This window comes from Oncorhynchus gorbuscha, unplaced genomic scaffold, assembly GCF_021184085.1.
Source record: "Oncorhynchus gorbuscha isolate QuinsamMale2020 ecotype Even-year unplaced genomic scaffold, OgorEven_v1.0 Un_scaffold_2030, whole genome shotgun sequence".
Classification (NCBI taxonomy): Eukaryota; Metazoa; Chordata; class Actinopteri; order Salmoniformes; family Salmonidae; genus Oncorhynchus; species Oncorhynchus gorbuscha.
In genome coordinates, this window is record NW_025746642.1 from 33115 (window position 1) to 96844 (window position 63730).

At 45.3% G+C, this 63730-nt stretch overlaps 2 protein-coding genes across 7 annotated transcripts; both read right to left on the reverse strand.

Moving 5' to 3' along the window:
• Positions 1-3941: 3941 nt before the first annotated feature.
• LOC124024840 (growth hormone-regulated TBC protein 1-A-like) lies at positions 3942-28907 on the reverse strand. Of its 2 annotated transcripts, none has more exons than XM_046338608.1 (8): positions 27504-27964; positions 25889-26040; positions 24911-25078; positions 18536-18654; positions 8945-9041; positions 8350-8522; positions 5925-6110; positions 3942-5120 (listed from the first exon to the last, which is right to left on the reverse strand). In XM_046338608.1, the coding sequence occupies exons 2-8, from the start codon at positions 25977-25979 to the stop codon at positions 5028-5030; spliced, it is 927 nt and encodes a 308-aa protein (XP_046194564.1). In that variant the 5' UTR covers positions 25980-26040; positions 27504-27964; the 3' UTR covers positions 3942-5027. The 2 variants fall into 2 exon arrangements, with proteins under 2 accessions (XP_046194564.1, XP_046194562.1); XM_046338606.1 differs by lacking the exon at positions 27504-27964 and adding an exon at positions 28102-28907 and having other exon boundaries at positions 3943-5120.
• Positions 28908-30302: 1395 nt separating this feature from the next.
• Positions 30303-60682, reverse strand: adprhl1 (ADP-ribosylhydrolase like 1). Of its 5 annotated transcripts, XM_046338601.1 has the most exons (8): positions 60383-60677; positions 59646-59771; positions 44774-44914; positions 44227-44354; positions 43071-43203; positions 42607-42772; positions 31373-33158; positions 30304-31342 (listed from the first exon to the last, which is right to left on the reverse strand). In XM_046338601.1, the coding sequence occupies exons 1-8, from the start codon at positions 60663-60665 to the stop codon at positions 30893-30895; spliced, it is 3213 nt and encodes a 1070-aa protein (XP_046194557.1). In that variant the 5' UTR covers positions 60666-60677; the 3' UTR covers positions 30304-30892. The 5 variants fall into 5 exon arrangements, with proteins under 5 accessions (XP_046194558.1, XP_046194559.1, XP_046194557.1 ...); XM_046338600.1 differs by having other exon boundaries at positions 30304-33158; positions 60383-60676; XM_046338604.1 differs by lacking the exons at positions 30304-31342; positions 31373-33158 and adding an exon at positions 41400-41448 and having other exon boundaries at positions 60383-60618.
• Between the last annotated feature and the right edge of the window lie 3048 nt (positions 60683-63730).

Sequence of the window (63730 nt, forward strand, 5' to 3'; positions counted from 1 at the left end):
CTCCTCCCATGAGATCGTGTAGCCCCTCCCCTCTCCTCCCATGAGATCGTGTAGCTCCTCCCCTCTCCTCCCATGAGATCGTGTAGCTCCTCCCCTCTCCTCCCATGAGATTGTTCATCCATTGTAGCGAGTTGATCTTTTTATTTTTTGTAGAGAATGTTTTGATTTTTCTATTATGCGTCTTGCTAAGGTCAATAAAAGACATCTGAAACACCTTTTCTTCTGCTTCCTGAGTCAAGAATAGATGGGGTTTGTAGTTCCCAGCACTAGAGATTTACAGGGACTACAAAAGTAGCAGAAAGAACAGACTGGGGGGGGGGGAAGAGAGTCAGTTTATTGAATAATGTCTGGTGTACAGAGAATCAGGCTAGTTTCTAGTGCACTGCAACAGACACTATCATTCATGTACAATGACGCTTCAAGTCGACTTCCCAACGTCAGTGATGTCATCACTCAGAGGAGAAAAGTGCAAAGTCATAGAATCCAAATCTTGTTCTAAAATAAATGTTTATTCCAGTTAAGATTAGCTTCAGTCAGCAACATGAATCTCACATGAGTTACATCTCAATTGGCACCCTATTCCCTATTATAGTGCACTATTTTAGACCAGGGCCCTATTCCCTATGTAGTGCACTATTTTAGACCAGGGCCCTATTCCCTATATAGTGCACTACTTTTGTAGGGAATAGGGTGCAATTTGGGGGACACAATGGAATCCTCAGTTAGCAGGGTGTGAGTTAACATTACACTCCATCTAACTACATTCAGGTCTACATGAACTATCTAGCTACATGTGTACATTCAGGTCTACATGAACTATCTAGCTACATGTGTACATATAGGTCTACATGAACTATCTAGCTACATGTGTACATATAGGTCTACATGAACTATCTAGCTACATGTAGACAATAACTATCTAGCTACATGTGTACATTCAGGTCTACATGAACTATCTAGCTACATGTGTACATATAGGTCTACATGAACTATCTAGCTACATGTGTACATTCAGGTCTACATGAACTATCTAGCTACATGTAGACTAACTATCTAGCTACATGTGTACATTCAGGTCTACATGAACTATCTAGCTACATGTGTACATATAGGTCTACATGAACTATCTAGCTACATGTAGACAATAACTATCTAGCTACATGTGTACATATATGTCTACATGAACTATCTAGCTACATGTGTACATATAGGTCTACATGAACTATCTAGCTACATGTAGACAATAACTATCTAGCTACATGTGTACATTCAGGTCTACATGAACCAATAGGTCCAGGGCTGGTTTCCCCCAATGCAGATCAACACCAACGCTGGACTAAAACTCATGTTGAATTCCTGCATCTCTACAGTGCAGCCGCCGTTTGATGAATGACACCCAGCGACGTCCCTCATTAAGACGACATCAGTCTGGTAACGTCCACTGCTGTCCGCGCGTCATTAAGACGACATCAGTCTGGTAACGTCCACTGCTGTCCGCGCGTCATTAAGACTACATCAGTCTGGTAACGTCCACTGCTGTCCGCGCGTCATTAAGACATCAGTCTGGTAACGTCCACTGCTGTCCTCGCGTCTCAGACGATCAGCGACGTCCCTCATTAAGACGACATCAGTCTGGTAACGTCCACTGCTGTCCGCGCGTCATTAAGACTACATTAGTCTGGTAACGTCCACTGCTGTCCTCGCGTCTCAGACGATCAGCGATGTCCCTCATTAAGACGACATCAGTCTGGTAACGTCCACTGCTGTCCGCGCGTCATTAAGACGACATCAGTCTGGTAACGTCCACTGCTGTCCGCGCGTCATTAAGACGACATCAGTCTGGTAACGTCCTCTGCTGTCCGCGCGTCATTAAGACGACATCAGTCTGGTAACGTCCACTGCTGTCCGCGCGTCATTAAGACGACATCAGTCTGGTAACGACTGGCATCCTTTCACTCCCTCCTCTCTACATTTTCCTCCTCTGTCTCTGCTGCTAAAGCCACTTTCTACCACGCTAAATTCCAAGCATCTACCTCTAACCCTAGGAAGCTCTTTGCCACCTTCTCCTCCCTCCTGAATCCTCCGCCCCCTCCCCCCCCCTCCTCCCTCTCTGCAGATGACTTCGTCAACCATTTTGAAAAGAAGGTCGACGACATCCGATCCTCGTTTGCTAAGTCAAACGACACCGCTGGTTCTGCTCACACTGCCCTACCCTGTGCTCTGACCTCTTTCTCCCTCTCTCTCCAGATGAAATCTCGCGTCTTGTGACGACCGGCCGCCCAACAACCTGCCCGCTTGACCCTATCCCCTCCTCTCTTCTCCAGACCATTTCCGGAGACCTTCTCCCTTACCTCACCTCGCTCATCAACTCATCCCTGACCGTTGGCTACGTCCCTTCCGTCTTCAAGAGAGCGAGAGTTGCACCCCTTCTGAAAAAACCTACACTCGATCCCTCCGATGTCAACAATTACAGACCAGTATCCCTTCTTTCTTTTCTCTCCAAAACTCTTGAACGTGCCGTCCTTGGCCAGCTCTCCCGCTATCTCTCTCTGAATGACCTTCTTGATCCAAATCAGTCAGGTTTCAAGACTAGTCATTCAACTGAGACTGCTCTCCTCTGTATCACGGAGGCGCTCCGCACTGCTAAAGCTAACTCTCTCTCCTCTGCTCTCATCCTTCTAGATCTATCGGCTGCCTTCGATACTGTGAACCATCAGATCCTCCTCTCCACCCTCTCTGAGTTGGGCATCTCCGGCGCGGCCCACGCTTGGATTGCGTCCTACCTGACAGGTCGCTCCTACCAGGTGGCGTGGCGAGAATCTGTCTCCTCACCACGCGCTCTCACCACTATTCTCGCTATACACCAAGTCACTTGGCTCTGTCATAACCTCACATGGTCTCTCTTATCATTGCTATGCAGACGACACACAATTAATCTTCTCCTTTCCCCCTTCTGATGACCAGGTGGCGAATCGCATCTCTGCATGTCTGGCAGACATATCAGTGTGGATGACGGATCACCACCTCAAGCTGAACCTCAGCAAGACGGAGCTGCTCTTCCTCCCGGGAAGGACTGCCCGTTCCATGATCTCGCCATCACGGTCGACAACTCCATTGTGTCCTCCTCCCAGAGCGCCAAGAACCTTGGCGTGATCCTGGACAACACCCTGTCGTTCTCAACTAACATCAAGGCGGTGGCCCGTTCCTGTAGGTTCATGCTCTACAACATCCGCAGAGTACGACCCTGCCTCACACAGGAAGCGGCGCAGGTCCTAATCCAGGCACTTGTCATCTCCCGTCTGGATTACTGCAACTCGCTGTTGGCTGGGCTCCTGCCTGTGCCATTAAACCCTTCAACTCATCCAGAACGCTGCAGCCCGTCTGGTGTTCAACCTTCCCAAGTTCTCTCACGTCACCCCGCTCCTCCGTTCTCTCCACTGGCTTCCAGTTGAAGCTCGCATCCGCTACAAGACCATGGTGCTTGCCTACGGAGCTGTGAGGGGAACGGCACCTCAGTACCTCCAGGCTCTGATCAGGCCCTACACCCAAACAAGGGCACTGCGTTCATCCACCTCTGGCCTGCTCGCCTCCCTACCACTGAGGAAGTACAGCTCCCGCTCAGCCCAGTCAAAACTGTTCGCTGCCCTGGCCCCCAATGGTGGAACAAACTCCCTCACGACGCCAGGACAGCGGAGTCAATCACCACCTTCCGGAGACACCTGAAACCCCACCTCTTTAAGGAATACCTAGGATAGGTTAAGTAATCCCTCTCACCCCACCCCCCCTAAGTTTTAGATGCACTATTGTTAAGTGACTGTCCCACTGGATGTCATAAGGTGAATGCACCAATTTGTAAGTCGCTCTGGATAAGAGCGTCTGCTAAATGACTTAAATGTAATGTAAATGTAATGTAAATGGTAACGTCCACTGCTGTCCGCGCGTCATTAAGACGACATCAGTCTGGTAACGTCCTCTGCTGTCCGCGCGTCTCAGACGATCAGCGACGTCCCTCATTAAGACGACATCAGTCTGGTAACGTCCTCTGCTGTCCTCGCGTCTCAGACGATCAGCGACGTCCCTCATTAAGACGACATCAGTCTGGTAACGTCCTCTGCTGTCCGCACGTCATTAAGACGACATCAGTCTGGTAACGTCCACTGCTGTCCGCGCGTCATTAAGACGACATCAGTCTGGTAACGTCCTCTGCTGTCCGCGCGTCATTAAGACGACATCAGTCTGGTAACGTCCTCTGCTGTCCGCGCGTCATTAAGACGACATCAGTCGGGTAACGTCCTCTGCTGTCCGCGCGTCATTAAGACGACATCAGTCTGGTAACGTCCTCTGCTGTCCGCGCGTCATTAAGACGACATCAGTCTGGTAACGTCCTCTGCTGTCCGCGCGTCATTAAGACGACATCAGTCTGGTAACGTCCTCTGCTGTCCGCGCGTCATTAAGACGACATCAGTCTGGTAACGTCCTCTGCTGTCAGCGCGTCATTAAGACGACATCAGTCTGGTAACGTCCTCTGCTGTCAGCGCGTCATTAAGACGACATCAGTCTGGTAACGTCCTCTGCTGTCAGCGCGTCATTAAGATGATCATCTCTGCTTTTTCAAAATGTCACTTATTGCCAAACCACACCACATTTGAGCTTATGTTTTCATGTCCATTGGCTAAAATATGTTTTTATTTCATGTGACTTTCATACAGTATTGACAATAGTGTAATAGACTAAAGGTTTCATTGACATCTTGGTTGTTAATTATTGTGCCAGGCTCATGTTTAACCTGTACCATGTGCCCCCACAGGATAGGTACTAATTCAATTAGCTGGTACTAGTAACACCTTATAGTCTCCATACATGGTAGTCTACATAGCTACATGGTAGTCATGCTAAAGAGTACTAAACAGTCTAGGACACTGTCCCAACAGTGAGGAATAGGATCCGAGGAGAGGAGACCATTAAGGAGTGTTGGGACCCAGCCCGGAATGTGTAGTGTGTTTGATTGACAGGTCAGGAGGATGGGGTCAGGACTCCTCAGCGATGATGCGTGCTCGACACGTCTCCCGGAGCTTGGTGATGGTTGCCATGGAGAGGCTTCCGGGTTCCGTGAAGATTTTCTGGGAAAGCAGCAAGACAAAGGATTAGAGGGATGAACAGAGATCATTATGGTACACACACACACACACACACACACACACACACACACACACACACACACACACACACACACACACACACACACACACACACACACACACACACACACACACACACACACACACACACACAGAGTCTTGTATAGCTAACCTTGTGGGGACACACAATTTAGTCCCACTCAAAATCCTATTTACCCGAACTGGAACCCATATATCTAACCTTAACCCTAAACCCCCTAGAAATATCTAACCCTAACCTTAAACCCCCTAGAAATATCTAACCTTAACCTTAAACCCCTAGAAATATCTAACCCTAACCTTACACCCCTAGACATATCTAACCTTAACCCTAAACCCCTAGAAATATCTAACCTTAACCCTAAACCCCTAGAAATATCTAACCCTAACCTTACACCTAAACCCCTAGAAATATCTAACCCTAACCTTAAACCCCTAGACATATCTAACCTTAACCCTAAACCCCTAGAAATATCTAACCTTAACCTTAAACCCCCTAGAAATATCTAACCTTAACCCTAAACCCCCTAGAAATAGCATTTCCCCTCATGGGGACTAACAAAATGTCCCCAGTTTGTCAAATTTGTGTTTGTTTGCTATTCTTGTGGGGACCAGAAGTTAAAACACATCCACACACATGTTCATTTCAGTGTGTGTGTGTGTGTGTGTGTGTGTGTGTGTGTGTGTGTGTGTGTGTGTGTGTGTGTGTGTGTGTGTGTGTGTGTGTGTGTGTGTGTGTGTGTGTACCTGCATGAAGGTGTGGCAGTCCTCTACATCGGGCCCTCTGGTCATGTGTTTGAAGCAGTCACAGACGTCAGGCAGGGAACCGGCCTGTTGGACCTCAGCCTGCTGGTTCCTTATCAACGTCAGAGCCACACGGAACAGAATCTTAGAACCCTCGTAGAACAGACAGTCCCAGATACGCAGAACCGTCTGAGGACGAGAACCAAGGAGAGAGACGAGAGTCAGGCTTAATGGGCCGCAGGACAGTCGGGCTTAATGGGCCGCAGGACAGTCTGGCTTAATGGGCCGCAGGACAGTCTGGCTTAATGGGCCGCAGGACAGTCGGGCTTAATGGGCCGCAGGACAGTCGGGCTTAATGGGCCGCAGGACAGTCGGGCTTAATGGGCCACAGGACAGTCGGGCTTAATGGGCCGCAGGACAGTCGGGCTTAATGGGCCGCAGGACAGGTCATCAAGCTGAGATGGTAGACAGTGACACTAGGCATGGTGATGAAATATGTAAAGATTAGTTGACTTAGTTCAGCTCAGCAGACTGACCTGACACACAGAACCCACTCTGCCCTGTAAACCTGATTCAGTCCTGTGGTGGAGCTGAGACACTCTGCCCTGTAAACCTGATTCAGTCCTGTGGTGGAGCTGAGTTCACACTCTGCCCTGATAAACCTGATTCAGTCCTGTGGTGGAGCTGAGTTCACACTCTGCCCTGTAAACCTGATTCAGTCCTGTGGTGGAGCTGAGTTCACACTCTGCCCTGTAAACCTGATTCAGTCCTGTGGTGGAGCTGAGTTCACACTCTGCCCTGTAAACCTGATTCAGTCCTGTGGTGGAGCTGAGTTCACACTCTGCCCTGTAAACCTGATTCAGTCCTGTTGTGGGGCTGAGTTCACACTCTGCCCTGTAAACCTGATTCAGTCCTGTTGTGGGGCTGAGTTCACACTCTGCCCTGTAAACCTGATTCAGTCCTGTGGTGGAGCTGAGTTCACACTCTGCCCAGTAAACCTGATTCAGTCCTGTGGTGGAGCTGAGTTCACACTCTGCCCTGTAAACCTGATTCAGACCTGTGGTGGAGCTGAGTTCACACTCTGCCCTGTAAACCTGATTCAGTCCTGTTGTGGGGCTGAGTTCACACTCTGCCCTGTAAACCTGATTCAGTCCTGTTGTGGGGCTGAGTTCACACTCTGCCCTGTAAACCTGATTCAGTCCTGTTGTGGGGCTGAGTTCACACTCTGCCCTGTAAACCTGATTCAGTCCTGTTGTGGGGCTGAGTTCACACTCTGCCCTGTAAACCTGATTCAGTCCTGTTGTGGGGCTGAGTTCACACTCTGCCCTGTAAACCTGATTCAGTCCTGTTGTGGGGCTGAGTTCACACTCTGCCCTGTAAACCTGATTCAGTCCTGTAGTGGGGCTGAGTTCACACTCTGCCCTGTAAACCTGATTCAGTCCTGTTGTGGGGCTGAGTTCACACTCTGCCCCGTAAACCTGATTCAGTCCTGTGGTGGGGCTGAGTTCACACTCTGCCCTGTAAACCTGATTCAGTCCTGTGGTAGGGCTGAGTTCCCATTCTGCCCTGTAAACCTGATTCAGCCCTGTGGTGGAGCGAGTTCCCATTCTGCCCTGTAAACCTGATTCAGTCCTGTTGTGGGGCTGAGTTCACACTCTGCCCTGTAAACCTGATTCAGTCCTGTTGTGGGGCTGATTCTCTGATAAAGCTCAGCACTGATAAAACATGATTTAATAGCGCTTCTACAACAGATCACGGACCCAAACCTGACTGGGTGTTTACATGTTCAATAGTTACATCAACTTAGTAATAGTACTCCAACAACAACAAAGATTAGGCCAAAGTCCCTCCCCTAAACCCCTAGTCCCTCCCCTAAACCCCTAGTCCCTCCCCTAAACCCCTAGTCCCTCCCCTAACCCCTAGTCCCTCCCCTAAACCCCTAGTCCCCTCCCCTAAACCCCTAGTCCCCCCCCTCGCCCCTAGTCCCCTCCCGTAGTCCCCCCTAGTCCCCTCCCGTAGTCCCCCCTAAACCCCTAGTCCCCTCCCCTAAACCCCTAGTCCCCCCCTAAACCCCTAGTCCCCCCTAAACCCCTAGTCCCCCCCCTAAACCCCTAGTCCCCCCCTAAACCCCTAGTCCCCCCCTAAACCCCTAGTCCCCCCCTAAACCCCTAGTCCCCCCTAAACCCCTAGTCCCCCCTAAACCCCTAGTCCCCCCCTAAACCCCTAGTCCCCCCCTAAACCCCTAGTCCCTCCCCTAAACCCCTAGTCCCCCCCTCGCCCCTAGTCCCCCCCTAAACCCCTAGTCCCCTCCCGTAGTCCCCCCTAAACCCTAGTCCCCTCCCCTAAATCCCTAATCCCTCCCCCAAAACCCCTAGTCCCCCCTCTCACCCCTAGTCCCCCCTCTCACCCCTAGTCCCCCCCCTCTCACCTCTACAGGCAGGACGTCTATGTAGAGACAGATGAACCACCTGGAGACCACCAGGGTCCACATGACGTTGTGTTGCCCCATGGCCTGCCATACAACTGGGGCTTTGGTCCTCACGAGCTCCCCTAAAACCTCCTGGTCCATCTTCAGACCCAGCATGGCCGGGGTGTAGTAGTCTGGACAGGAGACAGACAGGACACACAACTTAGTATCAACAGTCCCTTTCATTACACTGTTGTTTTTTTTACTGTCGTCAAAGTGGACACACACACACACACACACACACACACACACACACACACACACACACACACACACACACACACACACACACACACACCACACCTCAAAGATATGAGCCCTGAACTCAGTGACGAATGTGATCTCAGATCAAATCCACCTGTTTGTCAGAGTGGAGCCCGACTATGCCAAGGTAGAGAGCTGGGGGCGTGATGTCATTTCCTGTGTGACATCATAGGATTACCCCCTCCCTCCCTCCCCTCCGTGTGACGGGACATGAGTCTTAACGAGGCTCAAGACCATGTGACCTCCGCTGGGTTATACATAGACCCACGGCAGGGAGAGAAGATAAACACACCTGGTAGTATCCTGCCCAGTAGAGCGTCCATCAGCCAGAATGATTTCTCCTCATCTTTAGTGATGATGATGAGGTACCCAGCGATGAAGTTCATGCCCTGAAGACAAGACAGTTATTAGATACATATGAATATTGCATTTCAGCCACAATAAATTGTTAATAGTTATAACAGTGTTTTCAAGGTGTTGTTGTTATCTGGAGGTTGTTGACATCCTCTCCTTGACAGCTTAGTGAGGGGCACAACCCATTCTAATTCAACAGCCCTCTCTCTCTCCCTTTGCCTGGCCAATACATTCTAATTCAACAGCCCTCTCTCTCCCTTTGCCTGTCCAATACATTCTAATTCAACAGCCCTCTCTCTCTCTCCCTTTGCCTGGCCAATACATTCTAATTCAACAGCCCCCTCTCTCCCCTTTGCCTGGCCAATACATTCTAATTCAACAGCCCTCTCTCTCTCTCCCTTTGCCTGGCCAACCCATTCTAATTCAACAGCCCCTCTCTCTCCCCTTTGCCTGGCCAATACATTCTAATTCAACAGCCCTCTCTCTCCCCTTTGCCTGGCCAATACATTCTAATTCAACAGCCCCTCTCTCTCCCCTTTGCCTGGCCAATACATTCTAATTCAACAGCCCTCTCTCTCTCTCCCCCTTTGCCTGTCCAATACATTCTAATTCAACAGCCCTCTCTCTCTCCCTTTGCCTGTCCAATACATTCTAATTCAACAGCCCTCTCTCCTCTCCCTTTGCCTGTCCAATACATTCTAATTCAACAGCCCCCCTCTCTCTCTCCCTTTGCCTGTCCAATACATTCTAATTCAACAGCCCTCTCTCTCTCCCCTTTGCCTGTCCAATACATTCTAATTCAACAGCCCTCTCTCTCTCTCCCTTTGCCTGTCCAATACATTCTAATTCAACAGCCCCCTCTCTCTCTCCCTTTGCCTGTCCAATACATTCTAATTCAACAGCCCTCTCTCTCTCCCTTTGCCTGGCCAATACATTCTAATTCAACAGCCCTCTCTCTCTCCCTTTGCCTGTCCAATACATTCTAATTCAACAGCCCTCTCTCTCTCTCCCTTTGCCTGTCCAATACATTCTAATTCAACAGCCCCCTCTCTCTCTCCCTTTGCCTGTCCAATACATTCTAATTCAACAGCCCTCTCTCTCTCCCCCTTTGCCTGTCCAATACATTCTAATTCAACAGCCCTCTCTCTCTCTCCCTTTGCCTGTCCAATACATTCTAATTCAACAGCCCCCTCTCTCTCTCCCTTTGCCTGTCCAATACATTCTAATTCAACAGCCCCTCTCTCTCTCCCTTTGCCTGGCCAATACATTCTAATTCAACAGCCCTCTCTCTCTCTCCCTTTGCCTGTCCAATACATTCTAATTCAACAGCCCCCTCTCTCTCTCCCTTTGCCTGTCCAATACATTCTAATTCAACAGCCCTCTCTCTCTCCCTTTGCCTGGCCAATACATTCTAATTCAACAGCCCTCTCTCTCTCCCTTTGCCTGTCCAATACATTCTAATTCAACAGCCCCCTCTCTCTCCCTTTGCCTGTCCAATACATTCTAATTCAACAGCCCTCTCTCTCTCCCTTTGCCTGGCCAATACATTCTAATTCAACAGCCCTCTCTCTCCCCCTTTGCCTGGCCAATACATTCTAATTCAACAGCCCTCTCTCTCTCCCTTTGCCTGGCCAATACATTCTAATTCAACAGCCCTCTCTCTCTCCCTTTGCCTGTCCAATACATTCTAATTCAACAGCCCTCTCTCTCTCTCCCTTTGCCTGTCCAATACATTCTAATTCAACAGCCCTCTCTCTCCCCCTTTGCCTGGCCAATACATTCTAATTCAACAGCCCTCTCTCTCCCCCTTTGCCTGGCCAATACATTCTAATTCAACAGCCCTCTCTCTCTCTCCCTTTGCCTGTCCAATACATTCTAATTCAACAGCCCTCTCTCTCTCCCTTTGCCTGGCCAATACATTCTAATTCAACAGCCCTCTCTCTCTCCCTTTGCCTGGCCAATACATTCTAATTCAACAGCCCCCTCTCTCTCTCCCTTTGCCTGTCCAATACATTCTAATTCAACAGCCCTCTCTCTCTCTCTCCCTTTGCCTGGCCAACCCATTCTAATTCAACAGCCCCCTCTCTCTCTCCCCCTTTGCCTGGCCAATACATTCTAATTCAACAGCCCTCTCTCTCCCCCTTTGCTTGGCCAATACATTCTAATTCAACAGCCCTCTCTCTCCCCTTTGCCTGGCCAATACATTCTAATTCAACAGCCCCTCTCTCTCTCTCCCTTTGCCTGGCCAATACATTCTAATTCAACAGCCCTCTCTCTCCCTCCCTCCCCCCTTTGCCTGCTAATACAGCCTGTTGCTAAGAGGGAGAGAGAACACGTCTGTATTCTGGTGAATGAGTTCAAAGAGAGGGAGAGATGAACAGGTGGCCAGAGATACACTAAGCATCCCAAAATGGCACCCTATTCCCTATATAGTGCACTACTTTAGACCAGAGTCCTATTCCCTATATAGTGCACTACTTTAGACCAGAGCCCTATTCCCTATATAGTGCACTACTTTAGACCAGAGCCCTATTCCCTATATAGTGCACTACTTTAGACCAGAGTCCTATTCCCTATATAGTGCACTACTTTAGACCAGAGTCCTATTCCCTATATAGTGCACTACTATAGACCAGAGTCCTATTCCCTATAAAGTGCACTACTTTAGACCAGGGCCCTATTCCCTATATAGTGCACTACTTTAGACCAGAGTCCTATTCCCTATATAGTGCATTACTTTAGACCAGAGTCCTATTCCCTATATAGTGCACTACTTTAGACCAGAGTCCTATTCCCTATATAGTGCACTACTTTAGACCAGAGTCCTATTCCCTATATAGTGCATTACTTTAGACCAGAGTCCTATTCCCTATATAGTGCACTACTTTAGACCAGGGCCCTATTCCCTATATAGTGCATTACTTTAGACCAGGGCCCTATTCCCTATATAGTGCACTACTTTAGACCAGGGCCCTATTCCCTATATAGTGCACTACTTTAGACCAGGGCCCTATTCCCTATATAGTGCACTACTTTAGACCAGAGTCCTATTCCCTATATAGTGCACTACTTTAGAACAGGGCCCTATTCCCTATATAATGCACTACTTTAGACCAGGGCCCTATTCCCTATATAGTGCACTACTTTAGACCAGAGCCCTATTCCCTATATAGTGCACTACTTTAGACCAGGGCCCCCTATATAGTGCACTACTTTAGACCAGGGCCCTATTCCCTATATAGTGCACTACTTTAGACCAGAGTCCTATTCCCTATATAGTGCACTACTTTAGACCAGAGCCCTATTCCCTATATAGTGCACTACTATTTTAGACCAGGGCCCTATTCCCTATATAGTGCACTACTTTAGACCAGGGCCCTATTCCCTATATAGTGCACTACTTTAGACCAGGGCCCTATTCCCTATATAGTGCACTACTTTAGACCAGGGCCCTATTCCCTATATAGTGCACTACTTTAGACCAGGGCCCTATTCCCTATATAGTGCACTACTTTAGACCAGAGTCCTATTCCCTATATAGTGCACTACTTTAGACCAGGGTCCTATTCCCTATATAGTGCACTACTTTAGACCAGGGCCCTATTCCCTATATAGTGCACTACTTTAGACCAGAGTCCTATTCCCTATATAGTGCACTACTTTAGACCAGAGCCCTATTCCCTATATAGTGCACTACTTTAGACCAGGGCCCTATTCCCTATATAGTGCACTACTTTAGACCAGGGCCCTATTCCCTATATAGTGCACTACTTTAGACCAGGGCCCTATTCCCTATATAGTGCACTACTTTAGACCAGGGCCCTATTCCCTATATAGTGCACTACTTTAGACCAGAGTCCTATTCCCTATATAGTGCACTACTTTAGACCAGAGTCCTATTCCCTATATAGTGCACTACTTTAGACCAGAGCCCTATTCCCTATATAGTGCATTACTTTAGACCAGGGCCCTATTCCCTATATAGTGCATTACTTTAGACCAGGGCCCTATTCCCTATATAGTGCACTACTTTAGACCAGGGCCATTGGTAAAAATACAGTCTCTAATAAGTAACTATTGGAATTGAGGTGATTTAACGTGTGTTTATTAGTCTGTCTTTTTGACTATCAAACAGAAAAGCTGCCAATGAGAGGGAGACAGAGAGAAGGACTGACTGTACACACACCAAACCTTCAGCCAATATGAGAGGGAGACAGAGAGAAGGACTGACTGTACACACACCAAACCTTCAGCCAATATGAGAGGGAGACAGAGAGAAGGACTGACTGTACACACACCAAACCTTCAGCCAATATGAGAGGGAGACAGAGAGAAGGACTGACTGTACACACACCAAACCTTCAGCCAAACCTTCAGCCAATATGAGAGGGAGACAGAGAGAAGGACTGACTGTACACACACACCAAACCTTCAGCCAATATGAGAGGGAGACAGAGAGAAGGACTGACTGTACACACACCAAACCTTCAGCCAAACCTTCAGCCAATATGAGAGGGAGACAGAGAGAAGGACTGACTGTACACACACCAAACCTTCAGCCAATATGAGAGGGAGACAGAGAGAAGGACTGACTGTACACACACCAAACCTTCAGCCAAACCTTCAGCCAATATGAGAGGGAGACAGAGAGAAGGACTGACTGTACACACACCAAACCTTCAGCCATAATGCTGCTTCTTTGCATTGCAAAAAGGCTGAAAATCTCCCTATCAAATCACACACAGTAGCCTTGTCTATTCGACATGCCGTTCCAACTATAGAATTCCCATTTAGGAACAAAAGCTGATTGAATGATCGAGGAAGGGTTGGGATTCCTGAAAAGGCTAGCAGGTAATGCCTGGACCAGCCACAGGGGGCACTGTGAACACAGTGCAGTAGCAGTGAGGGCTGAGAAACAGTAGAACAGTGTTTCCCAAATCCAGTCTTCCAGGACCCCCTGATCCAACTCAATCAGGTTGATGGTCCGGGGCTACAATAATAATGTGTTGGGGGTCCTGGAGGACTGGAGGTGGGAACCACTGTAGTAGAGGACTGGAGTTGGGAACCACTGTAGTAGAGGACTGGAGGACTGGAGTTGGGAACCACTGTAGTAGAGGACTGGAGTTGAGGACCACTGTAGTAGAGGACTGGAGGACTAGAGTTGGGAACCACTGTAGTAGAGGACTGGAGTTGAGGACCACTGTAGTAGAGGACTGGAGGACTAGAGTTGGGAACCACTGTAGTAGAGGACTGGAGTTGAGGACCACTGTAGTAGAGGACTGGAGTTGGGAACCCCTGTAGTAGAGGACTGGAGGACTAGAGTTGGGAACCACTGTAGTAGAGGACTGGAGTTGAGGACCACTGTAGTAGAGGACTGGAGTTGGGAACCACTGTAGTAGAGGACTGGAGTTGAGGACCACTGTAGTAGAGGACTGGAGGACTGGAGTTGGGAACCCCTGTAGTAGAGGACTGGAGGACTAGAGTTGGGAACCCCTGTAGTAGAGGACTGGAGTTGGGAACCCCTGCAGTAGAGGACTGGAGTTGGGAACCCCTGCAGTAGAGGACTGGAGTTGGGAACCCCTGCAGTAGAGGACTGGAGTTGGGAACCCCTGCAGTAGAGGACTGGAGTTGGGAACCCCTGTAGTAGAGGACTGGAGTTGGGAACCCCTGTAGTAGAGGACTGGAGTTGGGAACCCCTGTAGTAGAGGACTGGAGTTGGGAACCCCTGTAGTAGAGGACTGGAGTTGGGAACCCATGTAGTAGAGGACTGGAGTTGGGAACCCCTGTAGTAGAGGACTGGAGTTGGGAACCCCTGTAGTAGAGGACTGGAGTTGGGAACCCCTGTAGTAGAGGACTGGAGTTGGGAACCCCTGTAGTAGAGGACTGGAGTTGGGAACCCTGTAGTAGAGGACTGGAGTTGGGAACCCCTGTAGTAGAGGACTGGAGTTGGGAACCCCTGTAGTAGAGGACTGGAGTTGGGAACCCTGTAGTAGAGGACTGGAGTTGGGAACCCCTGTAGTAGAGGACTGGAGTTGGGAACCCCTGTAGTAGAGGACTGGAGTTGGGAACCCTGTAGTAGAGGACTGGAGTTGGGAACCCCTGTAGTAGAGGACTGGAGTTGGGAACCCTGTAGTAGAGGACTGGAGTTGGGAACCCCTGTAGTAGAGGACTGGAGTTGGGAACCCCTGTAGTAGAGGACTGGAGTTGGGAACCCCTGTAGTAGAGGACTGGAGTTGGGAACCCCTGTAGTAGAGGACTGGAGTTGGGAACCCCTGTAGTAGAGGACTGGAGTTGGGAACCCCTGTAGTAGAGGACTGGAGTTGGGAACCCCTGTAGTAGAGGACTGGAGTTGGGAACCCCTGTAGTAGAGGACTGGAGTTGGGAACCCCTGTAGTAGAGGACTGGAGTTGGGAACCCCTGTAGTAGAGGACTGGAGTTGGGAACCCCTGTAGTAGAGGACTGGAGTTGGGAACCCCTGTAGTAGAGGACTGGAGTTGGGAACCACTGTAGTAGAGGACTGGAGGAGTTGGGAACCACTGTAGTAGAGGACTGGAGTTGGGAACCACTGTAGTAGAGGAGTGGAGGACTGGAGTTGGGAACCACTGTAGTAGAGGACTGGAGTTGAGGACCACTGTAGTAGAGGACTGGAGGACTGGAGTTGTAGGGGAAACCTGTAGTAGAGGACTGGAGGACTAGAGTTGGGAACCACTGTAGTAGAGGACTGGAGTTGGGAACCACTGTAGTAGAGGACTGGAGTTGGGAACCACTGTAGTAGAGGAGTGGAGGACTAGAGTTGGGAACCACTGTAGTAGAGGACTGGAGTTGAGGACCACTGTAGTAGAGGACTGGAGTTGAGGACCACTGTAGTAGAGGACTGGAGGACTAGAGTTGGGAACCACTGTAGTAGAGGACTGGAGTTGAGGACCACTGTAGTAGAGGACTGGAGTTGAGGACCACTGTAGTAGAGGACTGGAGTTGGGAACCACTGTAGTAGAGGACTGGAGGACTAGAGTTGAGGACCACTGTAGTGGAGGACTAGAGTTGAGGACCACTGTAGTAGAGGACTGGAGTTGAGGACCACTGTAGTAGAGGACTGGAGTTGAGGACCACTGTAGTAGAGGACTGGAGTTGAGGACCACTGTAGTAGAGGACTGGAGTTGAGGACCACTGTAGTAGAGGACTGGAGTTGAGGACCACTGTAGTAGAGGACTGGAGTTGGGAACCACTGTAGTAGAGGACTGGAGTTGAGGACCACTGTAGTAGAGGACTGGAGTTGAGGACCACTGTAGTAGAGGACTGGAGTTGAGGACCACTGTAGTAGAGGACTGGAGTTGGGAACCACTGTAGTAGAGGACTGGAGGACTAGAGTTGAGGACCACTGTAGTAGAGGACTGGAGGACTGGAGTTAGGAACCACTGTAGTAGAGGACTGGAGTTGAGGACCACTGTAGTAGAGGACTGGAGTTGAGGACCACTGTAGTAGAGGACTGGAGTTGAGGACCACTGTAGTAGAGGACTGGAGTTGGGAACCACTGTAGTAGAGGACTGGAGTTGGGAACCACTGTAGTAGAGGACTGGAGTTGGGAACCACTGTAGTAGAGGACTGGAGTTGAGGAACCACTGTAGTAGAGGACTGGAGTTGGGAACCACTGTAGTAGAGGACTGGAGTTGGGAACCACTGTAGTAGAGGACTGGAGTTGGGAACCACTGTAGTAGAGGACTGGAGTTGGGAACCACTGTAGTAGAGGACTGGAGGACTGGAGTTAGGAACCACTGTAGTAGAGGACTGGAGTTGAGGACCACTGTAGTAGAGGACTGGAGTTGAGGACCACTGTAGTAGAGGACTGGAGTTGGGAACCACTGTAGTAGAGGACTGGAGTTGGGAACCACTGTAGTAGAGGACTGGAGTTGGGAACCCTGTAGTAGAGGACTGGAGTTGAGGACCACTGTAGTAGAGGACTGGAGGACTAGAGTTGGGAACCACTGTAGTAGAGGACTGGAGTTGAGGACCACTGTAGTAGAGGACTGGAGGTGGGAACCACTGTAGTAGAGGACTGGAGGACTGGAGTTGGGAACCACTGTAGTAGAGGACTGGAGTTGAGGACCACTGTAGTAGAGGACTGGAGTTGAGGACCACTGTAGTAGAGGACTGGAGTTGAGGACCACTGTAGTAGAGGACTGGAGTTGAGGACCACTGTAGTAGAGGACTGGAGTTGAGGACCACTGTAGTAGAGGACTGGAGTTGAGGACCACTGTAGTAGAGGACTGGAGTTGGGAACCACTGTAGTAGAGGACTGGAGTTGAGGACCACTGTAGTAGAGGACTGGAGTTGAGGACCACTGTAGTAGAGGACTGGAGTTGGGAACCCCTGTAGTAGAGGACTGGAGTTGAGGACCACTGTAGTAGAGGACTGGAGTTGAGGACCACTGTAGTAAAGTTGTAAAAGGTGACTGAGCCTGTAAAGTGGAATCTGAGGCTGCCTGTGGACTCTGGTCTAAAGTAGTGCATTATATAGGGAATAGGGCCCTGGTCTAAAGTAGTGCATTATATAGGGGATAGGGCCCTGGTCTAAAGTAGTGCATTATATAGGGGATAGGGCCCTGATCTAAAGTAGTGTATTATATAGGGGATAGGGCCCTGGTCTAAAGTAGTGCATTATATAGGGAATAGAGCCCTGGTCTAAAGTAGTGCATTATATAGGGGATAGGGCCCTGGTCTAAAGTAGTGCATTATATAGGGAATAGGGCCCTGGTCTAAAGTAGTGCATTATATAGGGAATAGGGCCCTGGTCTAAAGTAGTGCATTATATAGGGAATAGGGCCCTGGTCTAAAGTAGTGCATTATATAGGGAATAGAGCCCTGGTCTAAAGTAGTGCATTATATAGGGGATACGGCCCTGGTCTAAAGTAGTGCATTATATAGGGAATAGGGCCCTGGTCTAAAGTAGTGCATTATATAGGGGATAGGGCCCTGGTCTAAAGTAGTGCATTATATAGGGAATAGAGCCCTGGTCTAAAGTAGTGCATTATATAGGGGATAGGGCCCTGGTCTAAAGTAGTGCATTATATAGGGGATACGGCCCTGGTCTAAAGTAGTGCATTATATAGGGAATAGGACCCTGGTCTAAAGTAGTGCATTATATAGGGAATATGGCCCTGGTCTAAAGTAGTGCATTATATAGGGAATAGGGCCCTGGTCTAAAGTAGTGCATTATATAGGGAATAGGGCCCTGGTCTAAAGTAGTGCATTATATAGGGAATAGGGCCCTGGTCTAAAGTAGTGCATTATATAGGGGATAGGGCCCTGGTCTAAAGTAGTGCATTATATAGGGAATAGGGCCCTGGTCTAAAGTAGTGCATTATATAGGGGATAGGGCCCTGGTCTAAAGTAGTGCATTATATAGGGAATAGGGCCCTGGTCTAAAGTAGTGCATTATATAGGGAATAGGGCCCTGGTCTAAAGTAGTGCATTATATAGGGGTCATTTGGGATGCAAACAAAGAACCGCCAGGTGTAACAGGGTAAACGTACTTGACAGTAGCCCACAGCTGGGTTGTGGTGCGCTAGCAGTACGTTGTACAGGGTTTTCTGGAGACATGGGTTGGACGTCTTGCGGAACTGAATGTTGTCAGGAAAGGTTCTGTTCAGGTCTGCCAGGGAGACAGGTGGTTAGAATCACTACCAAAAAATAACCTGCCGCCAACTCTAAACATCTCTAACCCTTTCAGCTATTTGTCAAGGCAGAGTACAGACAGAGAGACATATCTCAGAGGTCAAGCTCCCGTGTTCAGGTGTATATCAGCTAACCCATGATGATCTATTTTAGCTAACCCATGATGATCTATATCAGTTAACCCATGATGATCTATATAACCCATGATGATCTATATCAGCTAACCCATGATGATCTATATCAGTTAACCCATGATGATCTATATCAGCTAACCCATGATGATCTATATCAGCTAACCCATGATGATCTATATAACCCATGATGATCTATATAACCCATGATGATCTATATAACCCATGATGATCTATATCAGTTAACCCATGATGATCTATATAACCCATGATGATCTATATAACCCATGATGATCTATATAACCCATGATGATCTATATCAGTTAACCCATGATGATCTATATAACCCATGATGATCTATATAACCCATGATGATCTATATAACCCATGATGATCTATATAACCCATGATGATCTATATAACCCATGATGATCTATATAACCCATGATGATCTATATAACCCATGATGATCTATATAACCCATGATGATCTATATAACCCGTGATGATCTATATCAGTTAACCCATGATGATCTACATCAGTTAACCCATGATGATCTATATCAGCTAACCCGTGATGATCTATATCAGCTAACCCATGATGATCTATATAACCCATGATGATCTATATAACCCATGATGATCTATATCAGTTAACCCATGATGATCTATATAACCCATGATGATCTATATAACCCATGATGATCTATATAACCCATGATGATCTATATAACCCATGATGATCTATATAACCCATGATGATCTATATAACCCATGATGATCTATATCAGTTAACCCATGATGATCTATATCAGTTAACCCATGATGATCTATATAACCCATGATGATCTATATAACCCATGATGATCTATATCAGCTAACCCATGATGATCTATATAACCCATGATGATCTATATCAGTTAACCCGTGATGATCTATATCAGTTAACCCGTGATGATCTATATCAGCTAACCCATGATGATCTATATTAGCTAACCCGTGATGATCTATATAACCCATGATGATCTATATAACCCATGATGATCTATATCAGTTAACCCGTGATGATCTATATCAGTTAACCCATGATGATCTATATCAGCTAACCCATGATGATCTATATCAGCTAACCCATGATGATCTATATAACCCATGATGATCTATGTCAGTTAACCCATGATGATCTATATCAGCTAACCCGTGATGATCTATATAACCCATGATGATCTATATCAGCTAACCCATGATGATCTATATAACCCATGATGATCTATGTCAGTTAACCCATGATGATCTATATCAGTTAACCCATGATGATCTATATCAGTTAACCCGTGATGATCTATATAACCCATGATGATCTACATCAGTTAACCCATGATGATCTATATCAGCTAACCCATGATGGTCTATATCAGTTAACCCATGATGATCTATATAACCCATGATGAGGTATATCAGCTAACCCATGATGATCTATATCAGTTAACCCATGATGAGGTATATCAGCTAACCCATGATGATCTATATCAGTGAACCCATGATGATCTATATCAGTGAACCCATGATGATCTATATAACCCATGATGATCTATATAACCCATGATGATCTATATCAGTTAACCCATGATGATCTATATAACCCATGATGATCTATATAACCCATGATGATCTATATCAGTTAACCCATGATGATCTATATAACCCATGATGATCTATATCAGTTAACCCATGATGATCTATATAACCCATGATCTATATAACCCATGATCTATATAACCCATGATGATCTATATAACCCATGATGATCTATATCAGTTAACCCATGATTATCTATATAACCCATGATGATCTATATCAGTTAACCCATGATGATCTATATCAGTTAACCCATGATTATCTATATAACCCATGATGATCTATATCAGTTAACCCATGATGATCTATATCAGTTAACCCATGATTATCTATATAACCCATGATGATCTATATCAGTTAACCCATGATGATCTATATAACCCATGATGATCTATATAACCCATGATGATCTATATCAGTTAACCCATGATTATCTATATAACCCATGATGATCTATATCAGTTAACCCATGATGATCTATATCAGTTAACCCATGATGCTCTATATAACCCATGATGATCTATATCAGTTAACCCATGATTATCTATATAACCCATGATGATCTATATCAGTTAACCCATGATGATCTATATAACCCATGATGATCTATATAACCCATGGTGATCTATATCAGTTAACCCGTGATGATCTATATAACCCATGATGATCTATATCAGTTAACCCGTGATGATCTATATAACCCATGATGATCTATATCAGTTAACCCATGATGATCTATATCAGTTAACCCGTGATGATCTATATCAGTTAACCCGTGATGATCTATATCAGTTAACCCGTGATGATCTATATAACCCATGATGATCTATATCAGTTAACCCATGATGATCTATATAACCCATGATGATCTATATAACCCATGATGATCTACATCAGTTAACCCATGATGATCTATATCAGTTATCCCATGATGATCTATATCAGTTATCCCATGATGATCTATATCAGTTAACCCATGATGATCTATATCAGTTAACCCGTGATGATCTATATAACCCATGATGATCTATATAACCCATGATGATCTATATCAGTTAACCCATGATGATCTATATAACCCATGATGATCTATATCAGTTAACCCGTGATGATCTATATCAGTTAACCCGTGATGATCTATATAACCCATGATGATCTATATAACCCATGATGATCTATATAACCCATGATGATCTATATAACCCATGATGATCTACATCAGTTAACCCATGATGATCTATATCAGTTAACCCATGATGATCTATATCAGCTAACCCATGATGATCTATATCAGTTAACCCATGATGATCTATATAACCCATGATGATCTATATCAGCTAACCCATGATGATCTATATCAGCTAACCCATGATGATCTATATCAGTTAACCCATGATGATCTATATAACCCATGATGATCTATATCAGCTAACCCATGATGATCTATATCAGTTAACCCATGATGATCTATATAACCCATGATGATCTATATCGGTTAACCCGTGATGATCTATATAACCCATGATGATCTATATCAGCTAACCCGTGATGATCTATATAACCCATGATGATCTATATAACCCATGATGATCTATATCAGTTAACCCATGATGATCTATATCAGCTAACCCGTGATGATCTATATAACCCATGATGATCTATATCAGCTAACCCATGATGATCTATATAACCCATGATGATCTATATCAGTTAACCCATGATGATCTATATCAGTTAACCCATGATGATCTATATCAGTTAACCCGTGATGATCTATATAACCCATGATGATCTACATCAGTTAACCCATGATGATCTATATCAGCTAACCCATGATGGTCTATATCAGTTAACCCATGATGATCTATATAACCCATGATGAGGTATATCAGCTAACCCATGATGATCTATATCAGTTAACCCATGATGAGGTATATCAGCTAACCCATGATGATCTATATCAGTGAACCCATGATGATCTATATCAGTGAACCCATGATGATCTATATAACCCATGATGATCTATATAACCCATGATGATCTATATAACCCATGATGATCTATATCAGTTAACCCATGATGATCTAACCCATGATGATCTATATAACCCATGATGATCTATATCAGTTAACCCATGATGATCTATATAACCCATGATGATCTATATCAGTTAACCCATGATGATCTATATAACCCATGATCTATATAACCCATGATCTATATAACCCATGATGATCTATATAACCCATGATGATCTATATCAGTTAACCCATGATTATCTATATAACCCATGATGATCTATAGTTAACCCATGATGATCTATATCAGTTAACCCATGATTATCTATATAACCCATGATGATCTATATCAGTTAACCCATGATGATCTATATAACCCATGATGATCTATATAACCCATGATGATCTATATAGTTAACCCATGATGATCTATATAACCCATGATGATCTATATCAGTTAACCCATGATGATCTATATCAGTTAACCCATGATGATCTATATAACCCATGATGATCTATATCAGTTAACCCATGATTATCTATATAACCCATGATGATCTATATCAGTGAACCCATGATGATCTATATAACCCATGATGATCTATATCAGTTAACCCGTGATGATCTATATAACCCATGATGATCTATATCAGTTAACCCGTGATGATCTATATAACCCATGATGATCTATATCAGTTAACCCATGATGATCTATATCAGTTAACCCGTGATGATCTATATCAGTTAACCCGTGATGATCTATATAACCCGTGATGATCTATATAACCCATGATGATCTATATCAGTTAACCCATGATGATCTATATAACCCATGATGATCTATATAACCCATGATGATCTACATCAGTTAACCCATGATGATCTATATCAGTTATCCCATGATGATCTATATAACCCATGATGATCTATATCAGTTAACCCATGATGATCTATATCAGTTAATGATGATCTATATAACCCATGATGATCTATATAACCCATGATGATCTATATCAGTTAACCCATGATGATCTATATAACCCATGATGATCTATATCAGTTAACCCATGATGATCTATATCAGTTAACCCGTGATGATCTATATAACCCATGATGATCTATATAACCCATGATGATCTATATAACCCATGATGATCTATATAACCCATGATGATCTACATCAGTTAACCCATGATGATCTATATCAGTTAACCCATGATGATCTATATCAGTTAACCCATGATGATCTATATCAGTTAACCCGTGATGATCTATATAACCCATGATGATCTATATCAGTTAACCCATGATGATCTATATTAGTTAACCCGTGATGATCTATATCAGTTAACCCATGATGATCTATATAACCCATGATGATCTATATCAGTTAACCCGTGATGATCTATATAACCCATGATGATCTATATCAGCTAACCCGTGATGATCTATATCAGTTAACCCGTGATGATCTATATAACCCATGATGATCTATATAACCCATGATGATCTATATCAGTTAACCCATGATGATCTATATCAGTTAACCCATGATGATCTATATCAGCTAACCCATGATGATCTATATTAGCTAACCCATGATGATCTATATCAGCTAACCCATGATGATCTACATCAGCTAACCCATGATGATCTACATCAGCTAACCCATGATGATCTACATCAGTTAACCCATGATGATCTACATCAGTTAACCCATGATGATCTATATAACCCATGATGATCTATATCAGCTAACCCATGATGATCTATATAACCCATGATGATCTATATTAGCTAACCCGTGATGATCTATATTAGCTAACCCGTGATGATCTAACTAACCCATGATGATCTATATATTAGCTAATGATGACTATATTAGCTAACCCATGATGATCTATATAGTTAACCCATGATGATCTATATAGTTAACCCATGATGATCTATAGCTAAGTGATGAATTAGCTAACCCATGATGATCTAACCCATGATGAGTTAACCCCCTATGCTAACCCGTGATGATCTATATTAGCTAACCCGTGATGATCTATATTAGCTAACCCATGATGATCTATATTAGCTAACCCATGATGATGTATATTAGCTAACCCATGATGATCTATATTAGCTAACCCGTGATGATCTATATTAGCTAACCCATGATGACGTATATTAGCTAACCCGTGATGATCTATATTAGCTAACCCATGATGACGTATATTAGCTAACCCGTGATGATCTATATTAGCTAACCCATGATGATCTATATTAGCTAACCCATGATGATCTATATTAGCTAACCCATGATGATCTATATTAGCTAACCCATGATGATCTATATTAGCTAACCCATGATGACTATATTAGCTAACCTGTGATGAGGTATATTAGCTAACCTGTGATGAGGTATATTAGCTAACCTGTGATGAGGTATATTAGCTAACCTGTGCGTATGGAGTCTACCAGCTTGGGGTCGTGCTGTTGCTTCGTAGTGTCCAGTAGAGAGTGATAGTATCCTGGGTTCTTCTCCAGGTGCTCCTGGGCCCCACTTGCTGACATCCAGACCAACCCTCGGTGCTCGTTGGGCACGCCCTTACGCACATACCGCTTCACTGTGGGAGTGCTTCATAAGTCAGTGATACAACTTAAGTCTCTTTTCCTCCCTCTCTCTCACACACACACACACACACACACACACACACACACACACACACACACACACAGGAAGCCTAAGTATTGTCCATTTGTTTACTCCACTTGGGGGAGGGGTGGAGGGTTAAGGGAAGATAAATAACTTTTTTTAAATAAATAAATATTTACAAATCAAAATAATAAAATATAATAAAATACAGTACCAGTCACAAGCTTGGACACCTACTCATTCAAGGGTTTCTCTTTATTTTTCTACATTGTAGAATAATAGTGAAGACATCAGAACTATGATAAAATATCACATATGGAATCATGTAGTAACCACAAACAAAGTGTGTGAAACAAATGAAAATATATTTTATTTTTCAGATTCTTCAAAGTAGAAAAGTTGCATCTTTGCCTTGAGGACAGCATTGCTCACTCTTGGCATTCTGTCCACCAGCCTGGTTAGAGAAGACAATGCTTCTACTAGTCAAGACTCAATCTCACAGGCACAAACAGGACTCGAGTTGGGCTACCACGGTAACCTCCGCCCTTAAAATGGGGCAGGTGAACATCTTTGTTTAATCTGTGGTATTTTAGTTAATAGACTTGGGATACAAAAAATCTAATTAAACAAAATACCACATTACTTCTTAGATTTATTGTTTTAGAGATATCTGTTTTTTTGTGTTTTGTTGGTGTCATTTTAGCAGACAAAATATATATTGTCGCTGTTAAAAAAATATATCTAAATAGTTGATTTTATGCTCTGATGAAGTCCCACTCACCCTTGATGCTCTTCTCCAGCCGTCCCCGTCCCTGCAACAGCCTGGACCATCTGATGGACCTCCTGGTGAGCACGGCCAGGTACTCTGACATCAACTCCTCATACGACTCATAGTCAAAGTCCTCCAACCGCTCAAAGCCATACGGGTCCACACTGAAACAGAGTCACAGCCAACGGGTCCACACTGAAACAGAGTCACAGCCATACGGGTCCACACTGAAACAGAGTCACAGCCAAACGGAGTCACAGCCAAACAGAGTCCACACTGAAACAGAGTCACAGCCAAACGGAGTCACAGCCAAACAGAGTCCACACTGAAACAGAGTCACAGCCAAACAGAGTCACAGCCAAACAGAGTCCACACTGAAACAGAGTCACAGCCAAACAGAGTCCACACTGAAACAGAGTCACAGCCAAACGGAGTCCACACTGAAACAGAGTCACAGCCAAACAGAGTCCACACTGAAACAGAGTCACAGCCATACGGGTCCACACTGAAACAGAGTCACAGCCATACGGGTCCACACTGAAACAGAGTCACAGCCAAACAGAGTCCACACTGAAACAGAGTCCACACTGAAACAGAGTCACAGCCAAACGGAGTCCACACTGAAACAGAGTCACAGCCAAACGGGTCCACACTGAAACAGAGTCACAGCCATATCGGTCCACACTGAAACAGAGACACAGCCATATCGGTCCACACTGAAACAGAGTCACAGCCATATCGGTCCACACTGAAACAGAGTCACAGCCAAACGGAGTCCACACTGAAACAGAGTCACAGCGAAACGGAGTCCACACTGAAACAGAGTCACAGCCAAACGGAGTCCACACTGAAACAGAGTCACAGCCAAACGGAGTCACAGCCAAACAGAGTCCACACTGAAACAGAGTCACAGCCAAACAGGTCCACACTGAAACAGAGTCACAGCCAAACGGAGTCCACACTGAAACAGAGTCACAGCCAAACAGAGTCCACACTGAAACGGAGTCACAGCCAAACGGAGTCCACACTGAAACAGAGTCCACACTGAAACGGAGTCACAGCCAAACGGGTCCACACTGAAACAGAGTCACAGCCAAACGGGTCCACACTGAAACAGTCACAGCCAAACAGAGTCACAGCCATACGGAGTCTAGCTAGCAGGAGTCAGAAACTAAGTCAATCTAAAGGGGATAGTGAGCGACGAGCGTAGTGAGACTGGTGAGTAGTAGTAGCATGTTTGGGAATCTGTTGTTTGCTATGGAATCTGGACACAGACTGGCCCTTTATAAGACCAGACACATTCTCCATTCAGCAGGACTAGATTTAATAAGATCTTAGAGCAATGATATCATGTGGATTAGTGACCTGATGGGATTTTCCCACTTGAATACTGAGAAGTGGTTGAGTAAAACCACACTGTGGAAAGGAAGGAGGAGGAGGAGGAAAGGAAGAATGAGCCCTGAGAGACAACCAATGTTATTATAGTGAACTAAAACATTTTAAAAAGTTAGAAAAACTAAAAAACGATTATATTTTACTCCAAAACAAACTAGTATAAATACAAATATTTTTTAAATCATGATGTATGTTTTAACTAATAGAAATAAAAACACTCAACTATAATCACCTTGGGGGCCACAACGTGTAACCCGATCATGTAGAAAAAGATAACCTAAAACCCCTCAGTGAACTTCAACAACGCGTTGCACTGACAGCCTAATGTTTTGGTTGGGAACTTGTCCTAGCCAGCAATGTCCATCGATTACACTGTGTTTAAATGTTCACAACAGCGGAGGACGCCTGTGCATAGAGCACAACACGTGTGACTAGCTACTAAAACGTGTGTAATCTCCATGGTGGGGGACGGGGTGTCGGGTGGAGGCAGCTTGGAATAGCGCACATGCCATTACGAAGGACGGAGTCCAACAGTCCTCTCATTCTCAACACATCAACGTCGCTACTGTATGAGGTAGCTTTGCAAAACACAAGTACAACAAACACCTGCCGTGGTTTTTGTCGTTAGCCAGATTGACCAGCTCGCGTTGGCCATTTTTTTGTTTTGTTTTTACATTACTCTCCCTAAAATTGTTTAACTTTTGTTTAACGCTAAGAACATTAAAACGGTCAGGTGTATGGTGATAGGGACGTGCAAAAATATGCAAAGCTTCGTAGCCAGCTAGTTTTTTAAGTTGGCATGTAACTTTTGCAGGTTATACAGTGTCTACCTGTGCACTCTCTCTTTGGCGCTGCTGCCGCTGGGAGGAGAGTTGATAGTTGAGTTCAGGCTGCGAAGTTGCGGCGAGCGAAGCCTGTTCGCTTTGTTGTTTTTCTTTTCCATGAGTTAACCCAAATATATTCCAAAATATGCCGTGGAAATATGGCCGAAACGCGTAGTTAATCGCAGTAGGCTATTCTGTAGTCCAAAAGTTGAAACGGTATCGCTGCTCTCTCCATGAAGCGAGTCCCACAACTGCAAGTCCCAGGCGTGGACTCGGATGCCGATCAGGGACAGTCGAAGAGTCACTCGATGTCCCAGACAGTCAAACTACGGAGAGTTGTATTGACCCACCCGAGGCACAAGCTAATTTAGCTGGAAGTAGAGAGTAAAAGTGTCTCGATCTTTCATCCTATCTGGAAGAGAGAAACCCGTTTATGCACCTGGATTTTTACTTTGGTGGCTGAAACTGGAGAGCAACCGCAATCTGGTAACAACTATGCGAAACGCGATCGGCTGACTCCACAGCGTCTCGAAACATGGTCCATAATTAATAAATATATTGAAATGTCTATGAATCTGCCGAGTGGTTTCTTTCCATGTTTTCCAAGGTAGAACGCCTGACTGTGCCCGAGCTCCGCTTAGCCTCGGGGCACATGTCAATCAAGCATGAGCGGGAAATAGAACCGCCCTCTAATAAATATTCTAGGTACGCAAAAACGATCAGCGATGAAATAACAAACCTATTCGATTATATATAATCACATCTCATTTTCTTACATTTTACCTCGTAATATACTAGGTTTACAAAATGTCCACAATGCCACGTCATGATGAAGGAATAGGGAAACCCTTCTGACGCTTACCTTTAGCCACTCCCCCTGGCAGGTGATTTTTACAGTAGATGACGTCATGCATCACACATACCATGACACAAATCATTGTTTAAAAAAAAAAAAATCTCTGTTAAAATTCTGAAATTAATATTTGAAGTAGCTACATCTTCAAATTAGTATGAATCTAAGGTCATATCCTCATATACAGTTTTTTTTTCCTTCTTCCAGAAACAAATGTATGTCTTTGTGTGTTTGAGCTTTACCCATCAATACAAGTGCACATCGTCCATTTCTTAGCATTAAAATAGTGTGTTTAGGGCTGTTTTTCCACCCGTCAGTGAAAGGCGCCTGGTGTGAATAGTATGAGATAAGTGGGTTATTTCCCCAGGTCATAGTCCATGTCTGTAGCCAAAACACTGGCAGTAAGGGCACATTTACTGTGTTGGTGTGAATAGTATGAGATAAGTGGGTTATTTCCCCAGGTTATAGTCCATGTCTGTAGCCAAAACACTGGCAGTAAGGGCACATTTACTGTGTTGGTGTGAATAGTATGAGATAAGTGGGTTATTTCCCCAGGTCATAGTCCATGTCTGTAGCCAAAACACTGGCAGTAAGGGCACATTTACTGTGTTGGTGTGAATAGTATGAGATAAGTGGGTTATTTCCCCAGGTCATAGTCCATGTCTGTAGCCAAAACACTGGCAGTAAGGGCACATTTTTACTGTGTTGATGTGAATAGTATGAGATAAGTGGGTTATTTCCCCAGGTCATAGTCCATGTCTGTAGCCAAAACACTGGCAGTAAGGGCACATTTACTGTGTTGGTGTGAATAGTATGAGATAAGTGGGTTATTTCCCCAGGTCATAGTCCATGTCTGTAGCCAAAACACTGGCAGTAAGGGCACATTTACTGTGTTGGTGTGAATAGTATGAGATAAGTGGGTTATTTCCCCAGGTCATAGTCCATGTCTGTAGCCAAAACACTGGCAGTGAGGGCACATTTACTGTGTTGTGGTTGTAGAACATCTAGCTGGCACACAAACAACCTGTGTGGGTGTATCTGTCACCTTGGAACATTCCAGAAAAAAAATGAACCCTCTGGGGGTCAACATTTGAACAAAGATTCTCTTGTAAAACTTCATTGATACATGTCGCGGCCAAATATGTCCCTGATCTCTGAGATTATTCTAATGACATTAAATGAAATGTATGGTGCTTTAGTTCCGGTTTACTTGTGATAAACGACAATAGTCACGAGCCTTCGGGAGAGTATAGATACGCCAAGGTCAGTAGAGCTATAACTCAAACCGGCTAATGAATGAAAGGTTGATTAGAAGGGAACAGTAAAAGTGTTTCAGATTGATCACAACGTCAACAATACAATAACTACAAGATAAGGGATTGAGTTTCTTTAATCTGATAAAGAGCAGAGGTTCGTTTGACTCTGTTGTCATAGCTACAGTTTAAGTCCTGATATTATTGCTTCACATTGTTTTCCACGAAAATCCCATTCTAAAGATTTAGGCTTAGTCAATTTTTAACACCACTGTTCTGTTTGTCTTTCCACTGTTACAGTACGGACGACACACACACACACACACACACACACACACACACACACACACACACACACACACACACACACACACACACACACACACACACACACACACACACACACACACACACACACACACACACACACACACACACACGCTACTCTACTTAGAGCATTACACACACGCTACTCTACTTAGAGCATTACACAGCTTCTGAGTAATCACCACACGTAGAGCGTAGGCTGCTTCCTGCAACCCCACGGCTTTCAGAGGACAGCAACACATGGGGTAGCTGACATGACCTTGAAGGTGTATCGTGTTTCACTGTGAGGAGAGAGAAAGTTCAGAAGGCTTTTATCTTTCACAGACGGACGCATCACTGAAGTCAGAGTGAGTGGACGAGTAACTTAGAAATTAAAAGTATCTGTGAATCGGATGATTCTGGGTTTATGAATCAGTTTCGCAGAAGGGTCGCTGTAGTTTAACGTCCTGTACTTTGGTCTCTCCTGCTTTTCTGTCTGTAGTCTTTCTGGCTCTGCAACATTCGAACCACGCGTAGTGATGACATCATCTTCGTGTGACATCACAGCGCAACCCTGCCCCTCCCCCTCATGACATGTCACCTCCCCCTCCCCACTTTGCAGTGCCATGGGGACATTTACTTCCTGTTTGGCTTCATGTGGGCGGTGCTCCTGGTTGAACATTGTGGGCGCTGATGGCAGGAAGCAAAGGTCAAGATCAGGGGTTGTGGGGACAGAGGTCATGACATCAGGGGTTGTGGGGACAGAGGTCATGACATCAGGGGTTGTGGGGACAGAGGTCATGACATCAGGGGTTGTGGGGACAGAGGTCATGACATCAGGGGTTGTGGGGACAGAGGTCATGACATCAGGGGTTGTAGATTCAGAAGGTGGGGGTGAGAGGCTGGCATTATGGGCCTGGCCCAGTTCTGATGGTTCTGATTCTGAGCCGTGGGCCCTCCTAGGGATGGGGTATCTGGGCTGGCTTCTCTGGGTGGACCGGGGTTGGGGTGGATCCATGTACTGTTTTCTCCAGGGGTAGGAGAGATGTGAGCCATCCAGGGTCCTGGTTTTGAACCCTAACCCTGAGTATTTCTGTACTGGTGGATCCACAGAGGAAGCTAGTGCCCACACAGGAGGACAAGGGAGCAGCGTTGCCAGGTACCCAGACTGCAAGGCCTCTACCTCAGGTATCCCTACCTGGGGTGCTGGGGGAGACCACTGGACCACTGCAGCAGAGCAGAGCAGCTCTACCTGCACATAGCTGAGCTCCTGACCTAAGACCTGTACCTTTAATTCCCTATCTGAAACCTGTGCCTTGACATCCTGACCTATAACCCGTGCCTTGTGTTCCTGACCTGTAACATGTGCCTTGTGTTCCTGACCTGTAACCTGTGCCTTGACCTCCTGACCTGAAACTTCAACTTCATTGTCTTGATCAGGATCCTGATGTTCCTGATGTGAAGCCTGTACCACCACTTCCTGACCCACTGAAGCCTTAACTTCAATGTTTTCACTCTGAACCTTTAGCTCCTTGTTAAATTCTGAACCATGGCCTTCTCGTCTTTGACCTGAGCTAACAATCTGTTCTTGGTTCGTACCCAGAGTCTCTACCTGTTGGTTCGTACCCAGAGTCTTTACCTGTTGATTAGCACCCCAAACTTCTACCTCCTTAATTGAATCCTGAATCTGACCTTCAGCTTCTTGATCTGAACCTGGAGCCCTTATCTGCTTATTGACTACAGAGTGACCTTTCACCTTCTGATTCAGACCAGCTACTGTCTTCTCTGATCCTCTATCTCCTTCCTGTACTCCATAGGGGTTCTCTTTCCTCTGCTGTCCCCAGCCTTTACTCTTAACCTGTTGCTTCACTGAACTCTGACCTTTGACGGGTTGACCTGGTTGACCTAAGCGCTGTTGTCCCTGTTCTTCCTGACGACTCACCAATTCATTGACACGTCCAGATGAGCTGGTACCAGGAGAGGAGCTTTTCCTCTGGCAACTGATGTCACTTCCCCGGTGCACCGTCGCCATGGTTTCAAACTTGTCCATTACGGCAGACAGTAGCTGCCCCTTGCCGATCGGTCGGGGTCTTTTCGACGCTCCTCCCCCCTGTGTGGCCCCTCCCCTCTCTTTCTGCGTTGCTGCGGCAAACCTGGCCAGCACATCCTTAACAGTGTTCCCCTTTCTCACTCCACGTCCTGTTTTGGGAACGCAGCCCTCAACCTGTCCACTAGGGGTCTCTCTGCCATGCCTCTGGCTCCCACAGCCTCCCCCTCCACCCCCTCTGGAGGACAGTGCCAGGGCCCCCACCTCCCGGCGGTGAGTGAACGGAGGGTTGGGGGTGTTCCTCAGGAACTTGGCCTGGAGAAGCTGGAAGGAGGTGAGGCGTCTTGAGACGTCGCTCCCTGCCGGTCGACCTCCACACCTGCTGAACTGGGGCACCTCCAACCCCACACTGATCTCCAGCCCTAACCTCTCAGGGGGCCTCGCGGTGGGGCTCCGGCCGGGCAGGTCCTGGGTTAGGTAGTGGAGCAGGCTCTCCAGAACCCCTCTGAACTCCGGGCGGGTCGTCCGGTCCCAAACCAGCCTCCTCAGAGTTCTGGTGTCCACAATGAGGCCTGATGGCCCTGCATTCACTGCTCTCTCTGCTCTGTAGGGAAACATAAGGGCCTAGCTTTGTTCTCAGGACAGAACAGGGAACATAGAAATATAATCTAGATTGTATTTCTGTGACGGAAACATCCTGTGATAGGGCTTACTAACCTCGACCATCTCTGTACTACTATAACCTCTACCATCTCTGTACTATAACCTCTATCATCTCTGTACTGTAACCTCTACCATCTCTGTACTGTAACCTCTATCATCTCTGTACTATAACCTCTATCTCTACTATAACCTCTACCATCTCTGTACTATAACCTCTACCATCTCTGTACTATAACCTCTACCATCTCTGTACTATAACCTCTACCATCTCTAACCTCTACCATAACCTCTACCATCTCTGTACTATAACCTCTACCATCTCTGTACTATAACCTCTACCATCTCTGTACTATAACCTCTACCATCTCTGTACTATAACCTCTACCATCTCTGTACTATAACCTCTACCATCTCTGTACTAACCTCTACCACCTATAACCTCTACCATCTCTGTACTATAACCTCTACCATCTCTGTACTATAACCTCTACCATCTCTGTACTATAACCTCTACCATCTCTGTACTATAACCTCTACCATCTCTGTACTATAACCTCTACCATCTCTGTACTATAACCTCTACCATCTCTGTACTATAACCTCTACCATCTCTGTACTACTATAACCTCTACCATCTCTGTAACCTCTACCATCTCTATAACCTCTACCATCTCTGTACTATAATCTCTCTAACCCATCTCTGTACTATAACCTCTACCATCTCTGTACTATAACCTCTACCATCTCCTCTCTACCATCTCTGTACTATAACCTCTACCATCTCTGTACTATAACCTCTACCATCTCTGTACTATAACCTCTACCATCTCTACTATAACCTCTACCATCTCTGTACTATAACCTCTACATAACCTCTACCATCTCTGTACTATAACCTCTACCATCTCTGTACTATAACCTCTACCATCTCTACTATAACCTCTACCATCTCTAACCTCTACCATCTCTGTACTACTCTACCAACTATAACCTCTACCATCTCTGTACTATAACCTCTACCATCTCTGTACTATAACCTCTACCATCTCTGTACTATAACCTCTACCATCTCTGTACTATAACCTCTACCATCTCTGTACTATAACCTCTACCATCTCTGTACTATAACCTCTACCATCTCTGTACTATAACCTCTACCATCTCTGTACTATAACCTCTACCATCTCTGTACTATAACCTCTACCATCTCTGTACTATAAACCATCTCTACTATAACCTCTACCATCTCTGTACTATAACCTCTACCATCTCTGTACTATAACCTCTACCATCTCTGTACTATAACCTCTACCATCTCTGTACTATAACCTCTACCATCTCTGTACTATAACCTCTACCATCTCTGTACTATAACCTCTACCATCTCTGTACTATAACCTCTACCATCTCTGTACTATAAACTGTACTATAACCTACCATCTCTGTACTATAACCTCTACCATCTCTGTACTATAACCTCTACCATCTCTGTACTATAACCTCTACCATCTCTACTATAACCATCTCTGTACTATAACCTCTACCATCTCTGTACTATAACCTCTACCATCTCTGTACTATAACCTCTACCATCTCTGTACTATAACCTCTACCATCTCTGTACTATAACCTCTACCATCTCTGTACTATAACCTCTACCATCTCTGTACTATAACCTCTACCATCTCTGTACTATAACCTCTACCATCTCTGTACTATAACCTCTACCATCTCTGTACTACTATAACCTCTACCATCTCTGTACTATAACCTCTACCATCTCTGTACTATAACCTCTACCATCTCTGTACTATAACCTCTACCATCTCTGTACTATAACCTCTACCATCTCTGTACTGTACTATAACCTCTACCATCTCTGTACTATAACCTCTACCATCTCTGTACTATAACCTCTACCATCTCTGTACTATAACCTCTACCATCTCTGTACTATAACCTCTACATCTCTGTACTATAACCTCTACCATCTCTGTACTATAACCTCTACCATCTCTACCATCTCTGTACTATAACCTCTACCATCTCTGTACTATAACCTCTAACCTACTACCTGTATAACCTCTACCATCTCTGTACTATAACCTCTACCATCTCTGTACTATAACCTCTACCATCTCTGTACTATAACCTCTACCATCTCTGTACTATAACCTCTATCTCTGTACTATAACCTCTACCATCTCTGTACTATAACCTCTACCATCTCTGTACTGTAACCTCTACCATCTCTGTACTATAACCTCTACCATCTCTGTACTATAACCTCTACCATCTCTGTACTATAACCTCTACCATCTCTGTACTATAACTATAACCTCTACCATCTCTGTACTATAACCTCTACCATCTCTGTACTATAACCTCTACCATCTCTGTACTATAACCTCTACCATCTCTGTACTATAACCTCTACTACTATAACCTCTACCATCTCTGTACTATAACCTCTACCATCTCTGTACTATAACCTCTACCATCTCTGTACTATAACCTCTACCATCTCTGTACTATAACCTCTACCATCTCTGTACTATAACCTCTACCATCTCTGTACTATAACCTCTACCATCTCTGTATAACCTCTACCATCTCTGTACTATAACCTCTACCATCTCTGTATCTCTGTACTATAACCTCTACCATCTCTGTACTATAACCTCTACCATCTCTGTACTATAACCTCTATCTCTGTACTATAACCTCTACCATCTCTATAACCTCTACCATCTCTGTACTATAACCTCTACCATCTCTACTATACTATAACCTCTACCATCTCTGTACTATAACCTCTACCATCTCTGTACTATAACCTCTACCATCTCTGTACTATAACCTCTACCATCTCTGTACTATAACCTCTACCATCTCTGTACTATAACCTCTACCATCTCTGTACTATAACCTCTACTACTATAACCTCTACCATCTCTGTACTATAACCTCTACCATCTCTGTACTATAACCTCTACCATCTCTGTACTATAACCTCTACCATCTCTGTACTATAACCTCTACCATCTCTGTACTATAACCTCTACCATCTCTGTACTATAACCTCTACCATCTCTGTACTATAACCTCTACCATCTCTGTACTATAACAACCTCTACCATCTCATCTCTGTACTATAACCTCTACCATCTCTACTATAACCTCTACCATCTCTGTACTATAACCTCTACCATCTCTGTACTATAACCTCTACCATCTCTGTACTATAACCTCTACCATCTCTGTACTAATAACCTCTACCATCTCTGTACTATAACCTCTACCATCTCTGTACTATAACCTCTACCATCTCTACTAACCTCTACCATCTCTGTACTATAACCTCTACCATCTCTGTACTATAACCTCTACCATCTCTGTACTATAACCTCTACCATCTCTGTACTATAACCTCTACCATCTCTGTACTATAACCTCTACCATCTCTGTACCTCTATAACCTCTACCATCTCTGTACTATAACCTCTACCATCTCTGTACTATAACCTCTACTACTATAACCTCTACCATCTCTGTACTATAACCTCTACCATCTCTGTACTATAACCTCTACCATCTCTGTACTATAACCTCTACCATCTCTGTACTATAACCTCTACCATCTCTGTACTATAACCTCTACCATCTCTGTACTATAACCTCTACCATCTACTATAACCTCTACCATCTCTGTACTATCTCTGTACTATAACCTCTACCATCTCTGTACTATAACCTACTATAACCCATCTCTGTACTATAACCTCTACCATCTCTATAACCTCTACCATCTCTGTACTATAACCTCTACCATCTCTGTACTATAACCTCTATCTCCATCTCTGTACTATAACCTCTACCATCTCTGTACTATAACCTCTACCATCTCTGTACTATAACCTCTACCATCTCTGTACTATAACCTCTACTACTATAACCTCTACCATCTCTGTACTATAACCTCTACCATCTCTGTACTATAACAACCTCTACCATCTCTGTACTATAACCTCTACCATCTCTGTACTATAACCTCTCATCTGTACTATAACCTCTACCATCTCTGTACTATAACCTCTACCATCTCTGTACTATAACCTCTACCATCTCTGTACTATAACCTCTACCATCTCTGTACTATAACCTCTACCATCTCTGTACTATAACCTCTACTACTATAACCTCTACCATCTCTGTACTATAACCTCTACCATCTCTGTACTATAACCTCTACCATCTCTGTACTATAACCTCTACCATCTCTGTACTAACCTCTAACCTCTACCATCTCTGTACTATAACCTCTACCATCTCTGTACTATAACCTCTACCATCTCTGTACTACTAACCTCTACCATCTCTGTACTATAACCTCTACCATCTCTGTACTATAACCTCTACCATCTCTGTACTATAACCTCTACCATCTCTGTACTATAACCTCTACCATCTCTGTACTATAACCTCTACCATCTCTGTACTATAACCTCTACCATCTCTGTACTATAACTGTACTATCTACCATCTCTGTACTATAACCTCTACCATCTCTGTACTATAACCTCTACCATCTCTGTACTATAACCTCTACCATCTCTGTACTATAACCTCTACCATCTCTGTACTATAACCATCTCTACTATAACCTCTACCATCTCTACTATAACCTCTACCATCTACTATAACCTCTACCATCTCTGTACTATAACCTCTACCATCTCTGTACTATAACCTCTACCATCTCTGTACTATAACCTCTACCATCTCTATAACCTCTACCATCTCTACTATAACCTCTACCATCTCTGTACTATAACCTCTACCATCTCTGTACTATAACCTCTACCATCTCTGTACTATAACCTCTACCATCTCTGTACTATAACCTCTACCATCTCTGTACTATAACCATCTCTGTACTCTAACCTCTACCATCTCTGTACTATAACCTCTACCATCTCTGTACTATAACCTCTACCATCTCTGTACTATAACCTCTACCATCTCTATAACCTCTACCATCTCTGTACTATAACCTCTACCATCTCTGTACTATAACCTCTACCATCTCTGTACTATAACCTCTACCATCTCTGTACTATAACCTCTACCATCTCTGTACTATAACCTCTACCATCTCTGTACTATAACCTCTACCATCTCTGTACTATAACCTCTACCATCTCTGTATCTCTGTACTATAATAACCTCTAACCTCTACCATCTCTGTACTATAACCTCTACCATCTCTCTATAACCTCTACTATAACCTCTACCATCTCTGTACTATAACCTCTACCATCTCTGTACTATAACCTCTACCATCTCTGTACTATAACCTCTACCATCTCTGTACTATAACCTCTACCATCTCTGTACTATAACCTCTACCATCTCTGTACTATAACCTCTACCATCTCTGTACTATAACCTCTACCATCTCTGTACTATAACCTCTACCATCTCTGTACTATAACCTCTACCATCTCTGTACTATAACCTCTACCATCTCTGTAACCTCTACCATCTCTGTACTATAACCTCTACCATCTCTGTACTATAAACCATCTCTACTATAACCTCTACCATCTCTGTACTATAACCTCTACCATCTCTGTACTATAACCTCTACCATCTCTGTACTATAACCTCTACCATCTCTGTACTATAACCTCTACCATCTCTGTACTATAACCTCTACCATCTCTGTACTATAACCTCTACCATCTCTGTACTATAACCTCTACTATCTCTGTACTATAACCTCTACCATCTCTGTACTATAACCTCTACCATCTCTAATAACCTCTACCATCTCTGTAACCTCTACCATCTCTGTACTATAACCTCTACCATCTCTGTACTATAACCTCTACCATCTCTGTACTATAACCTCTACCATCTCTGTACTATAACCTCTACTATCTCTGTACTATAACCTCTACCATCTCTGTACTATAACCTCTACCATCTCTGTACTATAACCTCTACCATCTCTGTACTATAACCTCTACCATCTCTGTACTATAACCTCTACCATCTCTGTACTATAACCTCTACCATCTCTGTACTATAACCTCTAACCCATCTCTGTACTATAACCTCTACCACCATCTCTGTACTATAACCTCTACCATCTCTGTACTACTATAACCTCTACCATCTCTGTACTATAACCTCTACCATCTCTGTACTATAACCTCTACCATCTCTGTACTATAACCTCTACCATCTCTGTACTATAACCTCTACCATCTCTGTACTATAACCTCTACCATCTCTGTACTGTAACCTCTACCATCTCTGTACTATAACCTCTACCATCTCTGTACTATAACCTCTACCATCTCTGTACTGTAACCTCTATCATGGACAATGAATTCTTTATACATGACAGAATATTCATTCCTTGACATTGGGACATCAGGACATTGGCTGCATCAGCAGATTTAGAGATGATTTAGATTTCCAGTGAATATTCTAGCAGTGTTATGTGTAACAGGGACTGTTTAGTTGATGTGTAACAGGGACTGTTTAGTTGATCTATAACAGGTTGGTCTGTAACAGGGACTGTTTAGTTGATCTATAACAGGTTGATCTGTAACAGGGACTGTTTAGTTGATGTGTAGCAGGGACTGTTTAGTTGATCTGTAACAGGGACTGTGTAGTTGATGTGTAGCAGGGACTGTTTAGTTGATGTGTAGCAGGGACTGTTTAGTTGATCTGTAACAGGGACTGTGTAGTTGATGTGTAGCAGGGACTGTTTAGTTGATCTATAACAGGGACTGTGTAGTTGATGTGTAACAGGGACTGTGTAGTTGATGTGTAACAGGGACTGTTTAGTTGATGTGTAACAGGGACTGTGTAGTTGATCTATAACAGGTTGGTCTGTAACAGGGACTGTGTAGTTGATGTGTAGCAGGGACTGTTTAGTTGATCTATAACAGGTTGGTCTGTAACAGGGACTGTGTAGTTGATCTGTAGCAGGGACTGTGTAGTTGATGTGTAACAGGGACTGTGTAGTTGATCTATAACAGGTTGGTCTGTAACAGGGACTGTGTAGTTGATGTGTAGCAGGGACTGTTTAGTTGATCTATAACAGGTTGGTCTGTAACAGGGACTGTGTAGTTGATCTGTAGCAGGGACTGTGTAGTTGATGTGTAACAGGGACTGTGTAGTTGATCTATAACAGGTTGGTCTGTAACAGGGACTGTGTAGTTGATCTGTAGCAGGGACTGTTTAGTTGATGTGTAGCAGGGACTGTTTAGTTGATCTATGACAGGTTGATCTGTAGCAGGGACTGTGTAGTTGATCTGTAGCAGGGACTGTGTAGTTGATCTGTAGCAGGGACTGTGTAGTTGATCTATAACAGGTTGATCTGTAGCAGGGACTGTGTAGTTGATGTGTAACAGGGACTGTTTAGTTGATCTGTAGCAGGGACTGTTTAGTTGATCTGTAGCAGGGACTGTGTAGTTGATCTGTAGCAGGGACTGTTTAGTTGATCTGTAGCAGGGACTGTTTAGTTGATCTGTAGCAGGGACTGTGTAGTTGATCTGTAGCAGGGACTGTGTAGTTGATCTGTAGCAGGGACTGTGTAGTTGATCTGTAGCAGGGACTGTTTAGTTGATCTATAACAGGTTGATCTGTAGCAGGGACTGTTTAGTTGATCTGTAGCAGGGACTGTGTAGTTGATCTGTAGCAGGGACTGTTTAGTTGATCTGTAGCAGGGACTGTTTAGTTGATCTGTAGCAGGGACTGTGTAGTTGATCTGTAGCAGGGACTGTTTAGTTGATCTGTAGCAGGGACTGTGTAGTTGATCTGTAGCAGGGACTGTTTAGTTGATCTGTAGCAGGGACTGTTTAGTTGATCTGTAGCAGGGACTGTGTAGTTGATCTGTAGCAGGGACTGTTTAGTTGATCTGTAGCAGGGACTGTTTAGTTGATCTATAACAGGTTGATCTGTAGCAGGGACTGTGTAGTTGATCTGTCGCAGGGACTGTTTAGTTGATCTATAACAGGTTGATCTGTAGCAGGGACTGTGTAGTTGATCTGTAGCAGGGACTGTTTAGTTGATCTGTAACAGGGACTGTGTAGTTGATCTGTAGCAGGGACTGTTTAGTTGATCTGTAGCAGGGACTGTTTAGTTTATCTATAACAGGTTGATCTGTAGCAGGGACAGTTTAGTTGATCTGTAGCAGGGACTGTTTAGTTGATCTGTAACAGGGAAGTCGGGGTAAGTAGAGAAGAGAGAGAAACAGACTATTGCATAGTTTCCTAGGAACGGTGGAATGGTGGTTTCTAGGGTCCTGGTACAGTGAGGTGTCCCAATTATCTCTCCTTCCTCCCAGAGTGTGCACTTGTTCACTTCCCTTCACTGATTTGAAAGGAAATGACTGGTATAAGAAATATGGTGGACAGAATATGGTGGTGGAAAGGAGATATTATTGGGACACGTCACCGGTGTTAGTTAGGATTGACCTCTGACCTCTACAGCATTATGAAGACAGTAGCAAAGAGAGACGCGGACCTCAGAGGTAATATATAGATATTCACTTTAATCTGATAATAACACGCGTGGTGAATCCACAGCAGACAATAATAGACCAAAACATGAGATAAGTGCAAATAACAGACTAAGAGTGGATCCCAAATAGCACTACCATTGACCTGGGCACATAGGGTTCGGGTCAAAAGTAGTGCACTATATAGGGAACATATACAATATGGGGGGGGACAGACAGACTAATAACAAGCCTGTAAGTTTAAATCACATTTACACAGGACTGTCTTCTTTGTCTCCAATCACATGTTTTAAACCCAGGACTGGTGTGTGTACAGTAGGTAGGGATGTTAGTTGCTCCACGTTCATCTATAGATCAGAACACCTGGGGCCTCTGGAATCTATGGAATTGTTACATCACAGATCCGGTTTCAGAGTTCCAATTCTGTTTCTGATTCAGTTCCACATGAATGACTTTTTTTTTTAGAAACAAAACACTTCATGGAACTGGAACGGAACTATTCCAGAGACCCCAGCAGGAGCAGTTGGGAGAGAGAGACAGAGAGGAGGGTACAGGCCGGGCTAGGGGGGCTGTAGTGCTGTGGGATAGGTAGGTAGCAGAGGAGGCTGGTAGGAGGAGATATAGAAGGACAGGCTCATTGTAATGGCTGAAATGGAATAAATGGAACCGTATCAAGCATATGTAGTCCCCTTCATCCATTACAATGAGCCGTCTTCCTGTAGCTCCTCCCACCAGCCTCCACCTGGTAGGTAGGTAGGTGAGCAGCCAGTAGCCAGCCATGGTAGAGTCATTCATGTGTAGTTCCTATGTCGGCCAGAAGAGGGCGGTGTGGGCAGGGTGGTGTTGTTACTTCTCTGTGCTCCTCTCTGCGGAGGCTGCCTTGTACAGTTCGGCTCCGAGCTCCTCCAGCCGCGTGCGTCGGTCCACATCCTGGTGCAGCCCTTCAGGGACCTGGGACAGGCCGAACAGGAGACCGTACAGACAGCCTGCTATCAGCCCTGTGGCACTGCTCTCCCCTGGGGGACACAATGACTAGGTCAGAGAAGATACTAATGGCAAGGGCACACAACACACACACACACACACACACACACACACACACACACACACACACACACACACACACACACACACACACACACACACACACACACACACACACACACACACACACACACACACACACACACACACACACACACACACAAATAAATATACAAACACAACAAGAACACACACACACTTACCTCCACAACTCTTATATAAACTACTTACACAGACAACAAACCAATGCACACACACACACAAGCCCACCTCCGTGGAACATGGCGCGGCGGCAGAGCTGGGTCCAGTCGGAGCCTGAGGCCAGGAGAGCATCGTAGGCTATCATGGGAGCATCATGACCCCTCCGTCCAGCCCGGCCCTCTGAGCTCCAGCGCTTATACACCTGTAGAGAGGAGAACACACCTGAGTTAAATACTTCTACACCTAGAGAGAGGAGAACACACCCGTAGAGAGTAGAACACACCTGTAGAGAGGAGAACACACCTGAGTTAAATACTTCTACACCTGTAGAGAGGAGAACACACCTGAGTTAAATACTTCTACACCTAGAGAGGAGAACACACCTGAGTTAAATACTTCTACACCTGTAGAGAGGAGAACACACCTGAGTTAAATACTTCTACACCTGGAGAGAGGAGAACACACCTGAGTTAAATACTTCTACACCTGTAGAGAGGAGAACACACCTGAGTTAAATACTTCTACACCTGTAGAGAGGAGACACACCTGAGTTAAACACACCTGAGTTAAATACTTCTACACCTGTAGAGAGGAGAACACACCTGAGTTAAATACTTCTACACCTGTAGAGAGGAGAACACACCTGAGTTAAATACTTCTACACCTGTAGAGAGAGGATAACACACCTGAGTTAAATACTTCTACACCTGTAGAGAGGAGAACACACCTGAGTTAAATACTTCTACACCTGTAGAGAGGAGAACACACCTGAGTTAAATACTTCTACACCTGTAGAGAGGAGAACACACCTGAGTTAAATACTTCTACACCTGTAGAGAGGAGAACACACCTGAGTTAAATACTTCTACACCTGTAGAGGAGACCTGAGTTAAAACCACACCTGAGTTAAATACTTCTACACCTGTAGAGAGAGAACACACCTGAGAACTTCTACACCTACTTCTACACCTGAGAGGAGAACACACCTGAGTTAAATACTTCTACACCTGTAGAGAGGAGAACACACCTGAGTTAAATACTTCTACACCTGTACACCTGTAGAGGAACACACCTGAGTTAAATACTTCTACACCTGTAGAGAGGAGAACACACCTGAGTTAAATACTTCTACACCTGTAGAGAGGAGAACACACCTGAGTTAAATACATCTGTTAAATATCTTTAAATATCCAGTTTGCCAGGTAGAATGGAACCAATGGATGACCTTGTCTGTCTCCTCAGCGTTGTAGGTGTCAGGAAACAGGGGCTTGTTCTGCCCCTCCTCCTCCACGCCTCTCTCCTCCAGGTAGAACTGCCACTTAGCCTCGAAGTAGAACCACTTCTCCTGGTACTCTGCAGTGGACACAACATACACCACCATTTAATCACACTCACACAGTCTATTTTTCACACAGTCACACACACACACACACACACACACACACACACACACACACACACACACACACACACACACACACACACACACACACACACACACACACAGTCTATTTTTCACACACACACACACACACACACACACACACACACACACACACACACACACACACACACACACACACACACACACACACACACACACACACACACAGTCTATTTTTCACACAGTCACACACACACACACACACACACACACACACACACACACACACACACACACACACACACACACACACACACACACACACACACACACACACACACACACAGTCCCACACACACCACACACACACACACACACACACACCTACCTGCCATGTGGCGTATGGTCTTCTTACAGTACTCCTCGGCCTTGGGGATGACCTTCATGAGGTCGCGACCCCAGGTCACCAGCGGTTTGCCCTGCACCACGTACGATGCAAACAGAGCCGTGGTCAGAGAGCCCAGGAAACCTGTTGGAATCAGCCAGGTCACTATCATGTCATTATAGATGGTAAACCCAGTGAACCTGTTCCCAGACCTGTTGGAATCAGCCAGGTCACTATCATGTCATTATAGATGGTAAACCCAGTGAACCTGTTCCCAGACCTGTTGGAATCAGCCAGGTCACTATCATGTCATTATAGAGATGGTAAACCCAGTGAACCTGTTCCCAGACCTGTTGGAATCAGCCAGGTCACTATCATGTCATTATAGAGATGGTAAACCCAGTGAACCTGTTCCCAGACCTGTTGGAATCAGCCAGGTCACTATCATGTCATTATAGATGGTAAACCCAGTGAACCTGTTCCCAGACCTGTTGGAATCAGCCAGGTCACTATCATGTCATTATAGATGGTAAACCCAGTGAACCTGTTCCCAGACCTGTTGGAATCAGCCAGGTCACTATCATGTCATTATAGAGATACCAGGTAAACCCAGTGAACCTGCTCCCAGACCTGTTGGAATCAGCCAGGTCACTATCATGTCATTATAGATGGTAATACCAGGTAAACCCAGTGAACCTGTTCCCAGACCTGTTGGAATCAGCCAGGTCACTATCATGTCATTATAGATGGTAAACCCAGTGAACCTGTTCCCAGACCTGTTGGAATCAGCCAGGTCACTATCATGTCATTATAGATGGTAATACCAGGTAAACCCAGTGAACCTGTTCCCAGACCTGTTGGAATCAGCCAGGTCACTATCATGTCATTATAGATGGTAATACCAGGTAAACCCAGTGAACCTGTTCCCAGACCTGTTGGAATCAGCCAGGTCACTATCATGTCATTATAGATGGTAAACCCAGTGAACCTGTTCCCAGACCTGTTGGAATCAGCCAGGTCACTATCATGTCATTATAGATGGTAAACCCAGTGAACCTGTTCCCAGACCTGTTGGAATCAGCCAGGTCACTATCATGTCATTATAGATGGTAATACCAGGTAAACCCAGTGAACCTGTTCCCAGACCTGTTGGAATCAGCCAGGTCACTATCATGTCATTATAGATGGTAATACCAGGTAAACCCAGTGAACCTGCTCCCAGACCTGTTGGAATCAGCCAGGTCACTATCATGTCATTATAGATGGTAATACCAGGTAAACCCAGTGAACCTGTTCCCAGACCTGTTGGAATCAGCCAGGTCACTATCATGTCATTATAGATGGTAATACCAGGTAAACCCAGTGAACCTGTTCCCAGACCTGTTGGAATCAGCCAGGTCACTATCATGTCATTATAGATGGTAATACCAGGTAAACCCAGTGAACCTGCTCCCAGACCTGTTGGAATCAGCCAGGTCACTATCATGTCATTATAGATGGTAATACCAGGTAAACCCAGTGAACCTGTTCCCAGACCTGTTGGAATCAGCCAGGTCACTATCATGTCATTATAGATGGTAATACCAGTAAACCAGTGAACCTGTTCCCAGACCTGTTGGAATCAGCCAGGTCACTATCATGTCATTATAGATGGTAAACCCAGTGAACCTGTTCCCAGACCTGTTGGAATCAGCCAGGTCACTATCATGTCATTATAGATGGTAATACCAGGTAAACCCAGTGAACCTGTTCCCAGACCTGTTGGAATCAGCCAGGTCACTATCATGTCATTATAGATGGTAATACCAGGTAAACCCAGTGAACCTGTTCCCAGACCTGTTGGAATCAGCCAGGTCACTATCATGTCATTATAGATGGTAATACCAGGTAAACCCAGTGAACCTGTTCCCAGACCTGTTGGAATCAGCCAGGTCACTATCATGTCATTATAGATGGTAATACCAGGTAAACCCAGTGAACCTGTTCCCAGACCTGTTGGAATCAGCCAGGTCACTATCATGTCATTATAGATGGTAAACCCAGTGAACCTGTTCCCAGACCTGTTGGAATCAGCCAGGTCACTATCATGTCATTATAGATGGTAAACCCAGTGAACCTGTTCCCAGACCTGTTGGAATCAGCCAGGTCACTATCATGTCATTATAGATGGTAATACCAGGTAAACCCAGTGAACCTGTTCCCAGACCTGTTGGAATCAGCCAGGTCACTATCATGTCATTATAGATGGTAATACCAGGTAAACCCAGTGAACCTGTTCCCAGACCTGTTGGAATCAGCCAGGTCACTATCATGTCATTATAGATGGTAAACCAGGTAAACCCAGTGAACCTGTTCCCAGACCTGTTGGAATCAGCCAGGTCACTATCATGTCATTATAGATGGTAATACCAGGTAAACCCAGTGAACCTGTTCCCAGACCTGTTGGAATCAGCCAGGTCACTATCATGTCATTATAGATGGTAATACCAGGTAAACCCAGTGAACCTGTTCCCAGACCTGTTGGAATCAGCCAGGTCACTATCATGTCATTATAGATGGTAATACCAGGTAAACCCAGTGAACCTGTTCCCAGACCTGTTGGAATCAGCCAGGTCACTATCATGTCATTATAGATGGTAATACCAGGTAAACCCAGTGAACCTGTTCCCAGACCTGTTGGAATCAGCCAGGTCACTATCATGTCATTATAGATGGTAAACCCAGTGAACCTGCTCCCAGACCTGTTGGAATCAGCCAGGTCACTATCATGTCATTATAGATGGTAAACCCAGTGAACCTGCTCCCAGACCTGTTGGAATCAGCCAGGTCACTATCATGTCATTATAGATGGTAATACCAGGTAAACCCAGTGAACCTGTTCCCAGACCTGTTGGAATCAGCCAGGTCACTATCATGTCATTATAGATGGTAATACCAGGTAAACCCAGTGAACCTGTTCCCAGACCTGTTGGAATCAGCCAGGTCACTATCATGTCATTATAGATGGTAATACCAGGTAAACCCAGTGAACCTGTTCCCAGACCTGTTGGAATCAGCCAGGTCACTATCATGTCATTATAGATGGTAATACCAGGTAAACCCAGTGAACCTGTTCCCAGACCTGTTGGAATCAGCCAGGTCACTATCATGTCATTATAGATGGTAATACCAGGTAAACCCAGTGAACCTGTTCCCAGACCTGTTGGAATCAGCCAGGTCACTATCATGTCATTATAGATGGTAATACCAGGTAAACCCAGTGAACCTGTTCCCAGACCTGTTGGAATCAGCCAGGTCACTATCATGTCATTATAGATGGTAATACCAGGTAAACCCAGTGAACCTGTTCCCAGACCTGTTGGAATCAGCCAGGTCACTATCATGTCATTATAGATGGTAATACCAGGTAAACCCAGTGAACCTGTTCCCAGACCTGTTGGAATCAGCCAGGTCACTATCATGTCATTATAGATGGTAATACCAGGTAAACCCAGTGAACCTGTTCCCAGACCTGTTGGAATCAGCCAGGTCACTATCATGTCATTATAGATGGTAATACCAGGTAAACCCAGTGAACCTGTTCCCAGACCTGTTGGAATCAGCCAGGTCACTATCATGTCATTATAGATGGTAATACCAGGTAAACCCAGTGAACCTGTTCCCAGACCTGTTGGAATCAGCCAGGTCACTATCATGTCATTATAGATGGTAATACCAGGTAAACCCAGTGAACCTGCTCCCAGACCTGTTGGAATCAGCCAGGTCACTATCATGTCATTATAGATGGTAATACCAGGTAAACCCAGTGAACCTGTTCCCAGACCTGTTGGAATCAGCCAGGTCACTATCATGTCATTATAGATGGATACCAGGTAAACCCAGTGAACCTGTTCCCAGACCTGTTGGAATCAGCCAGGTCACTATCATGTCATTATAGATGGTAATACCAGGTAAACCCAGTGAACCTGTTCCCAGACCTGTTGGAATCAGCCAGGTCACTATCATGTCATTATAGATGGTAATACCAGGTAAACCCAGTGAACCTGCTCCCAGACCTGTTGGAATCAGCCAGGTCACTATCATGTCATTATAGATGGTAATACCAGGTAAACCCAGTGAACCTGTTCCCAGACCTGTTGGAATCAGCCAGGTCACTATCATGTCATTATAGATGGTAATACCAGGTAAACCCAGTGAACCTGTTCCCAGACCTGTTGGAATCAGCCAGGTCACTATCATGTCATTATAGATGGATACCAGGTAAACCCAGTGAACCTGTTCCCAGACCTGTTGGAATCAGCCAGGTCACTATCATGTCATTATAGATGGTAATACCAGGTAAACCCAGTGAACCTGTTCCCAGACCTGTTGGAATCAGCCAGGTCACTATCATGTCATTATAGATGGTAATACCAGGTAAACCCAGTGAACCTGTTCCCAGACCTGTTGGAATCAGCCAGGTCACTATCATGTCATTATAGATGGTAATACCAGGTAAACCCAGTGAACCTGTTCCCAGACCTGTTGGAATCAGCCAGGTCACTATCATGTCATTATAGATGGTAATACCAGGTAAACCCAGTGAACCTGTTCCCAGACCTGTTGGAATCAGCCAGGTCACTATCATGTCATTATAGATGGTAATACCAGGTAAACCCAGTGAACCTGTTCCCAGACCTGTTGGAATCAGCCAGGTCACTATCATGTCATTATAGATGGTAATACCAGGTAAACCCAGTGAACCTGCTCCCAGACCTGTTGGAATCAGCCAGGTCACTATCATGTCATTATAGATGGTAATACCAGGTAAACCCAGTGAACCTGTTCCCAGACCTGTTGGAATCAGCCAGGTCACTATCATGTCATTATAGATGGTAATACCAGGTAAACCCAGTGAACCTGTTCCCAGACCTGTTGGAATCAGCCAGGTCACTATCATGTCATTATAGATGGTAATACCAGGTAAACCCAGTGAACCTGTTCCCAGACCTGTTGGAATCAGCCAGGTCACTATCATGTCATTATAGATGGTAATACCAGGTAAACCCAGTGAACCTGTTCCCAGACCTGTTGGAATCAGCCAGGTCACTATCATGTCATTATAGATGGTAATACCAGGTAAACCCAGTGAACCTGTTCCCAGACCTGTTGGAATCAGCCAGGTCACTATCATGTCATTATAGATGGTAATACCAGGTAAACCCAGTGAACCTGCTCCCAGACCTGTTGGAATCAGCCAGGTCACTATCATGTCATTATAGATGGTAATACCAGGTAAACCCAGTGAACCTGTTCCCAGACCTGTTGGAATCAGCCAGGTCACTATCATGTCATTATAGATGGTAATACCAGGTAAACCCAGTGAACCTGTTCCCAGACCTGTTGGAATCAGCCAGGTCACTATCATGTCATTATAGATGGTAATACCAGGTAAACCCAGTGAACCTGTTCCCAGACCTGTTGGAATCAGCCAGGTCACTATCATGTCATTATAGAGATGGTAAACCCAGTGAACCTGTTCCCAGACCTGTTGGAATCAGCCAGGTCACTATCATGTCATTATAGAGATACCAGGTAAACCCAGTGAACCTGTTCCCAGACCTGTTGGAATCAGCCAGGTCACTATCATGTCATTATAGAGATACCAGGTAAACCCAGTGAACCTGTTCCCAGACCTGTTGGAATCAGCCAGGTCACTATCATGTCATTATAGATGGTAATACCAGGTAAACCCAGTGAACCTGTTCCCAGACCTGTTGGAATCAGCCAGGTCACTATCATGTCATTATAGATGGTAATACCAGGTAAACCCAGTGAACCTGTTCCCAGACCTGTTGGAATCAGCCAGGTCACTATCATGTCATTATAGATGGTAATACCAGGTAAACCCAGTGAACCTGTTCCCAGACCTGTTGGAATCAGCCAGGTCACTATCATGTCATTATAGATGGTAATACCAGGTAAACCCAGTGAACCTGTTCCCAGACCTGTTGGAATCAGCCAGGTCACTATCATGTCATTATAGATGGTAATACCAGGTAAACCCAGTGAACCTGTTCCCAGACCTGTTGGAATCAGCCAGGTCACTATCATGTCATTATAGATGGTAATACCAGGTAAACCCAGTGAACCTGTTCCCAGACCTGTTGGAATCAGCCAGGTCACTATCATGTCATTATAGATGGTAATACCAGGTAAACCCAGTGAACCTGTTCCCAGACCTGTTGGAATCAGCCAGGTCACTATCATGTCATTATAGATGGTAATACCAGGTAAACCCAGTGAACCTGTTCCCAGACCTGTTGGAATCAGCCAGGTCACTATCATGTCATTATAGATGGTAATACCAGGTAAACCCAGTGAACCTGCTCCCAGACCTGTTGGAATCAGCCAGGTCACTATCATGTCATTATAGATGGTAATACCAGGTAAACCCAGTGAACCTGTTCCCAGACCTGTTGGAATCAGCCAGGTCACTATCATGTCATTATAGATGGTAATACCAGGTAAACCCAGTGAACCTGTTCCCAGACCTGTTGGAATCAGCCAGGTCACTATCATGTCATTATAGATGGTAATACCAGGTAAACCCAGTGAACCTGCTCCCAGACCTGTTGGAATCAGCCAGGTCACTATCATGTCATTATAGATGGTAATACCAGGTAAACCCAGTGAACCTGTTCCCAGACCTGTTGGAATCAGCCAGGTCACTATCATGTCATTATAGATGGTAATACCAGGTAAACCCAGTGAACCTGTTCCCAGACCTGTTGGAATCAGCCAGGTCACTATCATGTCATTATAGATGGTAATACCAGGTAAACCCAGTGAACCTGTTCCCCAGACCTGTTGGAATCAGCCAGGTCACTATCATGTCATTATAGATGGTAATACCAGGTAAACCCAGTGAACCTGTTCCCAGACCTGTTGGAATCAGCCAGGTCACTATCATGTCATTATAGATGGTAATACCAGGTAAACCCAGTGAACCTGTTCCCAGACCTGTTGGAATCAGCCAGGTCACTATCATGTCATTATAGATGGTAATACCAGGTAAACCCAGTGAACCTGTTCCCAGACCTGTTGGAATCAGCCAGGTCACTATCATGTCATTATAGATGGTAATACCAGGTAAACCCAGTGAACCTGTTCCCAGACCTGTTGGAATCAGCCAGGTCACTATCATGTCATTATAGATGGTAATACCAGGTAAACCCAGTGAACCTGTTCCCAGACCTGTTGGAATCAGCCAGGTCACTATCATGTCATTATAGATGGTAATACCAGGTAAACCCAGTGAACCTGTTCCCAGACCTGTTGGAATCAGCCAGGTCACTATCATGTCATTATAGATGGTAATACCAGGTAAACCCAGTGAACCTGTTCCCAGACCTGTTGGAATCAGCCAGGTCACTATCATGTCATTATAGATGGTAATACCAGGTAAACCCAGTGAACCTGTTCCCAGACCTGTTGGAATCAGCCAGGTCACTATCATGTCATTATAGATGGTAATACCAGGTAAACCCAGTGAACCTGCTCCCAGACCTGTTGGAATCAGCCAGGTCACTATCATGTCATTATAGATGGTAATACCAGGTAAACCCAGTGAACCTGCTCCCAGACCTGTTGGAATCAGCCAGGTCACTATCATGTCATTATAGATGGTAATACCAGGTAAACCCAGTGAACCTGTTCCCAGACCTGTTGGAATCAGCCAGGTCACTATCATGTCATTATAGATGGTAATACCAGGTAAACCCAGTGAACCTGTTCCCAGACCTGTTGGAATCAGCCAGGTCACTATCATGTCATTATAGATGGTAATACCAGGTAAACCCAGTGAACCTGTTCCCAGACCTGTTGGAATCAGCCAGGTCACTATCATGTCATTATAGATGGTAATACCAGGTAAACCCAGTGAACCTGCTCCCAGACCTGTTGGAATCAGCCAGGTCACTATCATGTCATTATAGATGGTAATACCAGGTAAACCCAGTGAACCTGTTCCCAGACCTGTTGGAATCAGCCAGGTCACTATCATGTCATTATAGATGGTAATACCAGGTAAACCCAGTGAACCTGTTCCCAGACCTGTTGGAATCAGCCAGGTCACTATCATGTCATTATAGATGGTAATACCAGGTAAACCCAGTGAACCTGTTCCCAGACCTGTTGGAATCAGCCAGGTCACTATCATGTCATTATAGATGGTAATACCAGGTAAACCCAGTGAACCTGTTCCCAGACCTGTTGGAATCAGCCAGGTCACTATCATGTCATTATAGATGGTAATACCAGGTAAACCCAGTGAACCTGTTCCCAGACCTGTTGGAATCAGCCAGGTCACTATCATGTCATTATAGATGGTAATACCAGGTAAACCCAGTGAACCTGTTCCCAGACCTGTTGGAATCAGCCAGGTCACTATCATGTCATTATAGATGGTAATACCAGGTAAACCCAGTGAACCTGTTCCCAGACCTGTTGGAATCAGCCAGGTCACTATCATGTCATTATAGATGGTAATACCAGGTAAACCCAGTGAACCTGTTCCCAGACCTGTTGGAATCAGCCAGGTCACTATCATGTCATTATAGATGGTAATACCAGGTAAACCCAGTGAACCTGTTCCCAGACCTGTTGGAATCAGCCAGGTCACTATCATGTCATTATAGATGGTAATACCAGGTAAACCCAGTGAACCTGTTCCCAGACCTGTTGGAATCAGCCAGGTCACTATCATGTCATTATAGATGGTAATACCAGGTAAACCCAGTGAACCTGTTCCCAGACCTGTTGGAATCAGCCAGGTCACTATCATGTCATTATAGATGGTAATACCAGGTAAACCCAGTGAACCTGTTCCCAGACCTGTTGGAATCAGCCAGGTCACTATCATGTCATTATAGATGGTAATACCAGGTAAACCCAGTGAACCTGTTCCCAGACCTGTTGGAATCAGCCAGGTCACTATCATGTCATTATAGATGGTAATACCAGGTAAACCCAGTGAACCTGTTCCCAGACCTGTTGGAATCAGCCAGGTCACTATCATGTCATTATAGATGGTAAACCCAGTGAACCTGTTCCCAGACCTGTTGGAATCAGCCAGGTCACTATCATGTCATTATAGATGGTAAACCCAGTGAACCTGTTCCCAGACCTGTTGGAATCAGCCAGGTCACTATCATGTCATTATAGATGGTAATAAGGTAAACCCAGTGAACCTGTTCCCAGACCTGTTGGAATCAGCCAGGTCACTATCATGTCATTATAGATGGTAATACCAGGTAAACCCAGTGAACCTGCTCCCAGACCTGTTGGAATCAGCCAGGTCACTATCATGTCATTATAGATGGTAATACCAGGTAAACCCAGTGAACCTGTTCCCAGACCTGTTGGAATCAGCCAGGTCACTATCATGTCATTATAGATGGTAATACCAGGTAAACCCAGTGAACCTGTTCCCAGACCTGTTGGAATCAGCCAGGTCACTATCATGTCATTATAGATGGTAATACCAGGTAAACCCAGTGAACCTGTTCCCAGACCTGTTGGAATCAGCCAGGTCACTATCATGTCATTATAGATGGTAATACCAGGTAAACCCAGTGAACCTGTTCCCAGACCTGTTGGAATCAGCCAGGTCACTATCATGTCATTATAGATGGTAATACCAGGTAAACCCAGTGAACCTGTTCCCAGACCTGTTGGAATCAGCCAGGTCACTATCATGTCATTATAGATGGTAATACCAGGTAAACCCAGTGAACCTGTTCCCAGACCTGTTGGAATCAGCCAGGTCACTATCATGTCATTATAGATGGTAATACCAGGTAAACCCAGTGAACCTGTTCCCAGACCTGTTGGAATCAGCCAGGTCACTATCATGTCATTATAGATGGTAATACCAGGTAAACCCAGTGAACCTGCTCCCAGACCTGTTGGAATCAGCCAGGTCACTATCATGTCATTATAGATGGTAATACCAGGTAAACCCAGTGAACCTGTTCCCAGACCTGTTGGAATCAGCCAGGTCACTATCATGTCATTATAGATGGTAATACCAGGTAAACCCAGTGAACCTGTTCCCAGACCTGTTGGAATCAGCCAGGTCACTATCATGTCATTATAGATGGTAATACCAGGTAAACCCAGTGAACCTGTTCCCAGACCTGTTGGAATCAGCCAGGTCACTATCATGTCATTATAGATGGTAATACCAGGTAAACCCAGTGAACCTGTTCCCAGACCTGTTGGAATCAGCCAGGTCACTATCATGTCATTATAGATGGTAATACCAGGTAAACCCAGTGAACCTGTTCCCAGACCTGTTGGAATCAGCCAGGTCACTATCATGTCATTATAGATGGTAAACCCAGTGAACCTGTTCCCAGACCTGTTGGAATCAGCCAGGTCACTATCATGTCATTATAGATGGTAATACCAGGTAAACCCAGTGAACCTGTTCCCAGACCTGTTGGAATCAGCCAGGTCACTATCATGTCATTATAGATGGTAAACCCAGTGAACCTGTTCCCAGACCTGTTGGAATCAGCCAGGTCACTATCATGTCATTATAGATGGTAAACCCAGTGAACCTGTTCCCAGACCTGTTGGAATCAGCCAGGTCACTATCATGTCATTATAGATGGTAATACCAGGTAAACCCAGTGAACCTGTTCCCAGACCTGTTGGAATCAGCCAGGTCACTATCATGTCATTATAGATGGTAATACCAGGTAAACCCAGTGAACCTGTTCCCAGACCTGTTGGAATCAGCCAGGTCACTATCATGTCATTATAGATGGTAAACCCAGTGAACCTGTTCCCAGACCTGTTGGAATCAGCCAGGTCACTATCATGTCATTATAGATGGTAAACCCAGTGAACCTGTTCCCAGACCTGTTGGAATCAGCCAGGTCACTATCATGTCATTATAGATGGTAATACCAGGTAAACCCAGTGAACCTGTTCCCAGACCTGTTGGAATCAGCCAGGTCACTATCATGTCATTATAGATGGTAATACCAGGTAAACCCAGTGAACCTGTTCCCAGACCTGTTGGAATCAGCCAGGTCACTATCATGTCATTATAGATGGTAATACCAGGTAAACCCAGTGAACCTGTTCCCAGACCTGTTGGAATCAGCCAGGTCACTATCATGTCATTATAGATGGTAATACCAGGTAAACCCAGTGAACCTGTTCCCAGACCTGTTGGAATCAGCCAGGTCACTATCATGTCATTATAGATGGTAATACCAGGTAAACCCAGTGAACCTGTTCCCAGACCTGTTGGAATCAGCCAGGTCACTATCATGTCATTATAGATGGTAATACCAGGTAAACCCAGTGAACCTGCTCCCAGACCTGTTGGAATCAGCCAGGTCACTATCATGTCATTATAGATGGTAATACCAGGTAAACCCAGTGAACCTGCTCCCAGACCTGTTGGAATCAGCCAGGTCACTATCATGTCATTATAGATGGTAATACCAGGTAAACCCAGTGAACCTGTTCCCAGACCTGTTGGAATCAGCCAGGTCACTATCATGTCATTATAGATGGTAATACCAGGTAAACCCAGTGAACCTGTTCCCAGACCTGTTGGAATCAGCCAGGTCACTATCATGTCATTATAGATGGTAATACCAGGTAAACCCAGTGAACCTGTTCCCAGACCTGTTGGAATCAGCCAGGTCACTATCATGTCATTATAGATGGTAATACCAGGTAAACCCAGTGAACCTGTTCCCAGACCTGTTGGAATCAGCCAGGTCACTATCATGTCATTATAGATGGTAATACCAGGTAAACCCAGTGAACCTGTTCCCAGACCTGTTGGAATCAGCCAGGTCACTATCATGTCATTATAGATGGTAAACCCAGTGAACCTGTTCCCAGACCTGTTGGAATCAGCCAGGTCACTATCATGTCATTATAGATGGTAATACCAGGTAAACCCAGTGAACCTGTTCCCAGACCTGTTGGAATCAGCCAGGTCACTATCATGTCATTATAGATGGTAAACCCAGTGAACCTGTTCCCAGACCTGTTGGAATCAGCCAGGTCACTATCATGTCATTATAGATGGTAAACCCAGTGAACCTGTTCCCAGACCTGTTGGAATCAGCCAGGTCACTATCATGTCATTATAGATGGTAATACCAGGTAAACCCAGTGAACCTGTTCCCAGACCTGTTGGAATCAGCCAGGTCACTATCATGTCATTATATATGGTAATACCAGGTAAACCCAGTGAACCTGTTCCCAGACCTGTTGGAATCAGCCAGGTCACTATCATGTCATTATAGATGGTAAACCCAGTGAACCTGTTCCCAGACCTGTTGGAATCAGCCAGGTCACTATCATGTCATTATAGATGGTAAACCCAGTGAACCTGTTCCCAGACCTGTTGGAATCAGCCAGGTCACTATCATGTCATTATAGATGGTAATACCAGGTAAACCCAGTGAACCTGTTCCCAGACCTGTTGGAATCAGCCAGGTCACTATCATGTCATTATAGATGGTAATACCAGGTAAACCCAGTGAACCTGTTCCCAGACCTGTTGGAATCAGCCAGGTCACTATCATGTCATTATAGATGGTAATACCAGGTAAACCCAGTGAACCTGTTCCCAGACCTGTTGCTGTTGTCTAGCCTATAGGAGTTGATAAGACACTAACCTCGTCCCCAGGCTAATCACTAAAGCAAGACAGCACAAACAGATGTAGGACCAGGCTAGTTAAATAGCAGGCTATACTATAATGTCTAGCCTATGGTACCTGTAGGGTGGTTGTGGGTCATGGTACCTGTAGGGTGGTTGTGGGTCATGGTACCTGTAGGGTGGTTGTGGGTCATGGTGTATGGTGCCTGTAGGGTGGTTGTGGGTCATGGTGTATGGTACCTGTAGGGTGGTTGTGGGTCATGGTACCTGTAGGGTGGTTGTGGGTCATGGTACCTGTAGGGTGGTTGTGGGTCATGGTGTATGGTACCTGTAGGGTGGTTGTGGGTCATGGTACCTGGAGGGTGGTTGTGGGTCATGGTGTTTGGTACCTGTAGGGTGATTGTGGGTCATGGTGTATGGTACCTGTAGGGTGGTTGTGGGTCATGGTGTATGGTACCTGTAGGGTGGTTGTGGGTCATGATACCTGTAGGGTGGTTGTGGGTCATGGTACCTGTAGGGTGGTTGTGGGTCATGGTACCTGTAGGGTGGTTGTGGGTCATGGTGTATGGTACCTGTAGGGTGGTTGTGGGTCATGGTACCTGTAGGGTGATTGTGGGTCATGGTGTATGGTACCTGTAGGGTGGTTGTGGGTCATGGTGTATGGTACCTGTAGGGTGGTTGTGGGTCATGGTACCTGTAGGGTGGTTGTGGGTCATGGTACCTGTAGGGTGGTTGTGGGTCATGGTACCTGTAGGGTGGTTGTGGGTCATGGTACCTGTAGGGTGGTTGTGGGTCATGGTACCTGTAGGGTGGTGGTGGGTCATGGTGTATGGTACCTGTAGGGTGGTTGTGGGTCATGGTGTATGGTACCTGTAGGGTGGTTGTGGGTCATGGTACCTGTAGGGTGATTGTGGGTCATGGTGTATGGTACCTGGAGGTTGGTTGTGGGTCATGGTGTATGGTACCTGTCGGGTGGTTGTGGGTCATGGTACCTGTAGGGTGATTGTGGGTCATGGTGTATGGTACCTGTAGGGTGATTGTGGGTCATGGTACCTGTAGGGTGGTTGTGGGTCATGGTGTATGGTACCTGTCGGGTGGTTGTGGGTCATGGTACCTGTAGGGTGATTGTGGGTCATGGTGTATGGTACCTGTAGGGTGGTTGTGGGTCATGGTGTATGGTACCTGTAGGGTGGTTGTGGGTCATGGTACCTGTAGGGTGGTTGTGGGTCATGGTACCTGTAGGGTGGTTGTGGGTCATGGTACCTGTAGGGTGGTTGTGGGTCATGGTGTATGGTACCTGTAGGGTGGTTGTGGGTCATGGTACCTGTAGGGTGATTGTGGGTCATGGTGTATGGTACCTGGAGGTTGGTTGTGGGTCATGGTGTATGGTACCTGTCGGGTGGTTGTGGGTCATGGTACCTGTAGGGTGATTGTGGGTCATGGTGTATGGTACCTGTAGGGTGATTGTGGGTCATGGTACCTGTAGGGTGGTTGTGGGTCATGGTGTATGGTACCTGTCGGGTGGTTGTGGGTCATGGTACCTGTAGGGTGATTGTGGGTCATGGTGTATGGTACCTGTAGGGTGGTTGTGGGTCATGGTGTATGGTACCTGTAGGGTGGTTGTGGGTCATGGTACCTGTAGGGTGGTTGTGGGTCATGGTACCTGTAGGGTGGTTGTGGGTCATGGTATATGGTACCTGTAGGGTGGTTGTGGGTCATGGTGTATGGTACCTGTAGGGTGGTTGTGGGTCATGGTACCTGTAGGGTGGTTGTGGGTCATGGTACCTGTAGGGTGGTTGTGGGTCATGGTACCTGTAGGGTGGTTGTGGGTCATGGTGTATGGTACCTGTAGGGTGGTTGTGGGTCATGGTGTATGGTACCTGTAGGGTGGTTGTGGGTCATGGTGTATGGTACCTGTAGGGTAGTTGTGGGTCATGGTGTATGGTACCTGTAGGGTGGTTGTGGGTCATAGTACCTGTAGGGTGATTGTGGGTCATGGTGTATGGTACCTGTAGGGTGGTTGTGGGTCATGGTACCTGTAGGGTGGTTGTGGGTCATGGTGTATGGTACCTGTAGGGTGGTTGTGGGTCATGGTACCTGTAGGGTGGTTGTGGGTCATGGTGTATGGTACCTGTAGGGTGGTTGTGGGTCATGGTGTATGGTACCTGTAGGGTGGTTGTGGGTCATGGTGTATGGTACCTGTAGGGTGGTTGTGGGTCATGCGCCCCATCTCAATGCTGACCTCCACTAGGTTGTCCAGCCTCTCAGGCTGCCAGTACTTCATCCCCACACACATGGCCTTGGTGGCTGCTCCAAACCCAGAACCTAGAGAGAACCCACCAGAACAATGACCACATGGAGAGAACCCACCAGAACAATGACCACATGGAGAGAACCCACCAGAACAATGACCACATGGAGAGAACCCACCAGAACAATGACCACATGGAGAGAACCCACCAGAACAATGACCACATGGAGAGAACCCGCCAGAACAATGACCACATGGAGAGAACCCACCAGAACAATGACCACATGGAGAGAACCCACCAGAACAATGACCACATGGAGAGAACCCACCAGAACAATGACCACATGGAGAGAACCCACCAGAACAATGACCACATGGAGAGAACCCAGCAGAACAATGACCACATGGAGAGAACCCACCAGAACAATGACCACATGGAGAGAACCCACCAGAACAATGACCACATGGAGAGAACCCGCCAGAACAATGACCACATGGAGAGAACCCACCAGAACAATGACCACATGGAGAGAACCCGCCAGAACATTGACCACATGGAGAGAACCCACCAGAACAACGACCACATGGAGAGACAAAGAGAGAGACTGCACATGTGCAGGTTGAACTGAACACTACTAAACCATCAGTCACCATCAGACCTCACACATCTGTTGTGACCTCTGACCTTTCTCATTGAAGGGCGTGTGCCAAGCAAGCAGGAAGTTGTTGGGTTTGAGGTGAGCACATCCCTCCACGGTGGCTGGGTCAGGAGGGCGACCCTGGAGAGACACCATGGCCTCAACATACACCCTGACCAGCTCCCTGTAGAGGTCCTCCAAACACCAGTAGTCTGGAACAACACAGATTACACACAGCATAGTTAACACACCACAGTTTACACACAGCATAGTTAACGCACCACAGTTTACACACAGCATAGTTAACGCACCACAGTTTACACACAGCATAGCTAACGCACCACAGTTTACACACAGCATAGCTAACGCACCACAGTTTACACACAGCATAGTTAACGCACCACAGTTTACACACAGCATAGTTAACGCACCACAGTTTACACACAGCATAGTTAACGCACCACAGTTTACACACAGCATAGTTAACGCACCACAGTTTACACACAGCATAGTTAACGCGCCACAGTTTACACACAGCATAGTTAACGCGCCACAGTTTACACACAGCATAGTTAACGCGCCACAGTTTACACACAGCATAGTTAACGCACCACAGTTTACACACAGCATAGTTAACGCACCACAGTTTACACACAGCATAGTTAACGCACCACAGTTTACACACAGCATAGTTAACGCACCACAGTTTACACACAGCATAGTTAACGCACCACAGTTTACACACAGCATAGTTAACGCACCACAGTTTACACACAGCATAGTTAACGCACCACAGTTTACACACAGCATAGTTAACACACCACAGTTTACACACAGCATAGTTACCACACCACAGTTTACACACAGCATAGTTAACACCACAGTTTACACACAGCATAGTTAACACACCACAGTTTACACACAGCATAGTTAACGCACCACAGTTTACACACAGCATAGTTAACACACCACAGTTTACACACAGCATAGTTAACGCACCACAGTTTACACACAGCATAGTTAACACCACAGTTTACACACAGCATAGTTAACCACAGTTTACCACAGTTTAACACACACAGCATAGCACAGATTACACACACCACAGTTTACACACAGCATAGTTAACACACCACAGTTTACACACAGCATAGTTAACACACCAAAGTTTACACAAAGCCTAGTTAACACACCACAGTTTACACACAGCATAGTTAACGCACCACAGTTTACACACAGCATAGTTAACGCACCACAGTTTACACACAGCATAGTTAACACACCACAGTTTACACACAGCATAGTTAACGCACCACAGTTTACACACAGCATAGTTAACGCACCACAGTTTACACACAGCATAGTTAACACACCACAGTTTACACACAGCATAGTTACCACACCACAGTTTACACACAGCATAGTTAACACCACAGTTTACACACAGCATAGTTAACACACCACAGTTTACACACAGCATAGTTAACGCACCACAGTTTACACACAGCATAGTTAACACACCACAGTTTACACACAGCATAGTTAACACACCACAGTTTACACACAGCATAGTTAACACCACAGTTTACACACAGCATAGTTAACACCACAGTTTACACACAGCATAGTTAACACACCACAGTTTACACGCAGCATAGTTAACACACCACAGATTACACACCACAGTTTACACACAGCAGTTAGTTAACACAGCATAGTTAACACACCAGTTTACACAAAGCATAGTTAACACACCACAGTTTACACACAGCATAGTTAACACACCACAGTTTACACACAGCATAGTTAACGCACCACAGTTTACACACAGCATAGTTAACGCACCACAGTTTACACACAGCATAGTTAACACACCACAGTTTACACACAGCATAGTTAACACACCACAGTTTACACAAAGCCTAGTTAACACACCACAGTTTACACACAGCATAGTTAACACACCACAGTTTACACAAAGCCTAGTTAACGCACCACAGTTTACACACAGCATAGTTAACGCACCACAGTTTACACACAGCATAGTTAACGCACCACAGTTTACACAAAGCCTACTTAACGCACCACAGTTTACACAAAGCCTAGTTAACGCACCACAGTTTACACACAGCATAGTTAACGCACCACAGTTTACACACAGCATAGTTAACGCACCACAGTTTACACACAGCATAGTTAACGCACCACAGTTTACACACAGCATAGTTAACGCACCACAGTTTACACACAGCATAGTTAACGCACCACAGTTTACACACAGCATAGTTAACACACCACAGTTTACACACAGCATAGTTAACACACCACAGTTTACACAACAACACAGTAAACAACTGCAAATCAATCAGTCTGGAAGCTTGTCCTTAAATACACAATGCTGCATACTGTGAAAAGTTAACATACATCACACACACACACACACACACACACACACACACACACACACACACACACACACACACACACACACACACACACACACACACACACACACACACACACACACACACACACACACACACACACACACACACACACACACACACACACACACACACAATCTGTCCGTGGGGGCTGTGGCATGTTTGACGTACCAGCCAGATGAGAGTCTATGTTTAGATGTTCAGCCTGCTGTGCTTAGATTATACCATGTGATCTGCTGGGGGGGGGGGGGGGGGGCTCCACACGTGTGAGTCATGGGTTTGTTCATATGCTTTTGTGTGTTTCATTTGTGTGGCGTGTGTGTGTGTCATTGTCACCTCTGATTCAAGAGCAGAGGGCTTTGGGCTCAGGGACTCAGGATACACACCCAGGACAGGGAGGAACCAGACGGGTGTCAGGGAGAGAGGGGAGGAACCAGACGGGTGTCAGGGAGAAATGGGAGGAACCAGACGGGTGTCAGGGAGAAAGGGGAGGAACCAGACGGGTGTCAGGGAGAAAGGGGAGGAACCAGACGGGTGTCAGGGAGAGAGGGGAGGAACCAGACGGGTGTCAGGGAGAAAGGGGTGGGCCCAGACGGTTGTCAGGGAGAGAGGGGTGGGCTGTTCCAGTCAGTGTGGGAGTAAAGAAGAGGAGTGATGGGGGATTTTACGGGTGTCAAAGTATCTGAATGAAAATCATTCCTTCCATCTTCTCATCCTAGTTTACCAGACAAGACAAGCAGTGTGAATACCCTTCTCTACCTCCTAAATAGAACCCGATTCACTACACTGTCTACCTCCTAAATAGAACCCTATTCACTACACTGTCTACCTCCTAAATAGAACCCTATTCTCTACACTGTCTACCTCCTAAATAGAACCCTATTCTCTACACTGTCTACCTCCTAAATAGAACCCTATTCTCTACACTGTCTACCTCCTAAATAGAACCCT

Bases quoted from the DNA above. Each gene is read 5' to 3' on its own strand.
- LOC124024840 (XM_046338606.1), bottom strand. From the start codon at position 28,214: ATGGAAAAGAAAAACAACAAAGCGAACAGGCTTCGCTCGCCGCAACTT. The intron at 26,041-28,101 runs GTAGACACTGTA...ACTCTGTTTCAG, and splicing joins GCCAAAGAGAGAGTGCACAG to TGTGGACCCGTATGGCTTTG. The intron at 25,079-25,888 runs GTGAGTGGGACT...GCACTCCCACAG, and splicing joins GCTGGAGAAGAGCATCAAGG to TGAAGCGGTATGTGCGTAAG.
- adprhl1 (XM_046338600.1), bottom strand. From the start codon at position 60,665: ATGCTGTGTGTAAACTGTGGTGCGTTAACTATGCTGTGTGTAAACTGT. The intron at 59,772-60,382 runs GTCAGAGGTCAC...GGTTCTCTCTAG, and splicing joins CACGCCCTTCAATGAGAAAG to GTTCTGGGTTTGGAGCAGCC. The intron at 44,355-44,773 runs GTAGGTGTGTGT...TGTCCACTGCAG, and splicing joins GACCATACGCCACATGGCAG to AGTACCAGGAGAAGTGGTTC.